This window comes from Malania oleifera, chromosome 2, assembly GCF_029873635.1.
Source record: "Malania oleifera isolate guangnan ecotype guangnan chromosome 2, ASM2987363v1, whole genome shotgun sequence".
Classification (NCBI taxonomy): domain Eukaryota; kingdom Viridiplantae; phylum Streptophyta; class Magnoliopsida; order Santalales; family Ximeniaceae; genus Malania; species Malania oleifera.
The window spans coordinates 9,748,438-9,820,526 of NC_080418.1; the positions used below are offsets into that span (position 1 = coordinate 9,748,438).

Here is a 72,089-nt window from a genome sequence, read left to right on the forward strand (position 1 = left end):
AATAAAAAATTATCAATAAACCATACAACAAAGCCACGCCTATGACCATTTAAAGGAAGGAAACCATCCATCATCATTACACGGTTCCTAGCAAGTGAGAAAGCATCTTCAATTCAGTCCTACAACTCTTCATTGATCAATGTAAGTTACGAGTTCATTTGATTTAGGGAAAATACCTTTCTAAAACATAAGAAATCTCCCAAATTTTGATAATATTATTACATGCAGATTAAATGTTTATGTATCTCTTTTAATGATGATGTTGTGTCTTGCAAGTCTAGCACACTCTAGATTTATTTACCATGTTCAACATGTGTCTCAAAATAATTACAAAAAATTTCAAAAGAAGGTGAGATGGGCAGCCAATGAACATTGACTTATGCATTCAAGTTACTGCATTTTATTGTTAGGCAAGAGGGACTGCTCTATCAGGATTTACAAGGTTTGAATTGGCATAAATTTGTCAATATTCCCCCCATTTATGCTATGTAATCTGTGCAAGCAAAAACAATTTTTTGGTTTGAAATATTTGGGATCTTCGGTTGTTCCCCCCTTGAGCTGGAAATGAAGTTCAAGGTCCAAAAAACTCAACTGCTGTTGCAAACCAAAACCAGCTTATGTGTTCAATAATTGGAACCAACTGATATACACTTTTTCAAAAATTGGAATGAGCATAATGAAAATGGTAAAATCAATGAATTATACAAAAAATAAATATTGATTCATGTCATCAATGCAATGATCTTTTTATTTTAAACCAAATTTGATAAATTGATACAGGTAGATGGAAAGACAGTGAAGGCACAGATATGGGATACAGCTGGTCAGGAACGGTACCGAGCTATCACCAGTGCTTACTATAGAGGAGCTGTTGGTGCATTGCTAGTCTATGACATAACAAAAAAGCAAACATTTGACAATGTCCAGAGATGGCTTCGTGAATTGAGAGACCATGCAGACTCAAACATTGTCATCATGATGGCGGGAAACAAGTCAGACCTGAATCATCTCAGAGCTGTCCTGGAGGAGGATGGTCAGGCGTTGGCTGAAAGAGAGGGACTTTCATTTCTCGAGACATCGGCATTGGAAGCACTGAACATCGAGAAGGCATTCCAAACAATATTGACGGAGATTTATCATATCATAAGCAAGAAGGCATTGGCAGCTCAGGAAGCAGCTGGGACAACTGCAGCTCCTGGTCAAGGAACCACAATCAATGTCTCCGATTCTTCAGCGATGAACAAGAAAAGCTGCTGTTCTGCTTAAGATGACATTTGAAAAGAAGATTTGCTTGTAACCCGAGTCCTTTAATATATTTTTTTTTTGTTTTAAAATATTTTTGAGTGAAGTAGATTTGTAGAATACTTCATGGAGTCGTGATGAGAAGAAAGCTTATGAAAGTAAAAGAGGGAATTATTGGTAGTGTAGGAAGAAAGATCAGCTCTTTTTTATGCTTCACCATTAGTTGTTGCCGTAGAAAGGAACTGACTGATACAGTGTGTGGGTGTGGGCGTGGGGGTGGGGGTGGGATTGAGCCATCTCATTTGGGTGAGAAAGATATTGCGGGGAAGAGAGGCAGGTTTTTTTTTAGTGTAGTTTTCCTTATGGCTGGCTTTGTTGAGTACTTCTAACTTTGGTAATAAAAGCTCTTCGTATTGTGATATTTTGAGTATTGAAATCTCTTTTTGGTATTAAAATTTTAAAAGCTTTTCATTTCTTTTCTTCTATTTTTCCCTTACACCAGTTGGAACTTAGAAAATATTTAGAAAATAAAAGAAAAATGTGGAGATTTGTTTTTCCATGTTTGATTATTAAAGAAAGTGAGAAAAAGAATAACAAGTATTAGAGAGAGTACACTGGAAATTTATTTATTTTTTATTATTTTTCTTTCCTTTCCTGCAACAAGATCCTTGATTCAAAGTGGCCATTAGGCTTTGTTTGAGTTAAGGATTGTTTGAGAAAAAGAAAAGAAATAAGAAAATTCATTTTTTGTTGTATTTTCTCTCTATATCCAAAGAACATGAAAAATAATTTTTTTCTATATGATTAAAAATTAAGAGAAGTCAAATATTAATGATGAGAAATATTAATTTTACATTCATTTGTTGTATAATTTATTTTCTTTCTTTCTTTAACAATCAAATGCAAAAAAAAATAAATAAATAAACAAATTACCTTAATATTTTCATTCCCTTTTTTAACATTTTCTACGTTCCAAATGAACCTTTATAGTTTTATTATCCTTGCAATCTATCTTGCAATGTGAGTGGCATGACCTTTCCTTTAGAACCATGTTATGCATGCTTATGTAGGGTCACATTGCTTACATGGCATAATTTGCGCTGAACCAGCCTTACTACCACAGTCATCTAATATGTAGAATGACACCCAAAACAGAGAGAGAGAGAGAGAGAGAGAGAGAGAGAGAGAGAGAAGAGGTGGGGGTGATATGATAAAATTGAACTATGATTTCTGTAATTACTCCTGTTCAACTTGTATAGTTACATGATGAATTCTGTATGTTTTTTCACAGTAATCCCTAATCTTGTGAAGAATTTCATTTGATTTCACTCCAGGCTCAGCTACTATATGGCATACCAACACTATTTTCCCAGTGGTTATGGACCAAACATGCAGATCAAGAACAGCATTAACTCCTTCAATACACCTTAGGCCTTTCTCGAGCATCACAGGATCAATCTCACTTGGAGTCCTCTCCGTTAATATACCAAATATGTCTCTAAGCATAGATATCGTAGTGCTTAAAACAAAAACAGAAAAGATGAGGGTGCATATCAGATCGACAGCCAACCAGTTCGGTTTCGCCCATATAATGCCTCCAGCTATCATCACCCCGATGGATTGAATAAGATCGGCCATGGCATGAAGGTAAGGTCCTTGGAGATTTATGTTCAATGTATTGCTCTCTTTCAGAGAACTTGAGACAAGACCGGTGCTCTCTTCTGCGGTTGCTGCACATTCTGCCTCCTTCTCATGGTCATGATCTTCGTGCAAGCAGGCATGACCATGATGAATGTGATTGTGGCCGAGCCACGTGATCATGATTAAGTTGATCAAAAACCCAAATGCTGCCACTGCAAACATGATCTTCCCATTCACCATTGCCATTTCGTGAAGTATTCTGTTAATCGCTTCGTAGATCAAGATTCCTGAAATCAGCCAAATGAGAAGTACAGATGTAAGGGCTCCCAAAACCTCAAGACGATCAAATCCAAAGGACTGACGTGATGTCGGTTTCCAACTTGAAGCCCATATGGTGAAAAGAGAAATGGAGACACTGGCAACATCACTGAGCAAGTGGAGAGCATCTGTTAGAACCGCAAGGCTGTTGGCTTTCATGCCTCCAATAATCTCCACTGTCATGAAAATCAGATACAAAACGATAAGCCCAGAAAGTTTTGTGGCTGACTTTGATCGTTGTTCTGACTCTAAAACATTACTTTCTAGATTTGAGAAGGCACAAAAACGAGGGCTAGACAGTTGTTGGGGAGTAGAAAGTATATTAATTTGTTCAGAGGTTTTCAGCATCTCAATTTCTTGCTTGTGTTCTGTTGTCAAAATAGATATGTCCTGATGTTCCATCTGCATGAACTATTGATGGTGAAGACTTACAAATCTAACTTCATTGCAAGAAATCAATCAAATCATGTGGAATGTAACAAGGAGATTCAATTATACGAGCTGGCATGATCCTTATATAGATAACAATTGAGCCATGTGTCTTCTCTGACCTCTAAATGGCCAATCCTAATTTACAGTGTTTTTTAATTGAAATTTTAGTTAAATTTATGAGGACCAATTAGATATCCTACTTTCAATTTTAAAATTTGTAAATTTTTTTTATTTTGAATGAGAGGTCCACATAATTTTAATTTTTTACCAATCATTCTTCCTGATTCTGACTTGGTAATATTTCTTTGGAAAGAAAAGGAGGCACATTTATTATGTTTTTAAAAAGGGAACCTCATAGATTATCAGTATTTTTTTTTCTGTCATACTTTCATTTTTGGAAACATAGATATGCATATTTATGATAATTTTAAAAGAGAGACATCTTTTTTCTCCTGATATTTGAAAGAATGCAAACATATTTATTTTAATTTCAAAACCTTTTCTTTTGGAAAAAAATGATCATGTATTTTTAAATTTCAAATGCTAGCAATTACTTTTTTGAAAAGTGCTTATACATGTAGACAGATTACATAGTGATAAAAAACACAAAAAATATTTCTCATAATTAAAATTAATATTTTATCCACTAAAACTATACATTTTTTACATTGAACCAAATCTTATTAAGAACACTGTGCAAAACATCACATTAAAATCTAAACAGTAAAACACAGTCAGTAAATATTTCTACCTAAACTGTGGAACAAAACAGACTACAAAATGCCTCAACAAAAACACCCAACTACTCATAAATAATTTATGAATTGAAAAAAATACAAAAAAATCACATCAATGCTACAAGGGTAGTATCCCATAAAACTTCTATTTAAGAATTGATGGGCAACTTTTTAATGCGTTTTGCATTGCACAAAAGTTTATTAATTTTTTTTAGACAATAGAAATCCTTAAGTGTAGGTGAATTACAATACCCGTGCGATGGGCTCGTTGCTTTTAATGCAAAAAGGTTAGCTGTATCTGTTAAAACCCACTTATATTGAAGAATCAGAAGGAAACTAGTATGCTCATAGCAAAAAATTAGGATTTCAAGATGCTAGGCTACCTCCTCTTTTTAAGACGTAGATGTGTTGTATACACATATATGAGAACAAACAACAGTTGGCTAATATCAACAGAACGAATTTTAAAAATGGAACAAAATACTGTAGTAGATAATTTGCTAACAGATGAGAGACAGATATGACTGACTAGAGACTTAAATAGAAGGGAATTGACCAATAAGAGCCAAAGAAAGTTGTTTTAGAATAATGAAGTTTTGAACGAAGTGGTAAATTTGAAGATAAGATGAAAGGGAACCAGGGAAAAAAAAATCATATCACATCAAGTGATCCAAAACTGTGAATAGATGGACAATTCTGCGAGGTTGGGCTAAGAAAGAACTACAATCAGGATAACTAAATATGTGTTATTTTCTCAATGGTCCCCTCTAGTGTTGTAACTATAATCAAGATGATTAAAATTAATTACGCATTCATAATCACAATGTTTTCCTCTAGTTAAATGCATACTGACATATAAGCATAGAAAGTTTGAATGAATAGGTCAAATCATATCATCCATAATAACCCAAGAGTCTAAAATTCAAAATCCCCGGGTCTATGCATTGCATGCGACGAACCATTTCAGATGGCTTTCCCTGTTCTCTCTTGGTCTATGCTAATTCTTGCTTTTCATTGATTCTACCTTTTTTCTTTTAATAAGATCTGTTGTTCTTGGATATTAGCATCCCCATTTTGACCATGCTCATTTTATAGATGTAGAGGTATTTGAACACTTAAACAACTTTTATTATAAAGCATTATTGGCCATGTGACCATTAAATTTAGACTTTAAATATATAGGTATTCAATGATCAAACAACAATAAAGCACTTTCTCAGTTCATCAAGCCTGCTCTATTGCCATGGCCAACAAGCTCTTCAATCACCCCTCTCTAATGGAGATTGATACATGATGATGACAATGATAGATTTTTGGCGTGCAATGACCAATTAATGTTTTCCCTTGTTTTAAAAGATTGTGATACACAATCCAACTCGTTCAGTCTTTATCTTTCTTACTTCCCACACAATATGGCCAATGGATTGACATTTATAATTAAAGAAAATAGTTTACAGAAACTTGGCATCGTGAAAAATCAGCATTTCCAAACTCAGACACGACTAGCTCATGGATCACCCGCACTTCGACCGTCCAACCCCGTTACCCAATATTGAGTCAACCCACTAAAAGATGGAAAAAGACTAGAAAACACGATTTGTTACTAAGTATACACACACAAAGGAAATTTAACCAGGTGAAACCAATGGCAAGCCTTTGTTAAATCTCCCCCCTTTTTTCAATAAATAATTTCTACTATTTTATTGGCAACTTAAGTACTCCAAAGACTAATATAAACATCCTATCCAATTCATGTCAGAGAACACGGGGTAAGTCGCAGTCATAGGCATATATGCATCCTAAACAACCCTAGGTTATACTCTTTACTCAAAGTAACAAATGAGGGTTCAAACATGGTTACATGCACAAATTAAGACTTGAATATGTATACATCCGAGAACATAAAATGGAGCAACACAGGATCTTGCATAATTTTCATTTATTCTGGAATGGGAACACCAAAAAAATAAATAAAAAATCCGCTTACAAATCACAAACTACAAACAGAATCACCATGTACATACAATGAGAGAACAAATAGGAAATTTACCATCTTCTCTCCTCGTCAACCGATGATGCTTCTACAAAATTATACATACAGGAGGACAGGTTTTGAGATTGGTACCTGGCCCTCAACCCAAAAGAGAGCGATACGATACAGCAGAAGCGCCAATGGCCTAGATTATATCAGCGAACGCGAACGAAACATTTAGCCGGGAATCAGCGAACAATGGGAAGCTTCAAGAGAGTCTTCAAGGGGATTTGGAGAAGATTTCCTCATCAGCAGGGGAAAATGGTTAGTGGGTAAACATTTTTTGGCGAAACGGGAAAGTGATCATCCGGCAATGGATCAAGCGCAGAAGGGCATCACCCATTATAGCCTCTGAGGAGGGCAAACGAACAGGGGAATGAATGCGGATGGCGGACTTACTAATAAATCTTCTTTCTCGGTATGTACTCATCAGTAAATCCCTACTATTAATTAAAGAATATAAACGAACAGATTATGAATTATACTTAATTTATTTTTGTTATTGATTTCAAGCTATTTGTAAAAAAATTAAAAATTATACTTGATTTCAAGTTATTTTTTGAATTAAATAGTTCATTTTTTACATAATATTTAATTTTTAAAAGCAACAATGTGAATTTAAAACGTCATTAAAATAAAAATCCATAAAACTACTAAAATTCAAATTTTAATAAAAAAATATTTTAAAATGTTCTTAGAAATTTTTCAGTTGTGATGTTGCTCTTGTAGCATTAAAGAGTAAATCTTGAAAATAATAATTATTTTTACTTTCGTTGAAATATTTTTAATTTTTATATTTTGTATTTTTTATTTTAGTTATATTTTTAATTCTTGTTTGATTCAAAAAGGAAATTTATATTTTTCAATCAAATTTTTATGTTCTATTTTAGAAATATTTACTAAAGATTGCTAATTACTAGTTTTTTTAATTTTTATTTATAATTTTTAATCTTCATTGCTTTTTTCTATTTTAGGAAACAAAATCAATTAGTCTGCAAGATCGATGCAGCTAAAACCTTATATTAATGGGAGAAATTGTTTAGATGTTAAGTTTTTCAAGATTAAATGCTTGATTTATTATAAGCAAACAATATCGTAAAATTAATTTAACCATGATACTTGTATAATCAAATAAAATATTTTTTACTACAATTGTTTCAAGAATAATAGGTATATATTTAATTTTTTTCGCAACGATAATTTCAAAACAAGTAGATAAAATTTTAAATATTTTTTTTTACTTTATAAGGTCGAAAACAACTTATTAAATATATCGCACAATTATATTCAATGAATTTTATTTTTTAGAAACTATTCAATAATTATTTCCAATTTAGCAGCTTTGAATACATCTATTTTAGCTTATATGATTAAAAAAAATTGTCATCTAATAACCATACCTTATTAATTTATACTTTCAAAATTTAACAAATTTTATCTTTAACATTGTTCTTTTTATTTATCTTATGCATATTTTAATGATTTTTTTTTTAAATTCTATATATCTAAAATATCTTTTTTCTAAAGGAAGATCTGCTACAAAACTACCATTAAATATCTCTACATAACTAACGTGCAAACTTTAATATACACGCATTGATGAGAGAAAATAATTAAAATTGTACTTAAAACCTCCACATAAATGTCAATAAAACCTTTGTAACCCCCCACAAGCACAATAATGTCCACCAATGTCAGATTGATACTTAAAACCTACACCTAAATGCCCATAAAACCTTTGTAACCCCCATTGAGAAATTAACACGAAATTCTCAAATCCTGTGAGAAAACAAAAATAGAGAAAACACAACCACGCTAAAGAAAAAGAAAACGATCACACGCACAAGACAGTATTTGTAATGACTCAAAAATTCTGCTAATTTTTTTTTTTTTCATACTGCTAAAAATATTAAATTACTCTGATACCAATAATAATATCTACAATGTCTTCTCAGACCCAAAGTGGGTACCAGGGATGCCTATCTATAAATACATACTATCTATGTAGCAAAAAACATAATATACCTAAACCATATATATACAATACCAGAGTTCTACTATCTCCATTTATATACATACGCATCCCCAAAAACCATAAATCGTCCTAGAGATTATACAAAACACATTTCTCAGCTCATCACTTACCCTGAATTTAAAATTGTACCAACACCTCCTCTACCTCAGAGCTCACTCCGCTCGCTTGTTTGGATCTCCTGAAATGTTTGAATTATTGGGGTGAGACACCTCTCAGTAAGCGGGGTAGAGTATCATCAGTGTGTGGCAGCATAAGTTCTAGCGTGTTATAAATAATATATATATATATATATATATTAACTGTAACTGATAAATCATGAAAATCTATACTTTTAAACATAAACATATTATATCATAATAAATTTCTATAACATGTAAATCATCTGTTATAACTGTATAATACTAAAAATTTTCCCTTAGATGGATAGCTAACTGAGATCATTTATTACCCTCACATGATCGGGTTGTGCAGCCCATAGGTGAGACCTAGTAATGGTTGGCCTACCACGCTAAGCCAAAACTGACTCGTCTGTAAGTACGATTGGTTTGCCCAGCCTGGTCCAGACTGGCAGGGGGGCACACTACTCTTCTCTGGGTTCAATCGACTATCCAATCACCAACACTCTATCTGAGACATGAGGTGACACTAATATGAAATAATAGCTACGGTACCATATTCTGAAACTAGACTAAGTCATCAGGGTTCTACTATCATATAGTACATTTCATATATAATTGTAATATAACTCGTTCCATGATTTTGTGTAATATATGTCATATTAGAATTTCTGAATAAACTATTATATATATATGACGCTCCGAAACCCGCCAAGTGGGGCCCGGGTGCCACGTGTTCCAATCACCTGTATCTGATACCATAATTAACATGCACGCAACAGAACATAAATAAATAACCTCAAATAAATACTAGAGTTCTATATAACAACCCAAAAACGAACATTACAACATCCAAATATCCATATCCACATCCAGCATTTAAAACATAACCTAGTGCAAATATATCTATACATATATCAGTATCTCACAATATCCCAAAAAGAAACCAGCAAAAACAATCCCAGCCTAGGCCTTCAAACCCGGTCTCCAGAAGAACCTGAAAAATTGTTAATCCACTACGGTGAGACACTTCTTAGTAAGGGTGGAATAAATTATAATAGTGTGTGACAAATGAGTTTTAATATTTACATATCAAAATAAAGTTTTAATATTTACATATCAAAATAAACTGCTTCTCACATAATATCAATAACAACTGAGAAAATGTATCATTAATAACATTCCCGGCATCTAATGTCATACACACATCCAATATGCATAAGTACATAATTTTTATGCAGGCGAAAGTCCCCATGGATAGGGAAGATTACCCGCTCATACAAGTAGCTTCTCTCTGCTCTGGTACTAAAAACTACCTACCAGAGCACTCATCTTACTCAGTAAGCCCTCAGGTGAAGTATTACCTCACCGCCAGTACACACATCTTTATTATTTTAAAGGCGAAAGTTTCTAAGGATCGGGATGTCTACCCGCTCATAAGAGTAGCATCCCTTCACACTGATACCAAAAAACTACCTAGTAGAACACTTGCCTTTCTCGCCGCATGCACATATATGCATTCACAATATGCTATATCATTACTATTATGTTTTAATTAAATTCACATGCACAACACATCCACACAAGAATCACGCAACTTATATTTCGTCTTCCAATGTCCTCAGTACGTGGCTCACACAGAGCAACTACGTACATATCAGTACGTGGCCCACACAGGCACATACGTACTTCTTATCTACACGTGGCCCACACAGGTACCACAACCCACACAGGATACATAACATGGCCCACACAGACGCCATTATCCACACAAGATATAACGTGGCCCACATAGGCACCACTACCCACACAGGGTACATAACATGGCCCACATAGGCGTCATAATCCACACATGATATAACGTGGCCCACACAAGCACCACTACCCACACAGGGTACATAACATAGCTCACACAGGCATCATTATCCACACAGGATATAATGTGGCCCACACAGGCACCACTATTCACCAGTATCCAATCCCTATGACCTACCCGTCATACATCAGTAGAACAAGCTCTTTGACCTGGCAATGTCCTACCCCATATAAATGACAATATGACAAGCTCCTCGACCAGCCAACGTCATATCATGATTTATATCTAGGCAATATAACAACCTCCTCATGCCAATGTTATATCGAGATGTATACGAATAACTAAACCAGTTAGTTCACATAGACGCATCAATGCATTTCCACATGGGAATCCAATAGATCAATTCATTTCCCACACAGTATCCCAACAAATCAATACATTTCCACACAGGAGGCAAACATAACAATTCATTTATCATGTCATAATCATTCCAAACACCCCCATATGCAAACCCAAATACCACAGTAATTCATATTCAATTTATTAGGAAAAATTGCTCCCATGTCACACAAATTTAATATCATATGCAATTATCCCAAATATAAACCTTAAACAAAATCATCATTTTCTAGTACTCAGACGGTTCTAAAAATCATATAGATAAATAATAAATTTAATACGCTCGTAAATGACCGGTTCACTTTAATAAAATACTAATATAATTTTATTCCCCCTTACCTAGTTTCCTGAACCATGCCTGTAGGGCTCCTAAGATTATACCCGCTGCGCTCACCCGAACCCTGATTCAATCAAATCAACCCCAATAAAATATTATTTTAACCTTTCCCCAATTACAATAATTAAATAACAACTAATTTCCAAATGACTCATTTATCTTAGTTTTAGGGCTATGGTTACAACGACCCCACGAGAAATGCGCTTCGCTAGACTTGTAGAGAATCATCCCTAGATTCTCGTAGTGGTGTCCGATTATCAATTTGGCTTAAAATTTTTTTAAAAATTGAGGTAAGAATGAGAAATTTCCTTACCCCAGGAGATATGCCTACGTTACTTCTATGACAAATCCACTTCGGTAGATATGTCGGTGGCGAAGAATGGAGTCCAATGGTATTTTCGGATTTTCGATCGGCCCAATATTTGCCGATAAATTGAGGAGAGAGAGAAGAAGAAACGGTGGAGAGAGAGGGAGCGTATGTGAGATAGCCTGAGAGAAATTGAGAGGCACAAAAAGAAGGCTCTAGAAGCTGAAGAAATTGAACTGTCCAAATGTGAAATCAAAGCCTCTGGATTTCAGGATCAAAGCAAAAAAATCTATCTTGAAGCTTCTTCCTTAATATATAATATACTATATTACTTACATATATATATATATATATATATCTAATCACGACACTGGGCCGACTGAATTGTCACGGCACTGGGCCGGCTGAAATATCACGGCACTGGGTCAACTGAAATATCACAGTACTAAGCCAGCTGATCTGTAATGGTATACTGTATAATATCCTATTTGCTGCGATATCTTTGTCATTTTGAAAATCATTATCAAACTGCATTTGTTCTGTATAATCATAAAATATTTTTATCTGTCTATATATATTGTAAAATAATCATACTCATGCCACACAAGTGAGTGTTGCCATATAATATACTAACTGTCTAGGAAAAACATATTTTTGCTGAAAAATAATATTAATTTTGTTTTTAGAGTTTACTTAGTCCAAAACATACATTAATTCATAAATTTCATTTCCATATACTTAAATATTCAAAAAATCATGGAAATATTTTCTATAATCAAATATTGTATTTTGAACTGGTAGATTTTCTAAAAATACCTAACATAATCTATCCCCTTACATGATTCCTAAAAAAAAGCCTACAAGGATTCTAAAATCGTGCATGCGGCGTACACACAAAGTCTTGTATTCATAAACTCTAATTTAATCAACTCAACCCCAGAATAACAACCATTTAACATTCCCCAAACCCACACATTCAAATAACTAACTAAACTTGAAAAACAATTTCCTTACCCTAGTTTTAGATTGGTGTTTGGAAAGCTTGAATTACGAAACCGCTCCGATTAAATTGCAAAGAATCGTCGTTGGGATCCTGAAATGATGTTTATTAACTGATTCGGACTTGTTTCGGGAGAGAGAGAGAGAGAGGGAGAGGGAGGGAGAGAGAGAGAGAGAGAGAGAGAGAGAGAGAGAGGATAAAATAAACTCAAACCCTTTATACAGGGTTACTGGCGCAAGAGAAACCATCGATGGTTTGACCTTTTTAATCAAACCATTTCTACTGTTTTACCCTTACCTCCCATCGATAACTCAAAACTGTCACTCGACGGTTTTCTGAGCTCCTCAAAAATCGTCGATGGTTTGGCCTTGCACCAAATCAAATTCTCATTTTTCTGACGACTTATTATTATTATTATTATTTCGAGTCTTTACAGTATTTACGTGGTTTGACAATTTTTAACTACGTCCACAGAGTTACAGGGATTTCACTATAATTAGGAAGAAAAATACAGAGAGTGCATCAGTACAATATTTTTCTTTCTCACTCTCTCAAGAAGTGCGACAACTCGTTAACCCTAATCACCATAACAACGATTTTATATCCCGTGCACAACAATGGGCTACAAAACGGGCCCAACAATTTTCTTAGGGGTGTTGCCCCTGGACCCCCATGAGTATAGCTTCGACTTATTGGCCCAAGCCTTCACTCCATGGACTAAACTTTAGGATGAAATATTTTATTAAAGAAAGGTCGAGTCATCATCCAGATCAAACTCAATTAGGTTCCACAAAAAGCCCATCAACCCCCACAAGCACAATAATGTTTATCAATGCCGGATTGATGAAAGGTTAACCTCCACCACTATAAAAAAGGGTTTAGAGAATAGGTAAGCATCTCACTCATTCTCATTTCTTTCTACTGTTGCAATTTAGAGTCACTTATTAGTCTTTTATTTAGGCATCGAAGTAACCCTTCGGGGTACATTCCGGGTACTCCTAGTCATTCTTGTTGATCTTTTTCAGGTGATCGTGATCAAGAAAAGATCCATGAAGGTCGTTCGATTTTTATTTGGGATAAGATCTCTTATCTTATATTCCTTTTTACCATTCAAAAAATTCGAAGATGAGATCTCCAACATAAAATTTAAAGTTTTAACTATTAAAATATCGTCTAATACGCATATTGAATGAATAATTAACCGAATAATAAAGGTATAAGCATCAAGACCAGAACAAAATAGATACACAACTCTAATGTAGGAATTTATAATAAATGTTTAAATATTTGTTTGTTATAAAAGCTTCAAAACTATTAATTAAATATATTTCACAATTATCAACGACGAATTTTCCTTTTTAAGAGTTACACAACAATGTTTCTTCTTCAATCAATGAGTTTGCGAGAGCGGTGGAGCTATTTTTAAATTATTAGTGGGCTCAATTATTCAGACATTAAATTTTTTAAATATTAAAAGCTTTATTTGTTATTATTAAACATTGTCACAATATTAGTTTAACCGTAATATTTGTATAATTAAAAAAAGATTATAACTAGTACAATGTACATATTAATTATTTTCAAAATAAATAGATACAATTTACATAATTTTTACTATAGAAGCTTCAAAACAATTAATTAAACATTAGATTACTAAACTCTCTCGTTTGTAACTTTTACTTTTCAAGTACTCTCATTATAATGTGTAGTTGGGTATTTATTTGAGTTCAAACTAAATTGAATTGAACTTTAAAACTTTAAATTATTTATGAACAATAACACAATTCACCGCTTATTTCCTATATTTTTCAAAAACAAATCCCAAATAAAAGAGAGAGAGAGAGTGAGAGAGAGATTGCGGAGCCAATACCAAGGAATTCACATTTTAATTAACACCCAAAGGAAATAATGTTTTTTTTAGTATTCATTTACAAATTGGAAAAAAAAAGGGAAATATAGTGAAACCTTTTTTTTTTTTTTTATATATATTTGATTATCAAAGAAAATAAATATATATAACTAAATAATAGAAAAACCAATTTTACATATCATTTGACATTTTTTAAATATTATTTTATTTGGGATAAATAAAATAAAATGAAAAATATTTTTTTTGCTAAGTATACATTAGGTTTTTTAGGTTCAAATTTACAAATTAAAATTTTTCCGGGAGGGTAGGTACCTTTTTTCGAAAGATTGTTTTTTTTTTTTTTGGTAGGGTTACCCGCCACTTATGGTTTGCAAGAGGGAGCATAAATACAAACTTCACCAAATTTGATAAGTTATTTTGTTTTCTTTACTAGTCGGGATTATGTTTGAGAGTTGTGCAGAAAAGAAAAGAAAAATATGAAAAAATTTACTTTTATGTATTTGATGGTCAAGGAAAGTAGTAAAAAATAAAAATAAAAATATACCAAATTAATAAATAAAATTTTAATTTTATACTTCTTTAACATTTAATTTTTATTAGATTTTCATTATATTATAATACATTTTTATTTTTAGTATTATTTAGTATAGAGAGAAAAATATAATGGAAAATAAATTTCCTCCCATATTCCTTTTCCGTATCAAAATCTTTGATCAAACAGACCCTAAGTCTTGTGACTTTGCCTCATCAAAAGCACCCCTTGAAACTTGATTTGTCCTTATCTAACCATAATCTTCTCATTATGCTATTGATTTGTTTATCATTAACTCTCTTCCCTCTTATCGGAGCTACGTACACTTTATTTTTAAAGCTAGATAATAATTTTCTTATAGCTTTGATAGTAAATTTTATAATTTTAATTCAATTTATGTGATGAAATATAGACTTAAGATTTTATTAGATATCACAAATTTACCTTACAAAAAGCATTTCAAAAAATCGAGATTGAATAATTTCTTACATAATCAATATAGTGTTCAATTGTGAGACTTGGTGCCGTCATCTCTTCATTTACATATATACTAAACACTTTAGCATCATTCATTTAGTAGGTCATATTAAAAAAATGTACTTATTTTTTATTATTTTATTTTATTTTTTTATTTTTTGAATTACGTACCGGGTATCCATGTGTTCGTTTTACGGTCCACGTGACTAATCCTGTGCTCAGGAAAATTCAGGAGTTCAGGGACGGAAATGAGCTTAGGAGGATTTGAACACCTAACCTCATGAGAGGCACTCCTGCAGCCCACACTACCACCTGAACCACACCCTGGGGGTAAAAAAAAATTAAAAAAAAAAAAAAAGTACTTATTGTTCATATGCTTGATCTTTTAAAGATATTTAGATTTGACGAAAACAAATTTATTATGAAGTATTAAAATTTTATAAACTTTCTTTCAAATTTAATAAAAAGAAATAAATTTTTTTAAAGTTTTAAAAATTTTGTAATCCTCTTTTGAAAATTGGTAAACAATGAACAAATACAAACACCTACGAAACAAAATAAAATAAAATATCAAAATAGTCCATAATAACAACAACAACAACAACAACAACAAAATCAAGTCTTAATCTCACTAAGTAGGGTCGACCATATGAATCATTTTCTGCCAATTTATACAATTATGAACCATTTTTTTGTTTTATAAATTCAAGGATATTAAATCCTTAATCATTATCTGCTTTTAAGTTATTTTAAATTTCCTTATCCCTTTTATTGCCCCCACAGTAACTAAGTGCTACTGTCATCCACAGAAACTAAGTGCACTATGTGACTTACGTTGCAAGTATCGATATCATATGAGTCATCCCTCCCTTATCTTATTTTCTATAGGAAATATACCTAATTTACCATAAATATGTTATGGGTAAAATTTAATTAATGGTATGTGTATTTTTACCCGAATACAAAAAAAAAAATAAATTATATAAAAAAGAATTCACGAAAAAAAAAAAAAAAAATCATAGAATAGACACCTATGGAGTGAGTCCAAAGACGAAAATTCAAACAGGCCGGAAAGAGGGGAAAGCAGAGAAACTCAGTAGAGGAGGAGACTGCTTCACACCCCTCTCCTCCTCCCTCAGACACCCCTTTTCTGAGGCCGACAACCAGAGCCAGTGCAGGGGATCGATTGATCGCCAAATGGCGCAATCGGGGGGGCAGGGTGTTGTAATGGACCCTGCCGTTCTCGACGACATTATAGGACGCCTGCTGGAGTTCCGGCAGGCGAGGCCCGGTAAGCAGGTTCAGCTTACGGAGAACGAGATCCGCCAGCTCTGTGCCGTCTCCAGGGAAATCTTCCTCCAGCAGCCCATTCTCCTTGAGCTCGAAGCCCCCATTAAGATCTGCGGTATAGTCCTCTCTTTTGATTTTGCTTTTTTTATACGCGCAATGTTTAGTCCGTTGGATTGGGATGCGTGTGCGCGATTTTTCTGTGTTTTGGATTTTAAGAATTGTCAGTTCGATTGTGCTTGATTTGGGTTTTAGGGAAGTGGGTTTCAGCCGTTCAGGAGCAAAATTGATTTTCAGAATGGCAATGCAGGTGCTGGAAGTTTGATTTTTTCGGTGTTTCTGAGACATATGGGGTATCAGACAGCATAGTTTGTATTTGGAGTGATTGATCATTGTTTGCATTTTAGCCTGCTCTTGTGCTGTTTTTAGTGTTGGGAAAAATATTATATATATGAACTAATTCTCACAAGTAAATCAATGGAGTAATGCAAATAATAAATAAAAATGAGACACATAAAATTTAACGTGATTCCCTCAAATGTTGAGGTACGTCCACGGGGCGCGACGGTCTGAATCCACTATGACCAAAATATTGTACAAAGTGAATACAAAAAGCATAAGCCTTACAAATACACAAGTATATAAACAAATGTAGTAAGATGGAAATGTCTCATCAAATATTTTGAACAAAACTCCAAAAAATCAACCAAAATGAGCACAACTAGAAGCTCCCAAAATGCTGATAGTAGAATGCGGCCAGAGTCACACGTAGGAGAGACAAGTAGCACCAGGTTGCTGCAACTGAGACGACGGCTCTGGCGTGAGGAGCTGGGTGAGTGAAAATCCAAAAGAATAGAGAAAGAAAAACGAAGGGGGGTGCAGGCTATTAGCCGTGAAGACTTGAGCTGTTGCAAGAAAAATGGAGAAAAGGAGATGAAAGGGCAGCCAGCTATTGCTGCGCGTGAGGCCTTGGTGCTGAAGGCGTGAGTGCTGCTTCCTTGAGAAGCCAACAAGCATTAAAAAAAAAATCACTTTCCAATTGTTGGGCCCCACAAGGAGGAAAAACCCAACAAATCTCCCCCTTCCAACTTATGGGGACGACTCCACCAATCCGGAAAAAACTCGACACTTTACATGCTTGTCTCTAGACAATGCTTTTGTCATCATATCCGAACCATTATCATCGGTGTGAATTTTGTCCAGCTGCAATAATTTTTTATCTAACACATCCCGAATCCAATGATATCTAACATCAATATGTTTTGACTTTGAATGGAAGATAGAATTCTTGCTCAAATGAATTGCACTTTGGCTATTACAATAAAGAACATACCTTTACTATTCCATCCCCAACTCTTTCAAGAATCTCTTCAATCAAAACAATTCTTTGCAAGCTTCCGTAATGACAATAAACTCGGCTTCCGTAGTAGATAAAGCAATACATTTCTGTAATTTAGATTGTCATGCCGCAACTCCCCCTGAAAAAGTCATCAAAGAACCCGAAGTTGATTTTCTAGAATCAATCTCACCAGCCATGTCGGCATCCGTGAATCCATAGAGCATAGATTTACCATTTCCAAAGCACAAACACATCTTTGAAGTGCCTCTAAGGTATTGGAGAATCCATTTTACCGCTAACCACTGCTCCTTTCACGGATTAGAGAGAAACCGACTAATAACTCCAACAGCGTGAGTTAAATCCGGTCTTGTGCAAATCATTGCATACATTAATGAACCAACGGCCGAAGCATAAGGAATTTTCTTCGTCTCTTCCTTGTCCTTCTCACTTGTAGGACTTTGTTTTGTACTAAGTTTGAAGTGATTGACAAGTGGGCAACCAACGGGTTTTGCTTTATCCATATTGAACCTCTCAAGCACTTTTTCAATGTACCTTTATTGAGACAACCAAATTTGCCATTTTTCACGATCACGAACAATTCTCATGCCAAAAATTTGCTTTGCTGGTCTCAAGTCTTTCATAGCAAAAGACTTGCTCAATTCCAACTTTTACTTGTCAATCTTGGAGGAGTCTTGTCCTACAACAAGCATATCATCAACATAGAGTAAGAGAATAATATAAGTACCATCTGGAAATTTTTTCACAAACACACAATCATCCGAAGTGATTTTTGAGTAACCATGATCAATCATGAAAGAATCAAATTTCTTGTACCATCTCCGTGGGGCTTGCTTCAACCCATACAAACTTTTCTTTAATTTGTACACTAAATTCTCTTTCCCTTTTTGTTTGAAGCCTTCTGGTTGTTTCATGTAAATTTCATTTTCCAAGTCACTATGTAAGAAAACGATTTTGACATCTAATTGCTCAACTTCTAAATTCAAGTATGTTGCCATGCCAAGAACAACACGAATTGATGACATTTTCACACCCGGTGAGAATTTTTCATCAAAGTCAATTCCCTTTTTCTGACCAAAGCCTTTTACCACAAGCCTAGCCTTGTACCGAAGATTCTTTCCATCATTTTTCAACTTAAACATCCATTTGTTTTTCAAAGCTTTCTTTACAGGAGGAAGTTTAACCAAATCATAAGTGTGATTGTCAACTACATACTTCATTTCCTCGTGCACAGCCTCCATCCATTCAATTTTATTTTCATGGTTCATGGCTTCTTGATTGCTTTCGGACTCCCCTTGATCTGTTAGAGTAACATAGTTACTTGATGGATATTTAGTTGAAGGTCTTGACTCTCTTGAAGACCTTCTCAACAGAGCTTGCTCTTGAACTTGTTGCTCCCCCTCATTTTCATCTTCAACATCACTAGGAATTTCATCATTTCCAACATCTTCTAGAGGTGGAAGAACATTTTCCATATTTTCATCATGTGCCAAAGGTGGAGAAGGTGACTCTAAGTCAACAAAATCATTCCCATTAGATCGTGGTTGCTCAACTGTGCCAAAATCTTCAATTGTTTGATCTTCAAAAAATACAACATCTCGGCTTCTAACAATTTTCTATTCAATGGGATTCCACAATCTATATCCAAATTCATCATGTCTATAGCCAAGAAAAATACATTGTATTGTCTTGTCATCAAGTTTGGATCTTTCATCTTTTGGAATGTGAACAAATGCACGACAACCAAACACTTTCAAGTGATCATAAGTGACATCGTTACCTTTCTAAATTTTTTCAGGAACTTCACCAAGGAGTTGAAGGAGACAAATTAATCAAGTCCGCTGCCGTCCTTATTGCTTCACCCCAAAATGATTTTGGCAACTTCACATGAGAGAGCATACATCTCATTCTCTCCAGTATGGTGCGATTCATCCTTTCGGCAATTCCATTTTGTTGAGGGGTTTTCTTGGCGGTCTTTTGATGTCTAATGCCTTGGCTATAACAATATGCATCAAATGGGCCAATGTAGTCTCCACCATTATCCGAGCGCACACATTTCACCTTCTTTCCAGTCTCTCTTTCAACTTTAACCTGAAAATGCTTAAACACATCTAAAACTTGATCTTTAGTTTTCAAAGTGTAAGCCCAAACTTTTCTTGAACAATCATCAATAAAAGTAACAAAATAAAGTGCACCATCATGAGATTTAACTTTCAATGGACCACATACATCGAAATGTATCAAATCTAGAATATTAGATTTTTTAATAACAAACTTTGTATGAAAATGAGTTCTATGTTGCTTACCGGCTAAACAATGAACACAAGCTTTAAGAGGAGTACCTTTCATCCTGGGTAGAAGCTTCTTTTTGAACAAAAACTGCATTCCTTTTTCACTCATGTGCCCAAGCTGTTTATGCCACAAATCGGTGGAAGAGTGACTCTCAATTGCATTCACAACACCATTACCAATTTTACCTTGCATCATGTAAAGTATACTAGTCTTCTTGCCTTTAGCCACCACCAAATTACCCTTTGTGAGCTTCCATTTTTCATAACCAAAATGTTTGTCAAACCCTTCATCATCAAGTTTTCTGATAGATATCAAATTTAGTCGAATATCGGGTACATGTCTCACATCTTTGAGCACCAATTTGCATTCCAGATTTGTTTCCAAACAAACATTTCCCATGCCAACAATTTTTGATAAACCTTCATTTCCCATCTGAGCAACTCCATAATTTCCTTTGGAATAAGAAGTGAAGAAATCTTCATGAGAAGTGACATGGAATGACGCACCAGAATCAATAATCCAATCAGTTTCTTGTCTTGTCAAATTAATATAACTTTCATCACAAACAACCATAAAATCAGCATCAGATGCAACTGAAGTTGTGTCTTCATGTTTTTTCTCAAAATTTTTCTCTTTATTTTGCTCCTTGAATTTCAATTTTTTACACTCCCGCTTCATATGCCCCTTTTTATGACAATACTGACACTCAATATCTTTTTTCGAAACTAAGCTGGACTGGCCTCTTGATTTTTCATTGTGGTGAGAATATCTGCTTTTGCTTCTGCCTTTGCCCCGATTTTCTGTCACAAGTGCCTCTGAATGAGAAGAGCCAACTAATTTTCTTCTAATTTCTTCATTTAACAAACTGCTAGTTACTTGGTTCATAGTAACAATTCCATCGGGAGCCGCATTACTAACTGTCACAACCAAAGTCTCCCAACTTTCCGACAAAGAGTTAAGAAGCATTAAGGCCTGCAATTCATCATTCAAATGCTCGGTAATAAGACCACCATCTTTATATTTCAAATTCACCAATTTTCGAAAAATAAAGACTTTATTTGTAGCCGACTTTCTATCATAAAGACCCTCTAATTTTTTCCACAATTCATCTGCCGAAGTTTCGGTAGAAATATGATGAAAAACACTATCATCAATCCATTGCCAGATGACACCAATGGTTTTTCTATTAAGCCTATTTCACTCATCATTACTCGTGTCTTTAGGCTTTCGGCTATCACCTTCAATAGGTCCATCCAAATCTTTGCAAAATAAAAGATTTTGTATTTTTGTTTTCCAAGTTACCTAATTGCTTCCATTGAAACTAATCATACAACCAACATTACCATCCCTGATTTACACAAATTTAATGCGTACAAATAACACGGCTTTGATACTAGTGTTGGGTGGTCACGGGCCTTCTCAACCCCAAAAGCTAGCTCATGGGGTGAGACTTTCCCTCACACTTAATAATTGACTACCAAGCCCCTTCCACAACTGATGTGGGACAATCCCAACAATCTCCCCCTCACACATCGGACTACAAACTCCTCACAAATTGAGATCGGGCTCCAAACTCCGCACGAATTGGGCTCACCAAATTGGCAGCACCACATGCCCAACATCCCAAGGAGAAACCATGGGCTCTGATACCACTTGTTGGGAAAAATATTATATATATGAACTAATTCCCACAAGTATTGATGTGGGACAACCCTAACAATCTTCCCCTCACACATCGGACTACAAACTCCTCACGAATTTTGATCGGGCTCCAAACTCCGCACGAATTGGGCTCACCAAATTGGCAGCATCACATGCCCAGCATCCCAAGGAGAAACCATGGGTTTTGATACCAGTTGTTGGGAAAAATATTATATATATGAACTAATTCCCACAAGTAAATCAATGGAGTAATGCAACTAATAAATAAAAATGAGACACACAAAATTTAACATGGTTCCCTCAAATGTTGAGGTTCATCCACGGGGTATGGCGGTCCAAATCCACTATCACCAAAATGTTGTACAAAGTGGATACAAAAGGCATAAGTCTTACAAATACACAAGAGTGTATAAACAAATGTAGCAAGATGGAAATGCCTCACCAAATATTTTGAACAAAGCTCCAAACCAACCAAAATGAGCACAACCAAAAGCTCCCAAACTGCCGATAGTAGAACGCAGCTGGAGTCACACGTAGGAGAGACAAGTAGCAGCAGGTTGCTGCAACTGAGAAGACGGCTCTGGCGTGAGGAGCTGGGTGAGTGAAAATCCAAAAGAATAGAGAAAGAAAAATGAAGGGGGGTGCAGGCTACTAGCCATGAAGACTTGAGCTGCTGCAAGAAAAATGGAGAAAAGGAGATGAAGGGGCGGCCAGCAATTGCTGCGCGTGATGCCTTGGTGCTGAAGGCGTGAGTGCTGCTTCCTTGAGAAGTCAACAAGCATTAAAATAAAGCCACTTTCCAATTGTTGGGCCCCACAAGGAGGGAAAACCCAACATTTAGCTCTACTTCTACTCCCTTTTTATTTTCTGAAAAGTTGTTTATATAGAATCAATTAGAAGGGGAACTTTTTCTTGCTTTTATTTGTCCGATCATTTTTACTTATGATTTGATTGATGATGTGCGGTTGGACACGATTCTGATAGCCTCTGTTTACTATGTACTCTTGTCTTTGTTGGTTTTATGATACGAGGGAATGAGTTAGATGACGTTCATTGCATCCTGTTTGTTAATAATAGAATACCATCTGAATTGCAACTGTGGGATTCAAATGAAAAAGGATCATTTTTTTCCATTCACTTGGATTGCTTTTATTTGTGAACTGGGGAAAAAGAAGGTTAAGAAATTTTATCAAAGTCTAACCCATAATTGAAATTTTTTTACGTAGGCTTATGCAGTAAAACAGGCCTATCAATACCACAAATTATGGCCCTTATACTAAAGTTGTTGTGGCATTGCAAATTGTGAAGCGGGTTCTGATTGGTTGGTTCTGCCACATGTTGTAGGCCAAGCATACATAAAAATTCTTCCTATTAGCAGATTATGGTAGATAGAGCCTTCGCTTATATTAGTGGAGAAGTTGGATACTAATTGTACCCCTTTTGTCATTAAGGGAACTTCATTGATTCCTTTTTATATAAAATTAGTGTGTTTCAATCAATGATTAATACCCTCATAACAAAGTCGTGGATTATCCAGAGAATGGCTAATTGGGAATATTGGATTTGTGATTGGATTATAGTATGTTGTTTGGTTTCTCTTTATGATACTTTCATGAGTGGTTTCTACTTTTTAGATGAATTTGGAACCCAGGGTACATACAGTCATTGGAAAATAAAATCTAGGATCCTTGATTGTTGAAAGAGTTTAAACTATTGATAATTAGTGACTGTTTTAGAGATGGTTAGGTAGCAGGAGCTATCACAGAGGAGGCATTAAGGGGCATCTTTGGAAGATAATTGTTAGACATCTGTGGCATTAGGTGAAGAGAAGGTGAACCTGTTTACCATCTTGTAAGGGTATGAGTGTTCATTAGCTGGTTATTGAAGAGAAAGAGAGAGAGCTTTACTGAGTGATATGTTTATTAGAGGTTTCACCACAACAAGGCAAAAAAGTGGGGATTCATTAAGAGGCATTATGTTTATACATATTTCCATGAGATTGTTCTGCTGTTGTAGGATTAAGAGAGGTGGTGGGTCTTGCAGTGAGAATTTCAATAGGTCCATAATATGCCTGTGACAGTTTCATAGGAGCTGTTTGTAGGACAAATAATTCTAAGATAATAAAAATTCTTAAGATATAGTAAACTGACCTAGATTCTTTTTGGAGCAAAAGAATCAATCTATGAGAAACTAAGGTTATGTTTGGCTCGTGAAATAGCTATTCTTTAGAATAAGATGGAATACAATGAGAAACTTGGGAGTAGAGGGAATAATAAAGAGATAGACATTCCCATGGTGAATTTGGGAGTAGTTATTCCTTATCTATTCCTTATTATGAACTCATAAAAAGTTTCACATTGATATTTACGGTAACAACATAATTTCTTGTATAACTAATTATAACTGACATATTATAACTAATCTAGTCCTAGGCATAAGCATTCCGTGAACTAAACATAACCTAAAGAGATTGTCTAATTTAGACACCAAGTACAGCCACTTTTTACCCTCAATCAATCTTGTAGCCTCAAGAGGAAATTCTCTATTCTTGACAGCAGCCTATATCTAAATATAACCTAGAAAAGAAATCAGGACAGCTATTAAATCTCCCTGTGCACTTTTTTTCATCGACACTCAGAGAAGCAGCTCATCAATCTTCTAAAATGTTAAGCCATCTTCCTTAATTTCCCAGGCCGTTCTTCTGCCTTTTGAAAACACATTACCCATCATTTTTTAGAATCATCAATTCAGTTTCTGCCTTGCAAATCTTCAAGTCATTATTTTATTTTCTATATGCAACCCAAATTTATCTAGACCTTTGATGAATTGTATCATTGTAAAAAATATATAAGCTGAAACAAGCAAATTTGAATTGAGGCTGTTTTGGCCTCCAATTAGTTGTAGCTGTGCTGCTAGTTTAATGCAGCTAAAAGATATAGGCTTTGATGGTTAACCTGCATGTTGCTGCATAGCCTGTTTATGTTTTTTGTGTGCTAGATCCATTGGCCAAGGCCACATCAGATGGCTCGAATGAGTTTGTCCGACTAGTTTCCAAGGTTTCTTTTTGACCTGTTGTTCTTGTGTAGATTTGACATGATGGTTATCAAGGCTGTTTTTGGATTTTAATATTTTATGCATAGTGGATGATTATCCAATGTTTTGAAGTGAAGTTAAAGATTTTGAGGTAAGCATTTCAAGGATAAAGGTCCTTCAAATACTGTCGAGCAAAGTGCCAGTATTGGACAACATTGGAATGAAAGTGGTTTCTTGTGCAAAATTACTTCTAAGCTTACGTGCTATAACTTTTTGGGAAATGATCTTCGATTAAAATAAATGTTGGAGGAAGCTTCAACAACCAACTTCCTTCTGAAGTGATTTTAGGTTCAAAAATCAATTTGTAGCTCCAAGAATGTGACTGACCAAGTTGTTGAGGATAGCCTAAAATATTTTTTGCTCTAAAAAATTACCTTTGATTTGAAAGACATCTCTAATGGATCTTGAGTATGATCACATGACTGTTGCATATGGCACGTGGATTGGGTTCCTAATGGTTACACAATAATGGAAGACTAACCACACAAAGAAGCAGAATCTTGGGGGTGGGGGTGGGGGTGGTGGTGGAGGGGTGGTTACTGGTACCTAGTTCCTTGGCTCTGGTTTCAGTTAGAGGAGTTGAAGGCAGTAGGTTTTGTGGTAAAGCCATGCAATGCAACAATGTAAACTCCATAATGTCATCCTGAGGTTATAGATGATTGTGGATTGTTCCCAACCTTTGAACAATTGGTTGGTTGGGATTGGTATGCAGGGTATAGAATGTGTATGGTGTATAATGCTTGTAAGTTTACTATTGCTCAAGGTCTTGTGCTTGGTGGGTTGTGCTCCATATGGACACGCATGCCATTATCCTTTTGGATAGTGTATTTAGAACTTCGTGCTTGAATGAACAAAATGCCATCCATTTGTCATTTGTCAAAACAAATTCAGGCAGAGATCACATTGATCACATTCTAGTGAAGTTCTTTCTCAAAGATTTTTGTTACCTCATATAAGGGGTTACATTGGTGCATTGTTGACATTATTATCATTCCTCCAAGGATATAATATTCTTCTTTAGAGATATTTTTCTTGCAAATTATCCCATTAGGAAATGCTATTTTGGTTTCAATGTATTTGACTTGTCTTGGGGAAATGCGCAAGTCTTCCTAGCGTGGGTAGACCTAGGACATGTTGGCAAGGAGGTAGCACATAGCCCAAACCAACTTCAGAGCAGCTTGCTGGGGGAAAAGATCAAGGATAGGTGGGTAAGGAAGTAGTGCACATTCCAAATCCACTTTCTAGCAGCTTAATGGGGGCAAATAATTGAGGCAGTTTGGTGAAGAGGTATTAGATGGGCCAAATCCACTTCAAAGCAGCTTGTTGGGCAAAAAGATCTAGGGTAGGTCAATAAAGAGGCAACTCATGGCCCAAATTCACTTCAGACCAACTTGGTGGGGAGAAAAACTTGGGTTAGGTAAGTAAGAGGTAGCACATGGTTTGATTAGCAAGAGAAAAAGCCTAGGACAGACCATTAAGGAGTGTCGCAGTGTTCCATGTGGCGCCCTATGGGAAAAAATTATAAAAATGTAAGGTTTTACTGTAATACTAGTTATTCTACCATTTTTAATTATAAATTCAAGAGGCTAACCTAATCGGACTAAAAAAGGGTACATGTCTGTTTGTTTTTTTAGAGCATGAGTTCGGGAGAACAATTATGCATGGGAAAGCCACTGGAGATTGTAGCATTTCTGTAATGGTCACTCCATGAATGATGCTTGGTGAACGCATAGGTTTTGCCTTGCCTTAATACGATGATCCTTCAATCAAACACTTCTGAGTTTTTTAACCAGATATTGAAATGCTAATTCACCTTACCATCTTGCAGCACTCTTGGCCAAATGAATATAGATTCCCCCACCAAAGGAGTGTCTTTCAGGTTCTCACTATAGTCTCATTGAAGAGGATCTATCATCACATTGATAAGATTTATGCTAGCAGATAGCACATAAAAGAAATGCAGCCAAAAAGGTTTATTATTCTTTCCTTTTAAATATTGATTCATCCTATCACCCCACCAGCATTCCTTGTTGAATAAATGAGATTTCTCTCACCTTGGGAGTATCCTTGGGGCTGGCACTACAGCACCCTGGGAGAGGCTCTGTGGACAGATTGATTAATTATTATTTACCATCATAATCATGCATAATATCATATTGACATTAAAATTAAATACTATAACAGTATAACATAAAGCAAAAAAAATAGTAAGGTAGTTAGGAACCCCTTTTTGGTGTATTTGGACTTTATAGTCGAGCCCATTACAATGTTGGAGACTTTGCTACTGTTAAAGCCTCTAACCATCATTGGATTTGATAAAAATAGACCATTATTTACCAAATGGGGCCTCCCAGGCACTCGTGGGTGGCTCCTATGTCTTGTGTTGCATTTTTGCAATTTTGGTGCTATTTTGATTTTGAAATGTTTGTTGCATTAAGTTGGACTTTCCCAACAGTTCCAAGCCAGTCCAAGTGATTTCTAGGATTTATGGGCCTCTCCGGCACTTTAGAAGCGGCTAATTGATTTTTGGTTAATTTTATGGTTTGGCTCAATTTTTAGGGTTTCTCAGTTTTCAGCAGACCTCTTTGATACCTCTTGATTTTGAAAGAACTCTCCTGAAACTTCCAAGGTAGCTTCATTTTTTAATATTATTTTTCAAAATTATGTTGCAACTTAAAGAGTTTTGTGTATTTTTTTTTTGTTGATTTTTCTTGTTTTTCCAAATTTGTTTCTTGAATTTCAAGTCTTAATTTTTATGACCTTTTTATACCTTTTTGAGTTTTTCTTGCACTCTGAATTTTTGTAGAATTTTATATGAATTATTGAATTCTTTTGAAATTTCTCTCAATTCTTCATTTTTCTTTTTAAATTTTAATTCCTAAATATTTGTGCTTTTATTGAGATTTTTTTGTAACATTTAAAATTTTTTCTTTTTCTGAATTTCTGGTTTTTGTTTTTTATTATCTATTTTGAAAATTGAAATTTGAGTTTTTTGTTTTGATTTTTAGATGATAATCATGATAATAAGGAGGTGGAGGAGGAGGCATAGGGGCCTTTACCCCTTTCTAAATAAGGGTTACAAAACTCTATTTCTTTTTCAAAGTCATTTTTTTTTCTTCTTTTTCTGTTTTTTTGGTTTTTATTATAATAATAATGATTGTAACAACAAGAAGAACAACAGACTTGGGTGAAGTAAACTGTTCTTATCTGTTTGCTATGTGCAGGGGAAGGGGGTTTTCGTGGTGTCTAGGGGAAGGGGGCTCAAATTATTTGTGCACCGCAATTCACAATGGGGCTGGGAATTGTGAGGCCTCGGCAATGACTTGTGCAGTAAATGGGGGGCTTTTATTGCCAAAAATTGAGGGCATGTTTTGAACACAGTTGGGGCTGAGTTGGTAGAGTTGGGGCCCCAGAAAGATAGTTGAAAATTCTGCAAAAATCCGAGTGAATAAAAAAATTTGGAAGAAAAATCCTAAATAAATGAAAAAGTCTTGATATTTTCAAAATTAGCCCCAAATCACTCTGGTGTTTTTTGGTCTTCTTTAGGTCGTCGAGAAGGCCTAGGAAAAGGTATAGGATAGAGAAATTACAGGAAAATGCAAATAAATAAAGATAATGGAAGAGAGAGATGCCAGGCCATCCCCAGAGATCATGGGTTGCATCAATTCACTTCATATTATTGTTAGAGGATGAAATAGAGTGAGAGAGAACATGAAGAAAAACAATGGAAGATAGGAAGAGAGAGAAAAAAGAAAAGAATTTCTAGAAGACTACCCCGGGCCAACAATGGAAACCTTGGGTCACCACTATTTACTTTGTGTTGCCACTAGAGAGTGAAATGGAGAAAGAAAATGCAGAGAGAAGCCCAGAAAGGTGAAAATAAAGGACGAGAGAAAAAAAGGGGAGGAAAAGGAGGCATGCCTCTCCAAAGTACTCTTGGCTAGTCCCCAACAATACTGGCCACCCTGGCTCACTTTGAGTTACCATCAAAGACAAAAGTGAGGAGAGAGAAATAGGGGGAGCGAGAAAATAAGATAAGAGGAGAGAGAAATATAGAGATGGGAGCACCAAGGCTAAAAATATGGCTCCAAATACAATAAAAGAAACCTCAAGGTTGACTGTTAGAGCTAGCCTAGACAAAATTTAGTTCTGAAAAGGAGGCAGTGCGTGGCCCTGACTCCCACTAGGGCAGCCTAGGACAGCTTGGTTGTGGTGTGCAAGGCTCAGTTGTGCTCACAGCAGATGGTTTTGTATGGCAACAACTTACAAAATCTTAATGTTATGTTCGGTTTGCAAAATTGTATAGGGTGGGGATGGAATAACTATCATAAATGATTATTATAGTTTGAGAGAAAACAAGAAAAGAAAAAAAACGATGTAAATTCTGAGGTAAATGACCATGCAAAAGTTGGTTTTTTTTTCCAACCATCATGGAATAGCATGAGAAACATTTGTTTAATGAAATTTGTCAAATGTAATTCCTTGCCTATTCCATGCTGGAATAATACTAACTTTTATATGGCCATTTTCTTTAACATAACACAGCCTTAATCATCAAAATATTATATTTATTTATAATGACTATTCAATTCCTTTTTATGCCCCTTGTTCTGCTTTCTGAACTTGAATCTAACATAGTTGTGTATTGAGCAAACTAATAACCTAAAATTACCCTATTGCAAGACCGTGTCTATTGTCAAGCTAGCATGGCAAATGAGCCATTTAACCATGTTTATGGTGGCATTAATTGAAGACTTTTTGTGAAACTTTAAACCTTGTAACGATTTTATGTTCCTTTTGCTGCATATTTGATTTGATGTGTATTTTTTAATACTGCATTTATTTCCATGGACTAATCTGTGCGCATCCGCTTCCCCCAACCCAAATTCTGGATTTCCAGGTGACGTTCATGGGCAATATGGCGATCTTTTGCGGCTTTTTGAATATGGGGGGTTTCCCCCTCAAGCCAATTATTTATTCCTAGGGGACTATGTGGACCGGGGCAAGCAAAGCTTGGAGACAATATGCCTTCTACTAGCCTACAAAATTAAGTACCCGGAAAATTTCTTTCTTTTAAGAGGAAATCATGAGAGTGCTTCTATTAATCGGATTTATGGATTTTATGATGAGTGTAAACGGAGGTTCAATGTGAGAATTTGGAAACTCTTTGCTGATTGTTTCAATTGCCTCCCTGTGGCTGCTCTCATAGATGAAAAAATATTGTGCATGCATGGTGGCCTTTCCCCTGATTTAGCAAATTTGGATCAAATAAGGAACTTACCCCGTCCAGCTGATGTTCCAGACTCTGGTTTGCTCTGTGATTTACTTTGGTCTGATCCTGGTAGAGATGTCAAAGGTTGGGGCATGAATGATAGGGGCGTCTCATATACCTTTGGTCCTGATAAAGTGTCAGAATTTTTAACAAAGCATGATATGGACCTTATTTGTCGTGCCCATCAGGTTATTGATTATTTGCTTCTTGATTCATTCTTTATTACTCATACAACTTACCAGGCGGTTCATTTTTTCAGGTTGTAGAGGATGGATATGAATTCTTTGCCAACAGACAACTTGTTACGATATTCTCTGCACCTAACTATTGTGGTGAATTTGATAATGCTGGTGCAATGATGAGTGTGGATGAAAGCTTAATGTGTTCTTTCCAAATTTTAAAGCCAGCAGATAAAAAATCAAAATTTATGTGAACACCAGGATATTAAGATGCAGTTTTGACTTCTCTAGGATTTCTAAGGTCAGTTTCATGCCATAATACCCTTTGTTCCATTATTTAGTTATATCTATATATTGTCATGGTGGTTTTTGTTTTCTTTCTAGCTTTTCTAGTGCTTTTGACTGATTGAAGTGTTTCCCTTTATGTATTAAATACTGACGCAAGCATCATTTTTGTTATTTTGTTTAAAAAATGCTGGTACTTGTTTCTTATGAATAGCACTGTTCATGGGTAAGGTGAGGTTGATCTTGAACCTAAAACTCCCATTTATCCCAACCTATTGGTTATTTACAAATGCCTAACCTACCTTGTGAGCGTGAGCTTTGACTTGATCGTAAGTTTGTGTTCAAGTCACGAAAAAAGTATCCCCAATTGTGGAGATAAGATTGCATGCTGCATGCCATCCTCAAACCCTCAATATAGTGTGTAGTCCTCTACACTGGGTGCAAATTTTTTTTCTGACTGACCATATCTGGCAAACTTCGTAAAGCTGATGGGGTTGAGTTAAAATTAAGCTGTTGACCAAATATTGGATGGGCAGCTGGCCAGGTTGGCCAGAGACCAATTCAGCTAACAAAAAGAACAAATAGCAATCAGGATCATCATGTTGCTGTTAATTTCCCAGCTAGTAGGGAAACTTTTCACTTGGCAACCTGAGCGAGATTTCTTTTAGATAAATAGTTCATGATAATCAAAACTTGCCTTATCATCTGCTTGCTTAGAAAACTGGGGAAAGGCAAACAAATTGGGATCACGGTGATATTGTTTTGGTTTTTCAAAAGTGAACAGCTCTGAGGAAAGGCAGTCAACTTTTTGCTTGTCAAAACATAAAAATCTTCCTGTGGGAAACTGCGCAAAATTCTATTTTAAAACACAGTACAATTGGGCTCAAAACCAGCAAGGTAGTGAAGGGTTTGGTTGCCCAGCTGGGACTTGTATTTTCCAGAATGTTTTCATGTATAGAATTAGCTCAAATGGAAAATAAAAAATCTCATACTTCAGCATATTACTATGTAAAACTTTCTTCAAGTTCTAATGGTTTGCAAATGACAGAAACCCTATCTTTTGCGATTTTTAAGGCCCAAGTTTAGAGAAAATCAATCTAAGCTTTCCAGTTTCCCTTTAACTTTTGAAATCCAGGTTTCTGAGGACTTTATGGTTGCTGGGAGAATTGAGGACGCAACTTAGTGAGGGAGAATGGTGGTAGGGAGTGTGTCTGCAAGATAAGTTTTCTTTAATGTTAGTTGGGTCGATTATTTGACTGCATTTCCACCTCAATCTGCTAATTGACTCAGCAATTTATATATTCCAAATTTACCTCCTATCTTCTAAATTATTGTGTAAGTCAACATGAGTAGGTTTGACTTAATGCTGTTTTGTGGGTAGTAAGTATCCTTACTTGAACATCTGTGAGAATTTTGTGACAATGTGACTTTGGGGTTACTACTACTGTTACTAGCAATGACATACTCTTGTGCCATTTAATTTGTGTGTGGCGTAAGTGTTATTACACTGTTTTGCATATCCAACTTATTTCATGCCATTGTTTTGCATCCTTGTTTGTACAGCTGATTGGGGAAAGATCTTCCCTTATTTTTCTTTGGAAAGGATCAAGGAGAAGTTTAGTATCATTTGGTTGGTTGGTTCAATGGATTAACGTGAAGAACTTTTAAGCATCACTTGGATTAAGGTGCATTCTTTTCGAAGGGTGAGAATGGTCTTGGTATTGAATCAGACACTGTTTTATAAGGCCACCTAAGTAAATGACTTAGGGCTTTTTTTTACTTTATAGATCTCCTATTTGTAGAAATATTTCTTTCTTCATTTTCTATTTTTAGCCATTTGTTCTGATAACATTTTATATTGGCCGTTATAAAATTGATTACCGCTTCTATGTCTATTATTTATGGAAGATTCTCTGGATCATCTCTTCCTTTAAAGCATTTGGTCCCTCTTCGGCTTGGTTTTCTTCTAGAAACATCTTCCCTGGTATTATCCAGGCTGAGGCTGAAACTTTTCATATGCCATAGTCTGAAGCTTGCACACAGGGAGAGGGGAAGGGACAGTATCAATTGAAATGTTTATCCTGTGCGGCATTGGAATCTTTGGACTTGAAAAGAACTCTATTAATTTTGGAATACCAAGTTTGTACTGGTTTTTGTTGAAATCCACGCAAATTCAAATAAATGTTCTTGAGGACCCAAACCTGGCATTAAGGCTTTTCAACTGGCTTATGGTTGCCAACCTCCAATTATAGCGGGAAGTTGGTTTCTAGAATGCCTTCAGAATTTCTTCTAATGTTTTAATCTAGTTCTATGTTCTTGTTCTTAATTGTGCATATTTCCTTGGTCATCATCACTGTTACATACAGTTGACCTCCATCCCTCTCTCTATATCTGCTGCAGCTAGCCCGATGACATGTGGAATGAAAATGAAGATGCTCGTTTCTGAGATTTGTCGAACTCGAGTAGAGGAATACTTGTACCCTTCCATTATTTGTCCATTTTGTTTGTTTGCTTGTTTGGAAGTATTGGGTTACACGGGAGTTTTGGGACTGACTTTGGAGGCAACTGTGTTACTTATTTTGTTTTCCTCAAAGAAATTTTATCACGGAAATAGTAGTGTCTGTGTAATAACATTTGGTTCTGTAAATGACCATGAACCCTGTAGAATATGAACGCACTGATTCATTTCTCCTGTACCTTCATAGCCATTTGATTGTATGTGAAACTTGCACTGGCTACTGGTTTTAGAGTCATGCCATATAACACCCTTGTCATTAAGCACTTTCCCCCATTTGTAGTTCAACTGGACTCTATTTGAGTTCAGGCTGTTTAAGTTTTGAGCTTCGCAAAAGCTTGATCAAGCTTGTACTAAGGTCATTTGCCTCGAAATTTGTTTTTGAGTTGAAATTTTATTTGAAGGTAACAATTTTTTTGTTCACTTCAAATCTATAGTCCGAAATATAGTGAAGTTTTTTGTGAAATAATTTCATTGATTTAGAAAATAAATTCGATAAGATCTTGGTTTTTGATGGGTAAAGGCTGTTATTTTGACGTGTTGGTTGAGGGTGTCCAAAAAGCTTAGGATACCATCGTGTAAAAAATATATGTAGTAATTTTTTTAGAAGTGATCATTAGCAAACATAGAGTTTTTAATATTCACAAACTATTAATAATGCAATAGTATTTAATGACAATTTGTACGACTTTGAATGACCATTGAGTAAAATGAGCAAATTTAGCATTTGCATAAGGTGCATGACAACTCCTATTATAAATTTAGTGCCCGTTTTGCTGTCTTTCCAATGATTTGAGTTTTGCTTCCCATGAAGACCTTTGCACCATTTTTTTGCATTATGATTCATTCTTTCTCCTTGACCAAGTACATATAAGTGAAGGGGGAAAATGCAAATAAATGAGATACAGGGAGATGAAAAAAATTAGAGAAGAATGATTTGGGTAAGAGGAAAGGGCAATAAAGCAGGAATGCACTTTTATCTAAAATTGAAGACCTCTCAAATAGTAGGGCAAAAGTTTTATGCTTTGAAGAGTAGTATAATTATTATTTATATTGTATAAACAATAGCACATATATTTTATACATTTTTAATATTATTTCATTAACCAAAAGTCGGTTCACTAGTCTATAGTCATTAGTCGATTAGAATGAAAGTGGTTGCTTTACTTTTGTTGCCTTTGTTGTTAGGGTTTGTTGCAGTTGCTGTCAATGGTCACACTACACCGGAGAGTCATTTTATCAATATACCCACTGTTATAAAATAATATAGGAATAAATAAATGTGGATAATCAGAAAGTAATGAAGACAAGCAAAATAAAAAAATAAATAATAAATAAAAGTGAGACTGAATTTACGTGGTTTGGTTTATACCTACTTCCTAGGCAGATAGGATTTGAAATTTACTATTTTAAGAGGAATTACAAAATATATCTAACTTTTATACAAATATCTCACCTTCTTATCTTACAAAATATCTCACTTTCTATTTTCTCTCCTACTTATTTCTTCTCTATTTTCTGCACGCTCAATATTCTGCACTTTGTATTTTTGCACTCTGCACTCTTCGTTTTTCCTCTCCTTATCTCAATCAAGTGATTCCCCTTATATAGCCATGAGAGGAGTAAGTGGGTTTGTCTGATAATAATAATGATTCACATGCATGGGAAACATGAGGGAGATGGGGCAGGTATGTTGAAGACATGAATAGTGACATCCACCATTCATTTCACAACACTCCCCCTTGGATGTCACCCATATATTAACTTATCTAACTAAAATCTTTAAGATGTTTCATTTCAATAAGATGAACCAGTTTCTTGAATGTTGTAGTTGACAAAGCCTTGATGAATAAATTTGCTAAATTATCACTTGATTGGATCTATTGTACATCTATATCACCATTCTTTTAGAGTTCATGTGTATAGAAAAATTTTGGAGAGATATGTTTTGTCCTGTCACCCTTTATGTATAATTCTCTCAATTGAGCTATACATGCGGCGTTGTCTTCATACAAAACTGTTGGATTATCCTTGATTGACTGAAGGCTACAATTTTCTTAGATATGAGAAATCATTGATCTAAGCCAAACGCATTCTCTACTAGCTTCATGAATAGCTAGTATTTCAGAATGATGGGAGGATGTTGTTGTAATCGTCTACTTCACTAATTTCCAAGATATAGTAGTCTTTCCATAAAGAATTACATATCTAGTTTGAGATTTAGCATTATGAGGATCGGATAGATATCCAGCATCTGCATATCCTACTAGTTGAGATTTGGAATTAAACGAGTAAAATAGACCCAAATCAGATGTACCTCTCAAATAATGTAGAATGTATTTAATTCCATTCTAATGTCGCCGAGTAGGAGCAGTGCTATCTTGCTAGTAGATTCATAACAAATGCAATGTCAGGTCTACTACAATTTATCAGATACATCAAAGAACCGATAGCACTTAAATATGGTACTTCAGGACCAAGTAATTCCTCCTCCTCATCACGAGGTTGAAATGGATCTTTATTAACATCAAGTGATCGCACCATCATTGGAGATCACAGAGGATGAACTTTATCCTTATAGAATTGTTTTAATACCTTTTTAGTATATTTAGATTGATGAACAAAAATTCCGCTATTTAAATGTTCAATCTGTAGGTCAAGACAATATTTTGTCTTTCCTAGATCTTTCATATCAAATTTTGCCATTAAATAATTAGCTGCTTTAGCGAGCTCTTCAGGAGTCCCAACTAAATTCAAATCATCAACATAAATAGCAATTATAGCAAATCCAGATTTTGATCTTTTAATAAAAATGCGTGGACAAATTGGATTGTTTATGAATCTTTCTTTCACTAGGTACTCACTTAATCGATTGTACCACATGCACCCAGATTGCTTTAATCCATATAAGGAACGTTGAAGTTTGACTGAATATAAATTACTAGGTTTTGCTTCAGGCAACTCAAAACCTTCGGGGATTTGTATATAAATTTCACTATCAAATGATCCATATAGGTATGTTGTTACTACGTTCATAAGGCGTATGCTCAGTTGTTCAACGACTGCTAGCCCAATTAGGAATCTAAAAATGATTCCATCCATTACAGGAGAATATGTCTCCTCATAATCAATTCCGGGTTTTTGCGAGAAACTTGTGCCACAAGCCTTGCTTTATATCGAGTAATTTCATTATTTTCATTTTGCTTGCACACAAATACCCATTTGTATCCAACGGTTTGGACATCTTTTGGTGTCCGGACTACAGGTCCAAAAACTTTTCTTTTTAAAAGAGAGTTTATTTCTGATGTGATAGCCTCTTTCCATTTTAGCCAGTCACTTCTATATCGACATTCATCCATAGATTTTGGTTCAGGATCCTCATTACTTCTGATAATGTCAGTAGCTACTGCATATATGTATTATTGACAACAACTTTATTTCTATCCCAAATTTCTCCTGTGTAATGTATTGGGATCTCATTATTATTTCCAACTACCTGTCCCTTTTCAAGAGATGTCTCTTTAGGAGTTTTCTCTTCAGGAGATTCCTCTTTAGGAGGAGATTTCTCTTCAGGAGATTCTATAATAGGGACTTCATTTTCAGGAGAAATGGGTTTGTGAATCTCGATTGGATTACTTACCTTTGTAACCTCTTCTAGAGCGTTTACAAATTTCAATTTTATCATTCTCGGAGTCTTATCTTTTGCACCAATAGGCCTTCCACGTTTAACTTGCAGCTTAGATTTATTAGTTGGCTGTTGTCCTTTAGGGACATCAATACATGTTGGAGTATTTGCAGCAGGTATATGGGATTTTAGTATTGCCTTGGTATCTGCAAAAGAATCAGGTAACTGATTTGCAATCCCTTGCAAATGTATAATCTTTTGAACTTCAAGTTTACATTGATTTGTACGAGAATCTAAATGAGATAAACTCATGGCATTCCATGTGATTTCATGTTGTGTTTCAAGCACTAATTTTGCTATCCCTAATGTAGGGAATACCATTTCATCAAAATGACAATCTTAAAACCGTGCTTTAAACAAATCACCTGTTAAAGGTTCAAAATATCTAATAATAGAAGGAGAATCAAAATCAACATAGATACCAAGTTTACGTTGAGGACCCATTTTAGTTTTTTGAGGAAGGGCAATAGGAACATATACTGTACAACCAAAAGTTCTTAAATAAGAAATATCATGTTATTGCCTAGAGACTAATTGTATGAGTGAAAGATTATTGTAAGCAGTTGGTCTTATATGAACTAAACATGCATCATGAAGAATAGCATGTTCCCAAATAGATATAGGCAATTTGGTTCTCATAATCATATGCCTAGCAATAAGTTGAAGTCTCTTAATAAAAGATTCAGCTAAACCATTTTGTGTATGGGTATGAGCAACAGGATGTTCAACATTTATTCCAAGTAACATGCAATAGTTATCAAAAGTTTGGAATGTAAACTCATCAAAATTATCCATATGAATCGATTTAACTGGATAATTGGGAAAATGGGCTCATAATCTAATTAGTTGAGAAAGAAGTCTAGCAAAAGCAACATTTCGAGTAGAAAGCAGAGAAACTTGTGACTATCTAGTAGATGCATCAATTAGAACCATAAAGTATCTAAATGGTCCAGATTGTGGATGTATTGGTCCACATATATCACCCTGAATTCTTTGTAAGAAACTGGGTGACTCAAAATTTACTTTCGAAACAGTTTGACAATTAATTTCCCTTGAGAGGAGACAGTACACATGAAATCTCTAAACAAAAGAATTTTCTCGTTCTTTAGTGTATGACCATATGAGTTTTCAATGATTTTTCGCATCATTACATCTCTAGGATGTCCAAGACGATCATGCCAAAGTGTAAATAACTTTGGGTCATTGCACTTCTGGTGCAAGACATTATATGATTCAACTGCTTTAATCTTTGTATAATATAGTCCAAAAGATAAGGTTGACAACTTTTCTAAAATTTGTTTTTTCCCATAAATAATGGAAGTAATGTAAATAAATTCTTTATTGCCTTTATTTGTGGTTTCAATATGATACCCATTGAGTTTTAAATCTTTAAAATTTAACAGATTTCTTCTAGATCTGTTAGAGTATAAAGCTTCATTGATTTGTAATAAAGTACCATTGGGTAACTTTATATTAGTTCTTCCGGAGCCTTCAATCAAATTTGTAGACTCAGATATTGTATTAATATTTGTTGATGATATTTTCAAATAATGGAAATATTTTCTATCCTGGAGAATTGTGTGTGTTGTAGCACTGTCAGCTAAACAAACTTCTTTCATAGGCATCTTAGGTTCGTTCAAAGCTTTAAGATAATTTTTACTACAACAAATATTTTAAAAACTCATTACTATAATAATAGCAACAATTTATCAAAATACAATATTACTTACTATTTATATGCCCTAAAATATTACATCATTATTTTCATTTGGATTTACAAGGAAATCAACAACATCAAGATACACAGAGTTGGACTGTTCAGTATCAAGGTCCATTGGAACAATATTATCGACAAAATTTGTTTTAATTTCTTTACTCTTTTCCTTTTCTTTTATGGAAGCTTGGTATAAATCTACCAAATTTGTTTCAATTTCTTTACTCTTTTTCTTTTCTTTCATAGTGTTTGGGTCGCTGATTCTGATCATTTGCCCTCTTTTGGGGGTCATCCTTCTTCTAGGGATCATCCCTCTTTTGGGGGTTTGTTACCTCACGTCGATGCTAGTAATTATTTTGACCACGACTGCGACCACACCCACGACCATTCCTACGGCCTCGCCCTCGACCACGAGATGTGTTTACATTCACTTCAGGGGGAATGAGGTTGAACCAGTTGGACAAGTTTGGTGATTTCTCAGCAAAAGCTCATTATTTTGTTCAGCGACAAGAAGATATGATATAAGTTTGGAAAATTTGGTAAATTTCCTTTCCCTATATTGTTGCTACAGGAGTACATTAGTGGGATGGAAAGTAGTAAAAGTTTTTTCTAACATCTCTTCATCAGTAATATTTTCTCCGCATAACTTTAGTTTCGAGCTAATTTTACTGACAGTTTTAAAATCTTGCAACCTTAGGTACAACCATTCATATCGAGTTTTTGGTAAAATCACTGCTTTTTTTATGGTCAAACCTATCTTTTAAATTTCTCCATAGGACGAGTGAGTCTTTAACAGTGAGGTATTCTGTTTTTAATTCTTCTTCTAAATGATGTCGAATAAAGATCATGGCTTTAGCGCGATCTTGCTGGGATGCAGTATTTTCATCTAATATTGTATTTCCTAAGTTCATTGCATTCAAATGGATTTCTACATCAAGAATCCATGAGAGATAGTTGTTGCCTTTGATATTAAGGGGAACAAACTCAACTTCGCTTAGACTCGACATTTGAATAAATTAACAATAATAAAGCGATTTAGAAAAGCGAAACATACTAACTGAAATAATATAGAAATAGTAATATAATATTTTTTTTTAGGAGATTAAAAATATACCCTCTTTAAAAAGGTAAATAATTACTATCTTTTCTGGAGATTAAATATATTGTCTCTTCAGGAGACTTATCTCTTCGGGAGATTAAATATATAGCCTCTTCAGGAGGACTATTTTACCATTTCTTTTGGAGATTGGTAATATATATATAGACAGTATCGAAATAAAACCAGCCATTGAGGCGGTATTAATAAATAAAAATAAAACCATCCATTAAGGCGGTATATATATAAATATATCAACTGGGTAGAGCATCATGCTGATAACGTGTAATAAAATAATACAGGAATAAATAAACGTGGATAATCATAAAGTAATGAAGACAAGCAAAATGAAAAAAATAAAAATAAATAAATAATAAATAAAAATGAGACCATATTTACGTGGTTTGGTTTATACCTACTCCATGGGCGGATAGGATCTGAAATCCACTATTTTAAGAGGAATTATAAAATATACCTGACTTTTGTACAAATATCTCGCCTTCTTACCTTACAAAATATCTCACTTTCTCTTTTCTCTCATACTTCTTTCTTCTCTATTTTCTGCACGCTCAATATTCTGCACTCTGTATGTAACGACCTGCTTAATAAATTGATTTTTTTTTTATATGCTATGATAATCTACATGCTCTGATACCATACTGGGATAAACCCAACCATAAACCTAAGCAGTAAGAAGCAGAAATTGAATAACCATATCCATATGAAAATATGTATACAATACAAAACCAATACCAAACAATACCAATACCAGAGTACTAACATGTTCCCCAAAATATATACATATCACTGTTCCCAAAACACCCTCAACTAGCTAGGGTATACAAAAACATTCCCAAAATATACTCACTCTTTGACAAGGCATCACTGATACCCCTCTATCTGCGAGCCTGATCTGCTCGCCTAACTGGATCACTTGAAAAATATTTCAACACTGGGATGAGCCAATGCTCAGTAAGACGAAATATGCTATTACTAGTGTATGGCAAATGAGCTACTATATTATGTGTTGACCATATTGGTCATGCCCGATTTTGATAATGACAAATACTCATGTATTTTATGACTATCTAGTTCATGTGCAGGTCCATATTAGCAAATACATTGATGGCACGTGAAAGCTCAAAGCTTGAAGACAAATTTATGTTCTCAATTGTAATATTCAGTAGTGAACTTTGTCTGTAATAGTAATTAGGACATTTGGTTTGTAATAAGCACACACATCACATGTATGATCTATTTTGTAAGCTTAAACTAGATGCAAACTAGAAATGACCTTAGAAAGACCTTAGGGTTCGATCGACCAACACCGGACTTTTTCGGTGTCTTAATTTTGGACATAAATGACCCTAGGACATGCACATTTGCATATATGTTTGTTAGGCACTTGAATAGGGTCTGTATGTTTCAAGACGGGACTTAAAGGCACATTGGGTACACTTTCGGTCGACCGGCCAACTCAATTCATTTTGGCCTGGTTGACTGAACCTGACCTGGGTTAACTATTGACCATGGTCCTGGTCGATCGAACCAACTCAGTTCAAAACCCCCCGGTCGACCGAAACCTTTTCTAGTCAACATATTGACCATCTGGTTGACCGAGCCAATTTTGTTCTCCAACTACCTAGTCGATCGAGAGTCCTCGGGAAAAATCCCAGCGGTCTGGTCGACCAAACCAGCTAGTTCAAAATGGTTTGGTCGACCAAACCTCAAAAAATTGAGAAATCGCCCTCTCCTGGTCGACCGAGCCTTTAGTTCAAAATTCTCCTAGTTGACCGAACCATATGAGACTTGGTCAACTGAAACATTTCTGGTCAACCGGACCTCTCAGGTTGCCTTGATTTTTACCGCGATTAAATATTTTTTAAACAGGGTTAAAATATTTTAAAAGTCATTAAACTTTCTTAATAATACCCAATAGGTCCCCAACGGTCATATTTGCTCCCATGTCTATATGTATGGGATCATTTGTGAAAATTAGACATGATTAACCACTTTGATTAGGGGAGAACTCTCTGAAAATCCAAAAGCCTATACTACTCATTTTTGAGCCTCATTCACTCATGCTTACCCTCTATTTGTGTCTACATCATTAAGTAAGTGGATTGAGTGTTTGTTTGGAAAGGTTTGCTCTTCATTGTTCTATTTGATTGACACGATTTTATTTGAGAGCAAAACCTAAAGATTCTTAGGGGACTTTGGTTGATGAGTTTATCCTAAGAAGACTTTGATAGATCTTCTAAGCTTGCACCTTCATTGCAAGATCTTGAGAAGATTGTATTTGTTTTGGTTGCAAAATATTTTCAAAATACCTTCAAATATCTAGTGTGCTTTATCTTGATAAATATTTTAATGAGATATTTGTTTGTGTGAGAAAAATATTTGTTGCAATATTCATTGATTCATATCTCTAGTTGAATACAAAGGTTGAACTCTTTTTGCAATCCAAGCATATACTTTAATTGATACTTACATGCTTGATATACCCTGCTGATTGAAATACTTGAGACTCAACATATTTGTGTGAACTTATTGGCTGAATATCTTGTGATACAAAGATTGCTTGTTTGACACTCTCACGTTTGCATTACACTGATAGAAAATACTTTGAGAGTTGAACCATCTAGATCGCATTGAGCTTACATATTGAATCATATTGTGGTGTATGTTATTGCGCACATCTGGGTACATATCTGTTTTACACGAAAGCACAATCACTGTACCATTTGATTGTAATACACATCTGTTGTATTTCCAGGCACGGGCCTGAAGAGGGAGATTAGCCCTGGAATAGTCCCAGATTGGCTTAGACCCGGTTAGGAAAGTCAGGTGCGTCGACCTGTTAAGGCGTGTAGGTTGAGGTCAGTCCCGCTAATTGACTTGGTTAAGGTTGAGGTCAGCCCTGTGTTAATTTGACCTGGTTGTAAACGGTGCCGCTCCACCCTTAAGTGAGCCTTTAGTGGAATTGTTAGACTTGCGAGCTAGAGGCGGGGACGTAGGCACAGTTGGCTGAATCCCGATAACATATCGTGTGCCTTGACCATATTTCTGCATTTTACATTTACCGCACATGTATGTTATTGTGTGAATGATGCGCTTGATTTAAATTTCCGCATACTATATTTATCAGTGCATTTGGAATTGCATAGAAAGACCCTAGGTTTGTGTAATACTGATTGTAGGATTAGTAGAACCTAGGAAGAAAATTTAAAATTCCAATTCACCCCCCTCTTGGGAATACACCTTTTCTAACACTGAGAAAATCTGTTTTCATATAATCATGAATAACTAGATGCAAAAGTATAGTACAAGTAATAAAATACACCATCCCTTTCCATGTTGCTTAACATAACAGTATTATGGGCTATAATTCAAAGTACTTCTAGTATAAATAAGTATGTTTCCGGTTTCTGCAAATCTATACATACGTAATAATAACTGAAAATGTTCCCTGTGGCTATCTGTGTGTCATGACTTACCCCCTCATGACTGGGTTGTGTGGCCTATAGGCTGGATTTACCCTGACTGGCCAACCAGGACTAAATCATTATACTCCGTTAGTCAATCTGCCCACCTCAACCCATATCTGGATGGGGAGCCTAACCTTTTCCAGGGCCTAGGTGATCGACCTTACCACGTATTATCTAAATAGGTGGTTGCACTCATAAAGTAACATAATATCTGTAACAACAGTACCGTGCTCTGTAGCTGTAAGTCCAACAGGGTCTGATACTATATAATATATTTTTATATACAACTATCTGAATTACCATGATTATGAAATAATCGTAATAACCATGATGCTGCATAACTGTACTGTAATTCATATGTTGTAATACTGAGAACTGTTTAATCATAACACTGAACTGCATAATCATAATACTGGAATTTGTGTAATCATGGTATTGAGATCCGTATAATCATGGTACTAAAATCCATAAAATCATGGTACTCAATTCGCATAATCATAATACTGAAATTTGTAAAATCATGAAACTAAATTCGTAAAACATATCCCCATACCATATTCATATTCACAAGCCACACCATACTAAATACATAATTTTCATAATTAAATAGATTGTATAATGTTTCTAAAAATACCTAGCATAACATATTTCCCTTACCTGACTATTAGAAAGCCCCTAGGAAATACTAGCCTAACACTCGCAGGGCCTCCTACAAAACACCCTGAAAATAATATTTGTCAGAACAGAATATCAATATTTCTCTGCCTACATTATTTCTTATAACTACCATAAGGCCAAAAATAGGTTAAAAGGCCTTACCCTGAATTTGGGATGAAATCCAACTTCGTTTCCCCAACGATCTGTTCCAGCAGACGTGTAGAGAACTTCGCCAGGAGCGTCATGGTAGCCTCAAATCTTCGATCTAACGGCTGGCGGGGCCAAAATCGAAGAGAGAAGGGAGAGAGTGATGTAGGGAGAGAGAGAGAGAGGAGAGAGAGAGAGCGACGCGAGAAATGAATAAAAATCTGATTTTTATCTATTTATAGGGCTAGATTCATCGACGAATCTTTTAGTAAATTTGTCGACGAAACCTTGTATTCGTTGATGAAATTCAGAATAGCCAGAACCGTTTCTCGGTATTTTCTCGTCGACGAAGCCCTGTATTCGTCGAAGAAATCCTTTAGACCTTTGTCGACGAAACCCTGTGTTCGTCGACGAAGTCTACGACCTCTTTCTGTTTCTGTTTCTATTTCTCTCCCTCTTATTATTTAAATACTATTATTTTTTGGGTCACTACACTATATTTTGCACTCTGCACTCTTCGTTTTTCCTCTCCTTATCTCAATCAGGTGATTCCTTTTATATAGTCGTGGGAGGAGCAAGTGAGTTTGTATGATAATAATAATGGATTCACATGCATAGGAAACATAAGGGAGATAGGTCAGGTATGTTGAAGACATAGATGGTGGCATCCACCATTCATTTCACAACACCCACCACCTTTATTTATTTCAATGGTGGGGTATTGTTAGTCTCTGCCACCACACCACCATCGTATGACAAGTACCTTCATCCTTCATACACCTATGACCTATTCCCTACCCCTCACAAGTATCCATAGTCACTATTGTTGTTGCCACTGCAAAAAGAAAAAAAAACCAGTTATTGTCCCTAGCTTTCTCATAAGCAACTACCACTACACATTGACGTTTATCTTGGTTTGTAAGGACCCGAACCCGAGTGGATTTCTAAATATAAATTTTTCAGTGGAAGCAAATAAATCTAAATTATTTTTATTACCAGAGCACTAATTAGCTTTATTATAAATATAAATTTCAACTATTAAAATTAACATTCTTAAAATTCTAAAATACACAAACATATTTTAAAATTGTATTATGCTAAATTTTTATTCTACTATGCTTTTTCTATTCCCGTCCATGCGCTTGCTACCCTAGATTTTTGGTACACTCTTCAGAATTTTCTGAAATGTAAAATAATGATTGGAGTGAGACGACGCTCAGTAAGTAAATAAGATTATTATTAGTGTGTGGCCAAAATGAGTTTTCATAATATTATAATTTCGTAAAATAACATTTAATATTGAAACTTCAAGAATGCATTTAAAATAAATGTAAATTTAAAAATTTTGTATAAAACTTTTAACATCAACTATAGCAGTAACATTTTATAACTATACACTGTAATTGTTAAATTGAACTTGTTAACTTTAAAAATGTAATTATATTACTTAATTATATATATGTATATTTTTCCTTATACGTTTCCTTCATATCATCATTTAGGCACAAAAATGACCCTATTCACATAAACATATACTTTTCCTTCAAATCATCAATAACTCTGTACATGTAATTATATATGTATATACATATACTGTAAAAACCTCCATTAAGCTTATTAATCGTAAGTCATATCTACCCCCATGACTGGGTTGTGCGATCCGAAGACTGGACTTAACTGACTGACCGACCAAACTAAATTAATGTACATCATCATTAAGTGAAATTTTCCTTATTAAGTCCGGACCCAGAACTAGGTGTGTACTTAGGAGAAATCCACTACCATATATAACCACTTTGTAAACAATGTGGGTGCACTCTGATCCGTTTAAACTTAAAACTATGGTACCAAACATTCGTAATTTTATGTATCCTCTGAGCCATTAGGGGTTTTAAAAACATCTTATTATATAATTTATGCAATTAAAATAATATTATGAAATTTTTATTTTTACTCATATTTTCATGAAATACGCAACGTAAAAATAAACTCATGTCATCTTTACTCGTATTTTCGTGAAATATACAACGTAAAAATAAACTCATGTCATACGATTTTCATGTTAAAAATATTTTCTTGAATAGAAATTAATAGTGTAAAATACCCGAGGGGTTTAGAACATTTCTTAACTAAAAAATAACGCAAGTATATTAAAGATAAAACTGATATAATTAAATTTGCGTAAAAATAAATTCAGAAAATTTTATGAAAAATAGTTAACGTAATCAAAATTTACTTACTCTTACTTAACCTTGTGAGACGATCACAACGAATATCTCTGAAAATGAGATCGAAAAGAGTGGGTGTGTAAAGACCCGAATAATTATCGTAATTTAATAATAGGAGGAGGAGAGAAAAGGAATTAAATTTGAATTGTAACAGGGGTCTCGTCGACGAATGCAGCATGCTCGTCGACGAACACGCTTAAAGAGATTGTTGATGGGGACATGTGTCTCATCGACAAGAAGATACCGAGAGGCTATTTTTCATCTCTGAATTTCATCGACAAGGAATAGTCATTCATCGACGAATTTCCTTCGTGGCCTCGTCGATGAAGTGACGTGACTCGTCGACGAGTGCAGGTGTATAAATAGCCTAAACTCGAATTTTCTGCAGACTTACACGCAGAAACCCTTTTCTCTCTCTCTCTCTCTCTTGTTCGTCCCTTCCCCTTTCTCTCTAAGATTTCGGACCGGATTCTTGTCAGTTCGACAATTCGAGGCAATCACGACACTCTTGGGGAAGTTTTCTTCAAGTCTGCTAGAGTGGATCGTTGGTGGGGCTGACTTGAATTTCATTCCAAGTTCAAGGTAAGACTTTTTATTCAATATTTGGCTTTCTTATAGTTGCAAGAAATGTAGTACTCGAAGAAATACTAAAGTTTTGTTCAAGAAGATATTGTTTTCAGAGTGTTGAACGGGAAACTCTGCGGATGTAGGACTAGACCCTGTGGGGGCTTTTCAGTAGTCAGGTAAGAGAATAAACTAAAACAGTAATTTTTCATGAAAAAATATTATTATTTATTAGCAGATTTATGTTCAGAAAGCATGTATTATATATAGTTATTATTGAGAAAATGTGTATTTGGGAAAATATTGCTGTTATACAGGATTGTATATTTTAATATGAAATGTCAGGAAATATGATTTCAGAACAGAATGTATGATTTTATTTAGCATTGTGTGGCATGAATATTATTTTGTGCATATCGTATTATGTTAAGTCAATTTTACAGTTAAAACATGTTTTAGTGACTTTCAAGAATAACAGGATAATGCAGTACATTATGATTTTAGAATACATGACAAATAATACATTTACTCAGATCAGTATGTGTGCTATGTTCGGCGCAAGGCCGTGATTGATAGTCGGCGCAAGGCCGTGAATTATGCATGTTTTCGGTGCAAGGCCGTTGTTATGAATATATTCGGCTCAAGGCCATATTTATTTATGTTATTACAGAAATCAGAATATGCCATCAATCTATTTACGTTAAACAGTATATTATCATGTACTATATGTTACCAGAACCCGGATGATAATTTAGATCAGTTCCAGGAGCACAGTACCGTAACTATACAGTTCAATTCAATTCAGACTTATGCTAATCGCCCTTGCTAGTAGAAGGGGTGGGAGATGGATAGTCGATGCGGTTTTTCAGTGTAGAGTTGTAGACATCCACCTGGAAGTTCGGACCAGGGTGTGGTGGGCCCATCGCACTTGACTCGGCAGTGGTCGGCCAGCCATTGTAGGGTTCTGCCTTCGGGCTGCACAACCCGTCATGGGGGGTAATACATGACATCAACTAGTTATACATTTTGGGTAAATTTCAAAATTACTAGTTATATCAGATGATTTTATGAACAATATGATTCAGTATAATTATGAGATTGTATGTTATTTAGCTATGATTTTATCAATGAATTTAAGCATGCATTATGTACTGTATATTTGTTATAGCACTTAAATATTCATGTTGTCACACAGCTGTATATAGTTTATTTCCCTTACTGAGAGGTGTCTCACCCTAGTTTAAACCATTCCAGGGAACCTAGAAAGACGGGCGGACCGAGGCCGCCGTTGAGACAATTTTTACTACCCCACTAGGAGGGTAAGTTTTGAGTTAGAATCAGCTGATTTTTGGTATTAGATCCTAATTTAATCTTTTTGTACTTTGAGGGTTGTATATTTATACAATATATGGTGGAATGTAGGTACTCTGGTATATCGTATCTTATGGTTGAGTGTATGAAATTTATATTTATTGCTGCTTAGGTTTCCGCTGTGTATGACAGGTGTGTCCCCGTTACCCACGAGTTCGGGTTGACTTTGTTATGTTTTAAGTTAATAATAATTAATATGGTTGATTACGTAGTAAGTTAAGTAGGTCATTACAGGGTGAGTGAGAATTTTAAGTATAACAAAAATTCTCCCTTCACCACTAATTCTTTCACTCATTAATCTTTTTCTTCCTTTGAAAAATTTTTGTGAAAAATGAAAGTTGAGAGCTTCCTATTTATAGGCAAATTTTGGGGAAAATGAAATTTATAAAGGTGTGGGGAGAGGGATGAAATTATAATTTTTTAAAAAATGAAGGAATGGATATGGAATGGGCTTGGGATGTACTTGGGATGGGAGGTATAGAATGGACATGGGGATATGTCACAACCCGAACCTGCAGATGGGCCCTAGGGTGTGATTTAGTAACCTTACTTGTTCCTGTATCATACAATCATCCATGATACTATACAATGTAAGGGTCCGATCTCGTAGGGTTCATGTATACCCTATACACATTCATATACACGTACATACACATAGGGTTCATGTATACCCTATACACATTCATATACACATACATACACATCACATATGCAACGGAAATGTTCTTTTTAATACATACAACGTATCATACTAGAGTCTATACATAACCAAAATCTACGCTCCAAAATACAGTACATACCCCAAGTGTCTACAAAGCCCAACAACGACAACGCGGTTACAAAATTAGTACTTACACAAGTACTATACGAGGCAAACCAATAACCATGCTCCCAAACGCTAGGACGCTAGTTTTGACTACTCGAAGGACCTAAAACACATTTGTATAATCGGGGTGAGACACCTCTCAGTAACAAAGAAATAGATTATATCAGTCTGTGGCACATAAGTGTTATTTCGACATAAAACATAATACAATTCCAATATTTTCACAATGCAGTTCCAGTATACATCTCACCAAGCATACGGTCAGTGTCGTCACACTTCTCGTCCTAAGCTAGGCCGCATTACACGAAGCACCTGATAACCTAGCATTAGCTGAAGCCCCACAATGATGTCGTTGCTAATACAGTGTCAAAATGTCCATCGGTGACCAACCGGTATACATGTGGTATTTCACACCCTCAAATATAGAGTTGAACACTCTTGCCCATGGTATTTAGCTGAGACATGGAAATTTCACAAAACCTGGAACATTTTGGAACTCATGTTCCTATGCCTCTCAGCTTACGGTAATTAGCCATCACGACTATTTCACAAAACCTGGAACATTTTACATACAACAATTCATTCCACACTTATTTGGGTATACAACAAATCATATCATTTTCAATTCGAGAATATAGTTTAATACAAATATAGGTATGGTCATCTCGATACGATAGTTTATACAAACATACATTTTCAAATACAAACGGAGATGATACCCAAAACCCCCAATTTTTCCAGAATTGTAACCCGAAAATCTCGTATTTTCACCTGATAGATTTTTCCAAATAAGTAGTCAAAACATACATAGAATTGTAGACTACATTTTTATGGATTCAGATTTCAAAAATAACTTATATAAACAGAATCCCCTTACCTTTCCCTAAATACCAAAACACAAAGTCTACCAGCTCCAAAACTATGAACCAAGTTCTTAAAACCTAAACATCAAAGAACTATACTTCACTATAATTCTCACTACAACATATATATTGAAACAAAAACGAAATCTAACTCTTACCTCAATTGGTCAAAACCCGAAAATCCTAAAAAAAAAGATCCGATCTGCTATCTTTGAAGAGATTCTCCTCCGGATCCATGTAGCAACGTCGGATCATTGATTCAAGTAACAAACGACCCGAAACCCTAGAGAGAGAGAGAGAGAGAGAGAGAGAGAGAGAGAGAGAGAGAATTTTGGTTTCTTAACTCTTAAGCAAAACCAAAAGATATTTATAACCAAGTTAACCTGGCTAGCCTCGTCGACGAGAGGGCGTCCTCGTCGACCAGTCGCAGAAGGAAGTTCATCGACGTCAAGGTGGACCCGTCGACGAGTCTGAGATTTTAGAATTTCCCAGAATCCCTCGGTATCTCCTCGTCGACGAGCTACTGAATTTCATTGCCAAGCTGCACAAGAGACTTCGTTGACGAGAAAAGAAGCCCCGTCGATGAGCCCTGTTAATTTTTTCCTTTCAAAATTTCCTTCTCTTTTCTTATTTATTTAATACACCTATCTCGGGTCGGGTTCTTACAACCTCCCCTCACAAAATTTCGTCCTCAAAATTTGTAATCTCTCATTTACCATCCCAACAACATACCCAAACGCATACCCGATTCTAGAAAAAGCCGGCGGCTACCTATATAGCAGCCCCGTGGTAGAGGAATATCATGGTTACATACATACCATGTCAGGAGCTCACAATATTACAAAACTCTCCCAGAGACTATCCACACATCATTAATGTGATAACAGAATATTACGTACATAACCATATCGATCTGTTACCAAAGCTACCACTCAGAACAACTGTGGATATTTTCGACGTATTTCCATCTCTAACTTCCAAGAAGCTTCCTCAGCCGCGTGGTTCCGCCACAGTACCTTCACTAACGGTATCTCCTTAGTACGCAACTTCTGAACTTTACGGTCCAGAATCTGAATGGGTATCTCCTCATAGACCAAAGCATTCCCAATCTCTAAGGATTCGTAACTAATCACATGCGACGGATCCGACACATACCTCCTCAACATGGATACGTGAAACACATCATGGATCCTCGAGAGCGCTGGGGGTAGTGCAATCCTATAGGCCAGCATACCCACTCGTTCCAATACCTCGAATGGTCCGATATACCTCGGGCTCAGCTTGCCTTTCTTCCAAAACCTCATCACTCCTTTCATCGGAGCGATCCTAAGGAATATCTTACCCCCCACCTCAAATTCCAACACACGGTGGTGAGCATTCGTGTAACTCTTTTGCCGACTCTGAGCCGATTTAATTCTATCCCTGATTATACCAACCTTCTCAAAAGCCTGCTGCACGAGTTTGGGCCCCAATACCTGTCGGTCACCGACCTCATCCCAATACAGAGGAGATCGACACCTCCGACCATACAATGCCTCGAACGGTGCCATCCCAATACTAGCCTGGAAGCTATTGTTATAGACAAACTCCACCAATGGTAGAAACTGAATCCAACTACCACCGAAGTCTAATACGCAAGCCTGTAACTTGTCCTCCAAGATATGTATCGTCCTCTTTGATCAGTCCGGGGGTGGAACGTTATACTGAAAGTAAGCTTCGTCCCCAGTGCTTCCTGCAAGCTCTTCCAGAACCGAGAAGTGAACCTTCGGTCTCGATCTGAAACAATGGTCACTGGTACCTCGTGCATTCTGACTATCTCTTGCACGTACAAGTCTGCTAGCCTACTCAAAGGGTAGCTAACCTTCATCGGTAGAAAGTGAGCAGATTTTGTCAACCGGTCCATGATCAACCAAATTGCATTCTGCCCATGAAGCGCTGGTTGCAATCCGATGACAAAGTCCATGGTAGCTACCCGGATGTACCGTATACAAAGAACAATGCGCCTCTTCTAGGATCGTCCTCCTTATCCCTTTGTCATTTGGAACACACAATCTGTTTCCAAACCTCAATTCACCTCCCTCAGAGATGTTAAAATCTGCAGCCAGCCCTTACTGCACCTTCTCTACAACCTCGTTTAACTCCGCATCATTAGCCTGTGCGACTTTAATACTCTCTAATAATGTCGGCTGGATCACCAAACTAGAAATGAAAGCCTGGTAATTACCATCCACCAACTCCACGCCAAGACTTTCCAGATCCTGCCTAATATGATGCTGAGCTATAACTATAGATACTGCTGCATGCTCCGACTTCTAACTCAACGCATCAGTTACCACGTTAGCCTTCCCCGGGTGATAGCTAATGGTGCAATTGTAGTCCTTGATCAATTCAAGCCACCTTCTCTGCCTCATGTTCAACTCCTTCTGCGTGAAAAAGTACTCGAGGCTTTAGTGATCAGTGAAGATCTCACACTGCTCACCATACAGGTAGTGTCTCCATATCTTCAGCACATACACCACTGTCGCCAACTCCAGATCATACGTAGGGTAATTTTTCTTGTACTCCTTGAGTTTTTAAGAAGCATAGTCAACTATTACCTTACCCCATTGCATCAACACACATCCTAAGCCCTTCAGCGATGCGTCATTGTAAATCACAAAACCACCATCCCCAAATGAGATGGTTAAAATCGGAGCAGTGACCAATCGATGTTTCAACTCCTGGAAACTTTGCTCGCACTCATCGGTCCAATCGAATCTCACACCCTTCCTCGTTAACCATGTTAGGGGGCCAGATAACTTAGAGAATCCCCCCACGAACTATCGGTAATACCCAGATAGTTCTAGGAAACTTCGAACATCCTACATGCTCTTAGGTTTCACCCAGTTAACTACTGCTTCTACCTTACCTGGATCAAATAAGATACCACCTCCTGATATGATATAGCCAAGAAATGTGACCTGCTTCAACCAGAACTCACATTTCTTCAACTTGGCATACAACTTCTTTTTCCGTAGTACCTGAAGTACCAAACTCAGATGATTTTCATGCTCTTCCGAACTCTTAGAATATACTAGAATATCGTCGATGAATACCATTACAAACTAATCTAGGTACTCAGGGAAAACCTGTTCATTAGGTTCACAAATACCTCCAGAACGTTAGTCAACCCAAAAGGCATGACTAGAAATTCATAGTGACCATATTTGGTTCGGAAAGTAGTCTTCACAACATCCTCAATCCTAACTTTTACCTGATGACACCTTGACCATAGATCGATCTTCGAAAAGACCTATGTTCCCTGGAGCTGGTCAAACAAATTATCTATATGAGGCAACAGGTATCGGTTCTTCACTATTACCTTGTTGATCTCACTGTATCAATGCACATTCTCATTGACCCGTCCTTCTTCTTCACGAATAATACTGAAGGTCCCTAGGGCGAAACACTAGGTCGGATAAAGCCCTTATCTAGTAGTTCCTGCAACTACTCCTTTAACTCTCTAAGTTCAGCTGGAGCCATCCGATATGGAGCTTTAGAAATTGATGCCTTGCTTGACAGCAACTCAATAGCGAACTCTACCTCACGATCAGGAGGTAAACCTTATAAGTTTTCCGGGAATACATCCGAAAATTCATTAACCACTCGGGTATATTCAAATTTCAGATCATCCTGTGGTGGTTCCTTCACACAAGCTAGGTACCCTTGACAATCATCCAAGAGTAACCTTCTCGCCTGTATAGCCGACAGAATCTGTGGTGTTGCACGCACACACGACCCCACGAACTCATATTCTTGCTTCTCAGGAGGTCTAAACACCACCACTTTTCTACGACAGTCAATTACCGTAAAACTGGAGGATAACCAATCCATCCCCAGTATAACATCAAACCCATACATATTGCATACTACCAAATTCACTGGTAGCGATCTTCCCTGAATTATCACTGGGCAGTTCCCTAACATCTTCCAACATATCATCACACTCCCAAACGATGTAGCCACAGACAACCCCTCATCCATCACTTGGGTTTCAACCCCACACATTTTCACAAAATTCGCAGATATAAAGGAGTGGGTTGCTCCTGAAAAGAATAAAACAACAGCTTTATTTAAAAGTAGTAACATGGTACCTGTCACCACGTTGCCAGCGTGTTCTGCATCTGCTGGAGTAAGCGAGTACACCCTCGCCTGAGTTTTGTTTCGCCGTGGCACCTGATTCTGTCCCTTGTTCTGACTCGGTGTAGCCGTACCAGTCTGTTGACCTTATAGGTCACACCTAGTTTTGATAATGACAAATTCTCAGGTATTTATGTGCAGGTTCTTATTGGCAAATACTCATATAGTGGCATGTGGCAACCTAAAGAGAAGTGAAGACCCAGAAGATTATTTCTTTGTGTAATTTATATTATATGGGTCTGTAATAGTAATATAGGAACGGTCTGTAATAATTAATGCATGACATGCATGTAGGAACTAAAGCTCAAAGACCGTAAAGACCTTAGGGTTGACCGATGCCAGGTTTTTTGGCGTACTTAAAAAGGCCTTAGAAATGACCTTAGGTCCCACCACTTGCACATAAAAAAGTCCCCAACATATCAGGGGAATCAAATCAAGGCTAAAATGAACTGAATGGAAAATGTTGAGAGGGCTCGGGCGACCGAACCCAAGCCATGTAAAACGGCTCGGGCGACCGAACAAGTCAACATGTTGACTTTGTGTTCGGACACCCGAACTCATTTTGAAAGTATCTTCCTCGGGCACCTGAAGTTATGTTAGAGCACTTTTCAACCACTCAGGCGACCAAACGACACGTTCAAATTGGGCTCGAGCGACCGAACTGGTCAATTCAGTTAACCAAACTTTGTACCATGCACCCAAACCGCGCGGCAAATGCTACTGACTTTTGTTTGGGCTACCGAACCTACACACGGGTGACCAAACTGTTTAAAATGGGCTTTTCAAGATGAGTCTATTCGGGAGACCGAACCTCGGTTCAGCCACCTGAATCTCGTGGGTAAATTTATTTTCTATTGGGGTTAAAATTAAGTAAACAGGGTTAATTTTGCTAAACTTTTTTAAAAAAATTTAAGAATACCCTGTGTGTCCCCCAACGGTCATAATTTACCCTTTCTCTATATATAGGGGTTCATTTGCTCTGATTAGAGATGATTAGCAAATAGGATTAGACAAAAAATCTCTCAAATTTCCAAAACCCTATTTGTTCATTCCCAGCCCATACACTTATAATACATCCATTCTTTTGAGAAATATAGTTGTGTGAGTGTTTTATTGATTATTCCATCTTGCTAAAAAACCCTCACTTGCTCTTATGCTTGTCATTTTGATATTGAGGGTTTAGCTTTATTTTTCCCTCGATTTCATTTGATAAATCTTTGGTTGGGAAAAATCATATAGCTAAGTGAGTTTGCATTATCATTGCAATACTCATTTGGGCTTATTCTTTTGTGTGCAAAAATATTTTTCAAAGCTAGATTTCAAACAACTCTTATGCTAAATACATTTGAGAAAATATTTTTGAGGTTGTTTGAATACTTCAATTGGCATCTTTGAAACCCTAATCTGTGGTTGAGATATAGTTGATCTGGTTTTTAAAGAAATAGCTTGTTAGAACACTCTTGAGCATACTTGTAATTATTCCTTGCTGAGTGTTGATTGCACACGTAAAGCACCGAGCTTATAGTTCATACATGTTGAGGTGTGTTGATTATTGCATGTGCTGCATTGGTACATAATCTGCTTGTTTAGAAGTGCCTTGATTGTACCAAAATTTTATACATATTATTATATTTCCAGGCGTGGCCTGAGGGGGTGGTAATCCAGCCTGGGAAGGATTGTGTAAAGGTTGGGGTCAGCCATGTGAATTTGACTTAGGACCTTCTCCGCCCCGCAAGGAGAGTTTGTAAAGGTTGAGGTCAACCCTGTGCTAATTAACCTAGTTGTATTAGGTGCTGTTCCACCCATTAAGTGAGCCATTAGTGGAATCCTCGGGCTTGCGAGTTAGAGGCGGGGACGTAGGTACAGTTGGTCGAACCCCGATAACATATCATGTGTCTGTTTATATTTCCGCACTTTCTATTTACCGCACATGTATGCTATTGTGTGAATGACACGCATGATTTAAATTTTGCATATTATACTTATCTGCACATTTGGGTAGATAGACCTAGGTTGTGAATGTACTATTGTTGAACTAGTTTAACCTAGGAGAAAAAGTTTTAAATTCCAATTCACCCCCCTCTTGGGAATACACCAAAGCTAACACAGTCATCTATGTAGGATAGTTTTGGGATACATGGCTCGGTTTTCCACAACGGTAACAGTTACCCATGAATGGCTGGCACTCCCCATCATGCCACTTACGACACTTGGCACAACGCTCGCAAGATGGATCCCCTTGCAGACCTTGTCGTTCCATATTCTAGAGATTTCTTGAACCATAGTTCCTCTTCTTCCATTGTCCTTGTCTAGAACCAGAAGGTACCGGCCTCTTCTTCTGATCTTGTGCCACCTCATCCTCCCAGAGACTAGCCTCAACTATGGCGACTTTCTCCACTAGAACTGAAAACTCTTGAATCTGTATCATTCCTACTAGCCTACGGATGTCTTTCCCCAGACCCTTCTAGAACTTTCGAGTTTTTTCGTACTCGTTCGAGATCATACACGGCGCAAAGCAAGACAACTCGATGTATCTAGCTGCAGAACTTTGCACGGTCAGGGTCCCCTGAGTTAGACTCGAGAACTCGTTTGCCTTTGTGTTACGAATGGAAGCCAGAAAGTATCTCTCAAAGAAAACCTCCTTAAAGAGGCCCCACGTCATCTTAGATGAATCCGCTCTCTGCTCCTCAAGTAGACTCATAGCGACCCACCACCTCTCAGCTTCTCCTGCCAATTGAAACATAGCATAGAGAACTTTCTGCTCGTTGGTGCAATGCAGAACTTTCAGTATCTTTTCTATCTTTTGCACCTAGTTCTCTGCTACAATCGGGTCGGATCCCTAGTAAACGTCAAAGGATGCATACGGGTGAACTTCTCAATAATGCAACCCGCAGCTGTTGGTGGACGCTCCCGTCCCCTAAAATTTTGCCCGATGTCTTGCATAATGTGCTGGTAAAACCACAAGGCATGGAAGTCAACCCTTCACTCACAGTCCCCTCCAAACTACTATTTTAGTTGCTATCTTTGGGATCCATACTGAAAATAGTATAGGAATAAATTAGCATTCCTATATCATAGCACAGTTAACACAATCATTGCAGCATAATCATGTTAAACTCTAGACTCTCAGGCCTAGGTCTGCCCTACTGCACAAACATGAAACCATCAATGGTTTGCCGTGATTTTACTGAAATGGTCATTCCAGGATGTTAACCTTATAGGTCACATCCAATTTTGATTATAAAAAATACTCTTGGTACTAATGGTTGTACTGAGAATTGTATGCATGATCACCTTGTGCGCGCTTAAGGACTAAGAGACATATTATGATGGCGTGCAGTGTTCATACCAAAGAATGAAGATCTATGTATCGTAATTTATATTTATTTGCTTAGTTCTTCATTCTGGGTTGTAATTTATTATGAATTGTGCGTGTATGACTTGTAATAATTTGCATCATGCATGGTAGGTAGGTATGCTAAAAACTACCATAGTTGGACCTTAGGTACCTACATTAAGGACACAAGTCCCCAACATCACTTATCTTAATCAGGGGAATCAAAATAAGGTTAAAATGCACTTGATAAGAAAAGTTGAGAGGGTTCGGGCGACCGAACCTTTGCTATGTAAAGCGGCCCGAGCGACCAAACTAGTCAACATACACTTGGTCTTCGAGCACCTGAACCTATTTTAAACGTACCTTCCTCAGGCACCTGAAAGCCTGTCAGGGCACTTTTCAACTACTCAGGCGATTGACATTTCATGTTCAAAAGGAGGCTCGGGTGACCGAACTGCCTGGTTTGGTTAACCGAATTGTGAGTCAGGCACCCGAATTATCGAACATTTACTACTGACTTTGTTTCAGCCGACCGACTCATCTTTCAGGCGCTCGAACCTCTAAAAGTTGAATTTTTGACTATGTCTGTTTGGGCACCCGATCCTTTGGTCAGGCATCCGAACCTCGCGGGTTAAAATAATTTTTACCGAATTTTTAAATGGGGTGAAAAGGGTTAATATTCTTAATGGTCTTTTAAAAAAATATAATTATACCCACTTTGTCCCCAACGGTCAAAAATTCCTCCTTGCCTGTATATACTCATTCATTTGTCATAATTAGCAAGGATTAGAAAACTTGATTAAGAAAAAATTCTCTCAACTTTCAAAAACCCTATATTAGCCAAACATCACTTCCAAACACTCACAAACTCTTCACTCTTGATTTCTCAAAAGCATTGTGAGTATCTTGTAAGGCTAGTGTGCTTAATCACATTTGCTAGAACTCTCATTTACTTTGTTGCTTGATCGATTTTCTAAGAGAGTTCAGCATTAAAGTTTTTCCACCGGTTTCATTTGATAAACCTAGAGTGGAAAGACTTTGAGGGTTGTGGTTCTTGCATTGTTGGTGCAAGATACCTAAACCTAGATTTTGTGTGTGCAAAAATCCTTTTCAAGCTATTGCTTCAAACAACTCTATTGTGCTTTGAATATTAGAATATATTATTGAGTTTGTTTGCTTGAACTTGCTTAGCATATTTTGAAACCCTGATTTGATATTGTATTATTCACATAGTGTGTTTCAAATATTGCTTGGGTATACACTCTAAATCTGAACTGAAAACTTATACGTGAAGGAGTGTTTAGCACACATTAGAGCATTGAGCATATTTACATATCATTCATGCTTGCATTATTGATTGAACTATACTGGTGCACACATCTGCTCGTCTAGAAGCAAATTTTCGTGTACGAACATTTTATACACATTGGTTGTATTCTAGGCAAGGGCCTGAAGAGGGAGACTAGCCCTGTGGAATAGTTCTAGACTGGCTTAGACCCGGTTAGGTAAGCTAGGTGTGCTATCCTGTTAAGGTGTATCAGTTGAGGTCAGCTCCTTGAATTGACCTGGTTGTATTAGGTACCGCTCCACCCATTTAAGTAAACATTTTAGTGGTAATCCTTGTGCTAGTGTGGCCAAGGCAAGGACGTAGGTACAGTTGGCTGAACCCCGATAACATATTGTGCTTGTTCTTTACATTTCCACACTTTATCTTTATTGCATGTGTGTGCTTATCTATTGATTGTATAGACTAACTCTAGGTTGGATTATACTACTGATTAAACTGTCAACCTAGGTAATAAATTTTAAATACCCAATTCACCCCCCTCTTGGGGTTGCGCCAAAGCTAACACAGGAAAAACACAGAACACTGTCAATGAATCCATGTCTAGCTACAAGACAACCCTCAACCTACTCTACCCATTCCCTACATCCTATACTCTGGTATGTTCACAAAATCACGCCTAACCAAGTCTACAAAACCAAACAACCTGGTTAGGTCTGATACCAAGCTGTCATGCGAACCCGCAGATGGGCCCCAGGGTGTGATTTAGTAACCTAACATGTCCCTATATCATACAATCGTTCATGAGACTATACAATGTAAGGGTCCGACCCTGTACAATTCACATATACACTATACATATTCACATACACGTACATACACATCACATACGCAATAGAAATGTTCTTTTTAATACATACAATGTACCATACTAGAGTCTATACGTAACCAGAGTCTACACTCCAAAATACAGTACATACCCCGGGTGTCTACAAAACCCAACAATGACAACCTAGTTACAAAATCAGTACTTACACAAGTACTATACGAGGCAAACCGATAACCACGCTCCCAAACACTAGGACGCTAGTTTCGGCTACTCGAAGGACCTGAAACACGTTTGTATAATCGGGGTGAGACACCTCTTAGTAAAGAAGAAATAGGTTATATCAGTGTGTGACACATAAGTGTTATTTCGACATAAAACATACCACAAAACAGTTCTAGTATTTTCACAATGCAGTTCCAGTATACATCTCACCAAACATACGGTCAGTGTCGTCACACTCTTCAGCCTAAGTCGGGCCGCATTACACGGAGCACCCAATAAAATGGCATTAGCCGAAGCCCCATAGCGATATCGTTGCTAATACGGTGTCAAAACACCCATCGGTGACCAACTGGTATACAGGTGGTATTTCAAACCCTCAGATATAGAGTCGAACACTCTTGCCCACGGTATGTAGCCGAGACATGGTAATTTCATAAAACCTGGAACATTTTGGAACTCATGTTCCTATACCTCTCAGCTTACGATAATTAGCCGTCACGGCTGTTTCACAAAACCTGAAACATTTTACATACAACAGTTCATTCCACACTTAATTGGGTATACAACAAATCATATCTTTTTCAATTCGAGAATATAGTTTAATTTAAATATAGTTATGGTCATCTCGATACCACAATTTATACAAACATACGTTTTCAAACATAAATGGAGATGATACCTGTGACAACCCGAATAATAATGGGATTTAAATAATAAAGAGGAAGGGAAATGGAAACAGTAACAGAAAGAGGAAGTTGACTAAAGCGTTCGTCGACGACATTGCACTTTGGGAGTATTAATCGAGGGAAATCATCAGGTCCTCGTTGATGAACACAGGGGATTCGTCGACGAGGGTATAAGAGGGCCTCGTCGACGAAGCCAAATTTCATCAACGAGAAGATACTGAGAGAGGGTTTTGTGGGAGTCTGAATTTCGTCGACGAAGGTGTAAGTTTGTCGACGAACTTTCTTCAGGACTTGTCGACAAGGTGACGTGCCTCGTTGACAAATCTGATCCTATAAATAGTAGAAATCCAGATTTAAACATAAAAATTAAGAAATCCCTCACTCACTCTCTCCCTTCGATTTCGGGCCGGATTTTCTCCGGTTCGAGGATCTGAAGCCACCACGACGCTCCTAGAGAAGTTCTCTGCATATCTGCTAGAGCGGATCGTTGGTGGAACCCCGTTGAAAATCATTCCTGAGTTGAGGTAAGACTTTTTATGCCGAATTTGGTCCTACTGTAGTTATAGGAAATGATATTCGCCTAAAAATATTGAAGTTTAGTATTGGGAGTTTTAATTTTCAGGGTATAGATTAGGAAATCCTACGGGTGTGAGACCAGAATTTATAGGGGCTTTTCTTAGTAGTCAGGTAAGGGAATAAACAAAAGTAGTTATTTTCCATACAAATTATTATTATGTATGAGTAAATTTATTTTCAGGAGAGCATGTATTATATCTGTATATTACAAAGGAAATGCACGTTTGGGAAAATACTGCTATTATGTTAAAATGTATATATATGTATGGGATGCTAGAAATTATGATTTTTAGAATACAATGTATGACTTTATACAACAAATGTGTGGCATGAATATTACTTTACGTGAAATGTATTACGATATGACTTTGTTACGAATGAAACATGTTTTCAGGAATATGAAATGTTATAGTGTAAAATGATGTTGAAAATACATGATAATTGATTTATTTTCAGAATGATATTTATGAAATGATTTCAACGCGAGGTCGTATTTATGAAATGTTTGGCACGAGGCCATATATATGGAATGATTTCGGTGCGAGGCCGTATTTATGAAATGATGAAAAATGCTATAATCTTATGTATTATATGTTATCAGAAACCGGATGTTAGTTTAGTTCAGTTTAGGAGCACGGTACCGTAGCTTATAGATCAAATACTATGATCAGATTGGTGCTAACCATCCCACGAGGGGGTGGGAGATAGATAGTCGATGTGGCTTTCAGTGTAGAGTGTGGACGTCCACCTGACAGTCCGGACTAGGGTGTGGCAGGCCCATCGTACTTATAGATATTTTTGACTCGACAGTGATCAGCCAGCCATTATCGGGTCTCGCCTTCGGGCTACACAACCCGTCATAGGGGGTTATACATGACATCAGCTAACTATTCATCCTGGGTGTGTTTTCAGTATTATTAGCTATAACAGACATTTCATGATCAGTATGAATTATTAGAAAATATGAAAGTATATGATCATTCCACCATGTTATGATGTATGTTTTTAGATATATGAAATGTACTGAGTATGTATAACAACAATAAATATTTATGTTGCCACACAACTGTATTTAGTTTATTTTTCCTTACTGAGAAGTGTCTCACCCTCGAATTTAATTAATTTTTCAAGAGACTCAGAGAGACCGGCGGGTCGTGGCCGCCGTTGAGTTGTCCTAGATGTATTTTTGATATTTTGAGGTTGTATATATAAATTCAGTATTTTGGAGATATAATAGACTCTAGTATTACGAAATTATTAGTTGATGAATGTGATTTACATTTACTGCTACCTAAGTTCCACTGTGTATGACAGGTGTCCCCGCTACCCCCGGATTTGGGTTGACTATTTTATTTATTATGTTTCATAATATATTAAGATTTTTGAGGCTGTTACAATACCCGAAACCCCCAATTTTCCTAGAACTGTAACCTGAAAATCTTGTATTTTCACCTGATATATTTTCCCAAATAAGTAGTCAAAACATACGTAGAATCGTAGACTACAGTTTTACTGATTCAGATTACAAAAATAACTGATATAAATAGAATCTCCTTACCTTTCCCCGAATACCAAAACACAAACTCTACGGCTCCAAAACTACGAATCGAGTTCCCAAAACCTAAACATTAAAGAACTATATTTCACTATAATTTTCACTACTACATATATACCGAAACGAAAAAGAAATCGGACTCTCACCTTGATTTTAGGTCAAAACCCGAAAATCCTAAAAATGAAGATCTGGTCCGCTATCCTCGAAGAGATTCTCCTCCTTATCCACGTAGAAATGCTAGATCGTTGATTTGGGTAACGAATGGCCCGAAACCTTAAAGAAAGGGAGAGTGTGTTCGAGTTCTAGAGAGAGAGAGAGAGAGAGAGAGAGAGAGAGAGAGAGAGAGAGAGAGAATTTTGGTTTCTTAAACCAAGTTGACCCGACCAGCCTCGTCGACAAGACGACGTCCTCGTCAACGAGCCACAGAAAGAAATTCATCGACGTCAAGGTAGACTCGTCGACGAGCCTGAGATTTCAGAATTTCCCAAAGTCCCTCGATATCTCCTCGTTGACGAGCTACTAAATTTCGTCGCCGAGCTACACAAGAGACTTCGTTGATGAACCTTGCTGATTTTTACCTTTTAAATTTTTCTTCCCTTTTCTTATTTATTTAATACACCTATCTCGGGTCGGGTTCTTACAGGATACATGTAGGGGAAACAAAAAAAATGGGAGTGCTTGCCGAAACTCCTATTTAATTAGTTTTTATTTAATTTACTTAATTATTTAATTAATTAATTTTTTTTGAAATCATTACATCCTCTGCGTCTACTTTGTTTATCTTATGAAATTCCATTTTAATTAGACCAACCTCCAAGGAGCGACTGAACCGCAATGGTTTCTGAGCACTCGCTTAGACAAGGTCTTTCTTAGTCATCAATCATGGAATCAAGGATCCTAACTGTAACGCCCCGAACTCGAAACTAGGGTTCAGAGTGTTATTTAAAATAAATCTCTGATACCATATAACAAAACAATGGAAGATCACCATAACAATTACCAGAGCACTAAAAAATTAACTTTTATTACAATAAAAATCCCAATACAACAATAAGATTATGAGATCATCAACAACATAAATAAAATACTTAACAATTCTACACTAGACCTTCAATTCCACCCACGCTTCCACAGCGCACTCTGATTATTGTTATACTCCTCATGGTTACTGAAAAATGTTAGATATGGATAGGATGAGACACCTCTCAATAAGGATGGAATAAATTATTATCAGTGTGTGACAAATGAGTTTTTGTGTATCACATATAAATAATAAACAATACTTGTATCATATAAATAACCTTCTATATTGTGGTTCATGTTTACATATTAAACCATTATATCTTCTCAATTTCCTGGGTCCTGTTTACATGTAAAACATTATATCCTTTGGTGACTACCTCTGGGGCATATCCAGGCACTCACTAACATTGAGACGCCTTCTACTCCCTACCCAATTCAGCAAGCCCTTAGACTACTCCAAGGATTGAGGCGTTACGTATGGCCGTCCCCCTTTGCCTAGATACCACCAAACAGATACCCCAGATATGCAACTTTACAATACTATGGTACCATATTCATAAAGATATTTCACATTACTCTCAACAATATTACAATAGGTTTAATTTATACAATAACTTGAAATAATCTCATGCCACACATTTAAATAATAAAATCAAACTTTAATAACACTCAGAAAATCATATACCTCATAATATAATCATATATTCAAATTTAAAACCTACATATACTCAGATTAAAATCAACCTAACATCCATATAATTATATTCTTTAATTTAATTGGTTAATATTTAAAATAATTATTATTATAAAATCCCTAGGTTCACAAATACCAATTTAATCAATTCATAATAAATATAATAATCCAAAATTCAATCTCTATATGCCAAAATATTCAAAGAAACGTATATATAATTCCTGTAATCTTATATTACAATTTAATCTTTCAAATTATAAAATTTTTGACATCATTTATTCCCCTTATCTCACCCCATGAGTGGTGCCTACGATACTCCTACAAAAAATCTACTCCAGTTAAAATGTCGGTGGCGGAGAATGGAACCTACAAGTATTTTCCATTCTCCAATTGGTGAACGTTTGGCCGAGGAAATCGAGAAGAGAGAGAGAAATGATGGAGGAGAGAGATAGAGAGACAGAGGGTACACACACACACACACACACACACACAGTAGAAATTATGGGGAGGGGTCTCTGCATTCTTTTAAAACAAATTGAATCCTGAAGGATCATTCAAGTTACTACTTACATATATAATTATTTAATGATTTAATTTTAATTTTAATTTAATTAATTAATATTTAGACTTCTATGCATATTAATTTTCTAGGGCGTTACATTCTCCCCTCCTTATAGGAATTTTGTTTTCGAAATTCGATAATTATGACCTCGAACGAAATCAATCGTGATTCCCATAAACTTAAGTTAACTCATGAACAATCCTATCTTCTTGTTCCTATTTCCCTCCTAACTCATCCTATGCTCTAGTAACATCATTCTTAGAGTCTATAGAATTTATATCCTAAACTTTGATATCAACTGTAACGCCTTGAACTCGAAACTTGGGTCCAGAGTGTTATTTAAAATAAATCTTTGATACCATATAATAAAACAGCGAAAGTTCTCCATAATAATTACCAAAGCACTAAAAAATTAACCTTTATTACAATAAAAATCCCAATACAACAATAATATTCTAAGATCATCAAAAACATAAATAAAATACTTAACAATTCTAAACTAGACCTTCAAACTCACCCATGCTTCCACTGTGCACTCTGATTACTGTCATACTCCTCATGGTATCTGAAAATTGTTAGATATGGATAGGGTGAGACACCTCTCAGTAAGGATGGAATAAATTATTATCAGTGTGCCAAATGAGTTTCTGTGTATCACATATAAATAATATACAATACTTGTATCATATAAATAACCTTCTATACTGTGGTTCATGTTTACATATTAAACCATTAAAACTATCTTCTCAATTTCTAGGGTTATGTTTACATGTAAAGCATTATATCCTTCGGTGACCACATCTAGTGCATATCTAGGCACTCACTAACATTGAGGCGCCTTCTACTCCCTACCCCAATTCAACAAGCCCTTAGACTACTCCAAGGATCAAGGCGTTACGTATCGCCGTCCCCCTTTGCCTAGATACTACCGAATAGATACCCCAGATATGCAACTTCACAATATCATGATACCATATTCATAAACATATTTCACATTACTCTCAACAATATTACAACAGGTTTAATTTATACAATAACTTGAAATAATCTCATGTCACACATTTAAATAATGAAAACATACTTTAATAACACTCAGAAAATCATATATCTCATAATATAATCATATATTCATATTTAAAACCAACATATACTCAAATTAAAATCAACCTAATATCCATATAATTATATTCTTTAATTTAATTGGTAAATCTTTAAAATAATAATTATTATAAAATCCCTAGACTCACATACACCAATTTAATTAATTCATAATAAATATAATAATCTAAAATCCAATATTCATATTCCAAAATATTCATAAAAACGTATATATAATTCCTGCAATCTCATATTACAATTTAATCGGTTAAATTATAAAACTTTTGACATAATTTATTCCCCTTGCCTCACCCCAGGAGTGGTGCCTACGATACTTCTACGACAAATTCACTTCAGTTAAAATGACGGTGGTGGAGAATGGAATCCAGGGGTATTTTTGTTCTTCGATTGGCGCACGTTTGGCTGAGGAAATCGAGGAGAGAGAGAGAGAGTAGAAATTGTGGGGAGGTCTTTACATTCTTTTAAACAAATTGAATCCTTTAGGATCTTCAGGTTACTACTTATATATATAATACTAATATATTATTATATTATATTATTTAATTAATAATTATTATTATTTAATTATTTAATTTTAATTAATTAATTAATTAATTTATTTATTTTTACACTTCCATGCATATTAATTTTCTAGGGCATTACACTAACAGAGAAACACTTTCGTATTGATATTAACTTAATGACTAGTTTTATTTTATTATTATTATTATACTTTAATCGTATATACATTTTTGAGGTCATTACATCCTCCCCTCTTTATAAAAATTTCGTCATCAAAATTTACTAATTTAAAATGAATACTATATTTGTGCTCTTGGTTTGAGAGATTTGGCTAAGTCTTATTATAGGACCGATTTGGTAGAATATTGTCTGGGAGAGTGGAGTAAGAATCGTTGGTCTAATAGGGGTTGAAGTGGAAGAACTCAGAAAATGTTAAAAAAGATTGAATGAAATTTTTTTTTATATATATTGTTAATCATCCCAAACAGGAGTATATAGTCTAAAGGAGGGTGAATAGGCTCTTTTTGCGGAATACATATTTTTTTACAAAATAAAATCTCTTGGTAAGATTCAAGCAATTATATCATAATATATGAAATTTAAATCATGCACAAGACAAATAATAAAGAGTATAGGGAGAGAAATATCAACACCGGTATTTTTACGTGGTTCGGCACCAAGTCTACGTCCACGCCTTAGCACCAAGTCAAGGATTCCACAATCCACTATGATCTCCTTCACCGGCGGAGAAGCCTTACATCTCGGGTACCAAACCCTACACTAGGGAACAAATCCCTACTACGCTCTCCAAGAGCCTTCACTTCGGTTCACAACGAACTTTCATCAAACGGTTCACAAAGAACCTTTTACAAGAGATGATGGATACAAAGAAATTGCTCATCAAATAAGCTAATATGAATTACAACACAATCTCACATTACTCTCTCAATGAGTGAATCAAACACAATAAATGAGCAAAAGAGAGTTGAGCACTTGAATAAGAACAACAATGATGCAAAATGCTTCGAGCTTAGGTTTTTGGTATAAAATGATATTTATGACTAACTTGTGTAAAACCAATCAAAACCATGTCTAAACAAGCCTAATATCTTGTATTTATAGCCCAAGAGCCAAAAGAGCCGTTAACTAGCCATTGGGGGAAGAAAAGATATTTTATTTCATAAACTAACTGTTTTCCGCCTGTTGGAGTAGTTCTGCTCGTTGGATTCGTCAACTAATCACACACTGCCACTCGTCGATGAATTCCCCGAATTCGTCAACGAATGCCTTGAATCAGAAAAAGTCATTAACATGAAAGTTGTGACATTTTGTCTTAGCCTTTAAGGAAACCAAGATCGTACTTTTTGAACTTTTCTATCAAAAGTTATGCCCCAAATACCAAAAGGTGTTTAGAAAATTTGATAGGTGCATAACATAGGTTTTAAACCCAACCAAAAAGCCTTTTAATCACTTGAAAAGTTCTTGGACAAAAGTATATAAAAATATTAAGTCTAATAAAGTTTAATACTTGTCCAAATGAGTTTCCCTTTGAATATAAGATATCTTGTCAATAAAAACACATTTAAAAAAAACCATTTTGATATCTTATATATTTGTATGTCATTTATAGAAAATATACTTGACTTCTTTGAAGCTTTAGGACATAAGACTCGTTTTGATAAAACTAGGACTAAGTATGAAGACGTTCAAATACCAAGATATTTGAAAACTTGTCCCTTTAGAAGACATATTTGAGTTTAGGATTCATTTAACAAACTCTTAAGTTTAACTTTGAAAACCAAAAAAGTTGAGTTTGTGATTTTAGTGCAATCCTATAAACTCATGTGTCCTAGTATCCATATGCAATTTGCTCAACTCTTGCCCAAAAAATATGTATGAAACAAAACCGTAAGAGTTACAAGATATAATACCTTAAGCACACACGCATTACATAAAATCCAACATTAAGCTCCCTTTGGTTGTGCTTGGGTTCTTCCGAGTACATGTCCATTGATCTTTCTATTTGAACATCAACTTGGTTCGATCTTTACCTTTTGACCAATATTTTATGATCTGCAAAGATGGAAAACACTAGAAACCACATATAGGTTAATATCATCAAAACACATAAACTAAGATATTGTAGCCACCAAGGCTAACATATATATATATATATATATATATATATATATATATACATATCTCATAAATTACAAAGAAAAAAATAAAATAACATAAAATAAAATTTAGCCCTTCTCCCCCATGTGTGTGCTTAAATTAAAATCTTAACTCAACATCAACATCTATTGAAGTGCTAACGGTGTCACCGCTATCTACCTAGGTTCTTTCTTGGTGGCGTTGAATTCTTACAATATTGTTGGCTTGGGTCGGAAAAAGGGAGAGAACGCTCGTTTGTTCAGCAAGGGAGGAAGAGCTGCCCTTTTTCCTTTATGGCCTTTAGTGGGGATGCTTGCAACCAGCCATCAGTTGCTCGTACGCGAGTCTCAATGCATATTAGAGCTGTTGGCAGTGGTGGAGTAGATGTAACGCCTCGAACCCTTAAACCCGGTCCGGTGCGTTATACCTGATAATCCATAAATCAATATGCAATGAAAAACATAAATATAATCCTCAATCATATAATACTAGAGTTTTCCTATACCTATCTACCAACCATAATAAATTAATCATCCACTTGTATTCAACATATATACATATCCCCAAAAACATAAGACATAAAACATAAATATTTACATTCCCAAAAACATCATTTAAATGTTTATACCTTTTTTCTTATATCTCCCAAAAATGCTATAAAATCCCGAGCTCTATGAGCTTGATCTCGAGGAGGTCCTGAAAAAGATACATTTATATTCGGGTGAGACACATCTCAGTAAGGGAGGAAACAATATATTAAAACAATGTGTGGCTAACATGAGTATATAATAATATAATATTTAACATTTGATCGTTAACATAATTTCTGAAATCATTCTCTGAACCTAATCAATCACATGCAAAAAAATTAACCCACGAGATTACCCAAGGATAGGGGTGATTATCCGCCCATACAAGTAGTACCCCTCTACTCTGATACATTTGGCAACCTGAAGGTCACTACTGAAGCATATCAGGGCACTCACCTTACTCAGTAAGCCCTCTAGTGTTAGATTGATCTCGTACTCACACAATTCAAACAAATGTTTACCAGCGAAGGTCTCAAGGATAGGGAAATCTACTCGCACATACAAGTAGGTTCCCTCTGTCCTAGTGCGTTATGCAGCCTACTGCTACATTTGATACTATTAGCGCACTCACCTTTCTCAACAAGCCCTCAGGCGAAGAGTATGCCCCGTCCCAATTATAACATATTCTATTGCATAAATACTTCTAATATCATAATACATTATTCTTTTTGTCATTATTCAACCATTCACATCTGTTTATGTTCATAGTTTTAACATTTCATTTCATTTCACTTCAAGTGACTCTTTCCCATTTACATCGTTCACATTTCACATTTCATTCCATTGTCATTTCATTGCCATTTCATTCCATTTTCATTTCATTCACTCGTACTACAACTGCTATTTAGCCATCATCAGTTAGTTCATCTAGAAATGCGTTAGAATCTACTAACACAGCTTCTTTTAACTGTCATCAGTTAGTCCACATAGAAATACACTAGAATCTGCTAACACGACTCTTTTTAGCTATCTTACATTTACGTGGTTGCATTAACATATACAAATAGCATAGTTCATATCATATTTCATTCTTAATGCATTACTGACTTAGTCTGCATCTCATACATTTAACATATATTTGTACAGAACTTACATTTACTCATGCCACACAATTTAGTAATAAAATTCACACATATTCCTTGTAAAATAAGCTAACTCACATTTAGAATTTGAATAATGAAAATATAATTTTCATTTCTTCAATAATTTTCCAGAAAATACATTTCACTTTCATCAGTCCATTTTCACATATACATAGCTAAATAAGCAGTCCTGGGCTTAGAAAATATAATTTACATGGTTAGCATTCTAAAACCTATACCAAAACATATACATAAGTATAACATAATTCATTATCTTTTATTTCATGAAATATGATTTAATATATAATTTCCCCTTACCTGACTTCCTGAACTACGCCAATAGGATCTCGAAAAATGCCTATGGCGCTCACCCGAACCCTGAATCAAAAATCCTAATTCCATTAAATTAACCCTAAATAAAATACTATTTTAATATTTCCTAGGGTCATAAATTTCAAATAAATAGTTATACCCTCAAATATAACCAATTTACCTAATTCCTCAAATCCCACTCTTGCTTTGGAGTGGGGCTTAGAAAATTCAACTTAGAAATTTACTCACGCCAAAATGACGACAGTCGCGACTTGGATCACGTGGTGGTATTCGATCATCGATTTACCGGCAAATTTAAAGAGAAATTGAGAAATTAGGAAAAAGTTACCTTACCCCAAGAATGGTACCTACGCCGCTCTCACGACCAGTAGAAATGTCAGTAGCGGAGTTAGAAATCCAATAACACCTTCTGTTTCTCAATCAGCCGCAAATCTATTGAGAAATTGAGAGAGAGAGAGAGAGAGAGAGAGAGAGAGAGAGAGAGAGAGAGAGAGAGAGAGAGATGGAGATGGAGATGGAGGTGAGAACGGAGACTGGATAGAGACTTGGAGAGGGGCTGAGAGGCGCTGGCGAGTCTAGAAAGATGCAAATTTCAATTTGCATTCTCACCTTCAAATTGCATTAAATGCAATCTTACTAACCATATTAATATTGTTATATTAATATTATATATATATATATATATATATATATCCATTATTTTTTTAAAATCCAATTTAATAATGTTTAATTTAATAACTAATTAATTTAATTAATTAAATTTATTATTATTATTATTATTATTATTATTATTTTCCACACTATTCCTTTTATTTATTTATTTATTATTTATCTATTATTTTTTCTAATTATTTTAATCATTTTAATTTTTCAGGTCTTTACAGTAGACCAACATCATCAAAAACCCTTAGTGTGATGACTGCGGTATTGACATCGTAAGGGTTAGGGTTCATTGAAGTGATGACAGTTGTAAGTTTCATATACAAAATATTGCCGATAGGGATGAGGGTACGAGTAGTTGAGAAAAATGGTGGAAGCACTACTCGGGGCGGTAGTAGCGGAGGAGGTAAGATGGATAACTGGTGGGATAGTAGTTGAAGTGATGGCCTCTTCAATTGATCCTTACCTACGCCTATGGTTTTTGAACCATAAGTGTACATTCTTCGGCTCAATCGGACCATATCGTCGGAGTCGTGTTGCAAGCGAGATAGTTCGCTCCACAAAAGGGAGTTCCTTTTGACTGTTGCGGAAGACCTCCTTTAGAATCCCCAACTGTTCCTTGCTGGGTTTCCACCTTTGGATTGACGATCTAGCGCTACTTTCAGCAACCTAGGGAGTTGGGTGATTTGGAAACATTTTTAGTTAAATGAAGTGAGCAATGAGACAACTAAGAGGAAATTTGGGAAGAGCTAATCTCTGCAAACCAAAATGCGGTTGTTCAAGATGGAAGAAGGCTGTGATGCTTAGAGTTCGAGGAGGGCAGACCC

The 72,089-nt window shown here is 35.9% G+C and overlaps 3 protein-coding genes across 6 annotated transcripts in view; 2 read left to right on the forward strand and 1 right to left on the reverse strand.

The window, feature by feature from the left end:
- Positions 1-1,663, forward strand: part of LOC131147610 (ras-related protein Rab2BV) — a 3,220-nt gene extending 1,557 nt beyond the window's left edge. Inside the window, exon 2 of the mRNA XM_058097110.1 lies at positions 781-1,663. Within this exon, the coding sequence (XP_057953093.1) occupies positions 781-1,266 (486 nt within the window). The 3' untranslated portion in view covers positions 1,267-1,663. The remainder of the gene's footprint in view (positions 1-780) is intronic.
- A 777-nt stretch (positions 1,664-2,440) lies between these two features.
- LOC131147611 (metal tolerance protein B) lies at positions 2,441-6,814 on the reverse strand. 2 transcript variants are annotated; one of them, XM_058097112.1, is made up of 2 exons: positions 6,496-6,814; positions 2,441-3,603 (listed from the first exon to the last, which is right to left on the reverse strand). In XM_058097112.1, the coding sequence occupies exon 2, from the start codon at positions 3,601-3,603 to the stop codon at positions 2,479-2,481; it is 1,125 nt and encodes a 374-aa protein (XP_057953095.1). In that variant the 5' UTR covers positions 6,496-6,814; the 3' UTR covers positions 2,441-2,478. The 2 variants fall into 2 exon arrangements, with proteins under 2 accessions (XP_057953095.1, XP_057953094.1); XM_058097111.1 differs by having other exon boundaries at positions 6,421-6,814.
- Positions 6,815-16,315: 9,501 nt separating this feature from the next.
- LOC131147612 (serine/threonine-protein phosphatase PP1) lies at positions 16,316-33,414 on the forward strand. Of its 3 annotated transcripts, XR_009134888.1 has the most exons (5): positions 16,316-16,696; positions 29,883-30,442; positions 30,514-30,734; positions 32,282-32,421; positions 33,119-33,414. XR_009134888.1 is itself a non-coding variant. In XM_058097114.1 (4 exons), the coding sequence occupies exons 1-3, from the start codon at positions 16,489-16,491 to the stop codon at positions 30,685-30,687; spliced, it is 942 nt and encodes a 313-aa protein (XP_057953097.1). In that variant the 5' UTR covers positions 16,316-16,488; the 3' UTR covers positions 30,688-30,734; positions 32,282-33,414. The 3 variants fall into 3 exon arrangements, 2 of the variants coding, with proteins under 2 accessions (XP_057953097.1, XP_057953096.1); XM_058097114.1 differs by having other exon boundaries at positions 32,282-33,414; XM_058097113.1 differs by lacking the exon at positions 32,282-32,421 and having other exon boundaries at positions 16,332-16,696.
- The last annotated feature ends 38,675 nt before the right edge of the window (positions 33,415-72,089 follow it).

Excerpts from the sequence above, each read along its gene's own strand:
- LOC131147612 (XM_058097114.1), top strand. The coding sequence starts at position 16,489 with ATGGCGCAATCGGGGGGGCAGGGTGTTGTAATGGACCCTGCCGTTCTC. Across the intron at positions 16,697-29,882 it reads AGCCCCCATTAAGATCTGCG|GTGACGTTCATGGGCAATAT; the intron begins GTATAGTCCTCT and ends CTGGATTTCCAG. Across the intron at positions 30,443-30,513 it reads TTATTTGTCGTGCCCATCAG|GTTGTAGAGGATGGATATGA; the intron begins GTTATTGATTAT and ends TCATTTTTTCAG.